This window comes from Bubalus bubalis, chromosome 13 (assembly GCF_019923935.1).
Source record: "Bubalus bubalis isolate 160015118507 breed Murrah chromosome 13, NDDB_SH_1, whole genome shotgun sequence".
In the NCBI taxonomy this organism is placed as follows: Eukaryota; Metazoa; Chordata; class Mammalia; order Artiodactyla; family Bovidae; genus Bubalus; species Bubalus bubalis.
In genome coordinates this window covers 82,929,369-83,001,457 of record NC_059169.1, presented here as the reverse complement: position 1 = coordinate 83,001,457, position 72,089 = coordinate 82,929,369, and positions in this window count along the sequence as shown.

Genomic DNA, 72,089 nt, shown 5'->3' with positions numbered 1-72,089 from the left:
TGCCCCCCTCTTCTTAATATCTTCTGCTTCTGTCAGGTCCATACCATTTCTGTCCTTTATTGAGCCCATATTTGCATGAAATGTTTCCTTGGTATTTCTAATTTTCTTGAAGAGATCTCTGCTGCTACTGCTGCTAAGTCGCTTCAGTCCTGTCTGACTCTGTGGGACCCCATAGATGGCAGCCCACCAGGCTCCCCTGTCCCTGGGATTCTCCAGGCAAGAACACTGGAGTGGGTTGCCATTTCCTTCTCCAATGCATGACAGTGAAAAGTGAAAGTGAAGTTGCTCAGTAGTGTCTGACTCTTAGCGACCCCATGGACTGCAGCTTTCCAGGGTCCTCTGTCCATGGGATTTTCCAGACAAGAATACTTGAGTGGGGTGCCAGTCTTTCCCAATCTGTTCTTTTCCTCTATTTCTTTGCATTGATTGTTGAGGAAGGCTTTCTTAACTCTCCTTGCTATTCTTTGGAACTCTGCATTCAGATGCTTATATCTTTCCTTTTCTCCTTTACTATTTCCTTCTCTTCTTTTCACTGCTATTTGTAAGGCCTCCTCAGATAGCCAGGTCCCAAGTAAATAACAGGGAGGGAACACAGCTGCACCCATGAACAGAAAACTGGCTTAAAGATTTACTGAGCATGGCCCCACCCATCAGAGTAAGACCAAATTTGGCCTTCAATCAGTCTTTTCCATCAGGAAGCATCCATAAGCCTCTTATACTTCTTCATTAGATCACAGACAGACCAAATGTGTGGATAAAAGTAGGAATTAGATGAAAATGGGTAAAAGGTACAAATTTCCAGTTATAAGAAAAGTAAATAAAAGGGATGTAAGATGGAACATGATAAATATGATTATCACAGCTGTATGTTATATAAAAGAATAGTTAACAGAGTACATCCTAAATGTTCTCATCAAAAGAAAAAAAAATTATTTCTATTTCTTTATTTTGTGTCTCTATGAGATAATAGAATCTCACTAAACATATTGTGATAATCATTTCATAATGTATGTAAATAAAATGATTATGTTGTTTTCCTTAAACTTACCCAATCCTGTGAGTTGATTGTGTGAGTGCATGCTAAGTCCCTCCTGTTGTGTCTGACTCTTTGTGACCCCATGGACTACAGCCTACCAGACTCCTCTGTCCATGGGGATTCTCCAGGCAAGAATACTGAAGTGGGTTGACATGCCCTCCTCCAGGAGCTCTTCCCAACCCAGGGATCAAACCCAGGTCTCTTATATCTCCTGCGTTGGCAGGTTGGTTCTTTACCAGCACTGCCACCTTGGAAGCTCTGTAAGCCAATTACATTCAATCAAAAAGAGGAAAATTAACTGGCATATAAAAACATGGGGTTCAATCTTTAATTTTAAATTATTTGTTCTACAAAAGATAATGAAAATAATGAAATAAAAGCTACCTAATGGGAGAAAATATTTTCAAATCAAATATACTAGCAGAGGGTTATTATCTGGATTATATGAAAAGCTTTCAAAGCTAAATAATAATAATCATAAATGTTCAATTTAAAATGATTTAAGTAACAGGCATTCAAAGTCAGAAAGGAAGATGTAAAATTATCTCTGTTCACAGATGACATGGTTTTGTATGTAAAAAACCCTAAAGACTTTAAAAATATAGGTAAGTAGATAAAATTCAGTAATGTTGTGGGATACAAAATCACCAAACAAAAATAAGTTACAATTCCATATGTTCTATGTCCATAGTTTTGGAAAGGAAAGTAAGAAAACTTAATTTACAATAACATCAAAAAAGAACAAAATACTTAGAAATAAGCTATAAGATATTGGTGGAAAAATAATGAAGACATAAATAGAAAGAAAATATATATTCCTAAGTTGGAAAAACTAATATTTTTAAAATGTCTGTACTACCCAAAGTGATCTACACATTAAATGCATTCCGTATCAAAAACACTATGGATTAAAACAAACTAACAACAAACAAAAACCTTAAACTTCATATGGAGCCAAAATGAACCCTGAATAGTAAAAACAATCTTGGGAAAGAACAAATCTGAAGGCCTCACACTTCCTGATTTCAAATCATATTACAAAACTATAACAAATTAAAATTGTATGATACTGGCAAAAAGACAGACATATAGACTAATAGAGAACAGAGAGCCCAGAAATAAACCAATACATATGTGGTCAACTCATCTTCCACAATGTTGCCAAGAATATACAACAGAGAAATGACAGTCTTTTCAATAAAAAGTGCTGGGAAAATTGGATATTCACAGGCAAATGAATGAAATTTGACCTTCATCTTATACTACACACACAAAATAAAGCAAAAAAGTTAAAAGTTAAATATAAGACCCCAAACTGTAAAACTCTTTGAAGAAAACATAGAGGGAAAGCATCATGATTTTGGTCTTGGAAATGATTTATTGGCTATGACATAAAAGCATAGGCAATGAAAAATAGACAAACTGGACCAAAAACTAAAAAGTTTGTGCAAAAAAATGTAAACAGTCAACAGAGTTAAAAGACAATCTACAGAAAGAGAAAAATATTTATAAACTACATATCATAGAAATGGTTCGTGTTTAAAAATATATAAGGAACTCCTATAACTCATTGCATACAACCAAATAACTTGATTGAAAAATGGGCAAAGAACTTCAATGGACATTTCTCCAAAGAAGTCATTACAATGGCCAATAGCTATATGAAAAAGATGCTCAGCCTTACTAATATCCAAAGAAATGCAACACAGAAATTACAAGGAGAGGTATGACTTCACACCTGTAGGGATTGTCATTGTCATTATCATTTTTTTTTTTTTTTTTAGGTGTTAGTAAAGATATGGAACCAGTCCATTCTGAAGAAGATCAGCCCTGGGATTTCTTTGGAAGGAATGATGCTAAAGCTGAAACTCCAGTACTTTGGCCACCTGATGCAAAGAGTTGACTCATTGGAAAAGACTCTGATGCTGGGAGGGATTGGGGGCAGGAGGAGAAGGGGACAACAGAGAATGAAATGGCTGGATGGCATCACTGACAAGATGGACGTAGGTCTCAGTGAACTGCGGGAGTTGGTTATGGACAGGGAGGCCTGGCATGCTGCGATTCATGGGGTCGCAAAGAGTCGGACACAACTGAGCGACTGAACTGAACTGAAAGATATGGATGTGAGAGTTGGACTGTGAAGAAAGCTGAGCGCCGAAGAATTGATGCTTTTGAAGTGTGGTGTTGGAGAAGACTCTTGAGAGTCCCTTGGACTGCAAGGAGATCCAACCCATCCATTCTAAAGGAGATCAGTCCTGGGTGTTCTTTGAAAGGAATGATGCTAAAGCTGAAACTCCAGTACTTTGGCCACCTCATGCGAAAAGTTGACTCATTGGAAAAGACCCTGATGCCGGGAGGGATTAGGGGCAGGAGGAGAAGGGGAGGACAGAGGATGAGATGGCTGGATGGCATCACCGACTGGATGGGCATGATTTTGAGTGAACTGCAGGAGTTGGTGATGGACAGGAAGGCCTGGCCTGCTGCAGTTCATGGGGTTGCAAAGAGTCGGACACGACTGAGTGACTGAAATGAACTGAACTGAACTGAACTGAAAGATATGAAGAAAGCAAAATCATTGCAATTTGCTGTTGAAACTATAAAATGGTATAGCCACTATGGAAAACAGTCGAAGGATTCCTTAAAAAATTAAAAATAGAACTAACATGGTATACAGCAATCCAATCCCACCACGAGATATTTTTCATAAGAACTGAAAGCAGGGTATGAAAGAAATATTTGTACTCCCATGTTCATTACAGCATTAGTCACATTAGCCGATATATGGACATGAACTAAATGTCACTTGATGGATGGATGGATTGAGAAAACAGAGTATATACAAAGGAATATTATTTACTCTTAAAAATGAAGGAAATGCTGTCCTATGTGAAAATGTGGATGTATCCTGAAGAAATTATAAGTGAAATAAGTCCGTTACAAAAAGGCAGAAACAGCATAATTACACGTATGAATTACATTATAAAGTTACCACACCCACAGAAGTAGAGTGGTGGTTACCGGGAGCTTGGGGACTGTGCAGTGCCTATACAATTCAGTTATATAAGATTAAAAGCATTCTAGAGATCTGCATCAGTATGCTTATAGTTAACAATACAGTGTTAGTCACTCAGGTGTGGGCTGACCCCATGAACTTTGTGACCTCATGGACTGTAGCCCGCCAAGCTCCTCTGTCCATGGAATACAGGAGTGGGTGGCATTTCCCTCCTCCAGGTGATCTTCCCAGCCCAGGGATTGAACCCAGGTCTCCTGCATTGCTGATGGGTTCTTTACTGTCTGAGCTACTAGGGAAGACCAATGATACTTCACTGTACACTTAAACTTTTTAGAAGCTAGATCTCAGGGTTTTTTTGTTTTGTTTTGTTTTTCTTCATCTATATAAAGAAAAAAATGAGATGGTAAACAGGCAAACCCAAATAAGTCCAAAATGATTTGCCATTAAGAAAATTCTAATTAAAACCACAATGAGATATCACCACACATTTATAAGAATAAGTAAACTTAAAACCAAAATGGTTGTATCATATGCTGGCAATGATGTGAAGAAACAGAATACTCATATATGCTGATGGAAATGTGAAAAACTACATCCATTATAGAAAAGTTTGGCATGAGACTACTATATGACCCACAATTGCTGTCCTAGATATCTACACCAGAGAAGTGAAAATTTAGGTTAATCCAAAAATCACACACAAGTGTTTATAGCAACTTTATCTTCAGTAGCCAAACATTGAAACAACCTATGTATCATTTAGTAGGCCAATGGTTGCATACTTACTTTACATATGCTACAATAAAAGGGAACAAACTATTAAAAAGTACAACAGCTAGCCTGATTTGCCAGAAAATTATGCTTAAAAAAAATCCCAAAATGTTACATAGTGTTTGATTTCATTTGTATAAAATTTTTGAAATGACTAAGTTATAGAAAACAGATTAATGTTCTACAGAGAGAAAAGTCTATTTCCTAGGGAACAGCTAGTGACTCTGAGAAGTTAGTGTGGGTGACAGACAGGAGAGAACTGGGCGTGGTGATGAAAGTGCAGCATGGGGGATCCTGGAAGTGACGCGAAGGTTCTGATCTTAATATTTTTTACAGTTTTGTAGGATGTGAGTTCTGTGTGACACTATCTACATGGTCTTTAGACTTCTCCATGTTATTGCCTAAAACTGCATGCAAATCTATAGTTATCTCAAAGTAAAAATTAACAAAATTACCTGTTTTGGTGTATAAATCATGTCTTAAATATGTGCTCAGTCATTTCAGTTGTGTCCAGCTCTTTGTGACCCTGTGGACTGATAGGAGTCGCCAGCTTCCTCTGTCCTTTGGATTCTCCAGATGGAAATATAGGAATGGGTTATCATGCCATCCTTGTTTAACTGTATTAAAGATGCAGCTACATAATTTCCAGCATTCTTTAACTTTGTTTATATAGATAAATGAAAATAGTTATGTACTCACATATGTAAAGACATTTAAGAAAGCAATTGCCAATAAATAATAGACAAAATTGCTATAAATTTAAAATAATTGATATCCATTATTCTTAATTTTTTCATGTAGTTAAAAGAAAATAAATGTTTGTAGTAAAGAAATACCTAGCCAATTAACATCATGCCAATATAATTGAAATATAATATGCACAACATCCTTCTTTGAAAAATAGGAAAAAATGATGTTTTTCTTAGAATTAATATTACATGATTAGAAATCTAAGCAACTCTGAAGAATTACTTATATTTAAGCAAAAGCAAGAACTGAGACTGAAATAAAGACAAATGGTGATAATTCTAAGCACATGATTGACTTTCAATAAACTGAAAATGTATAATATTGTTTAATTTCACATCAGCATTTTAAAATGAATTGTTTTTACTAGGAAGTTTCTAAAGATTAACTGCAATGTGCTGGTCCACTGAGGAACATACTATTATAATCAGTTTAAACCAGATTCATCTGAGTCATAAAATATAATGATAATAATATAATGGTAATGATGATAAAGTGACTTGTATTAGGTCACTATAGTAAGTCAGAAATAAATGTAGTTAGAAAACTAAGGTGATCAGCCTATCCACTAAATCATACTGCTTTTCCAAATTTAAACACTCAATAATAATACCTATTCATTAAACATGTAACAGCAAAAAATTAAAAAGCAATACATCCTGGCTGCCTAAAGGGGAATAAATGTCTTCCACTTCTGGTCATTTTCCTATTTCACCTATGGTGTTACCTAAGAAATTAATCTCCTTCATTATTTCTGGAAATTGTTGGCTTTAATTGACTGCCTATTTTCAGCTATATCTTTTGCTATGCTTCAGGGAATAGAAAAATCCAATTCAACAGCCATATCAAATGAGGCCACTGTATTAGTTTGCTAGGGCTGCAATAATAAAGAACCACAGATGGGGTGGATTAAAATACAGAAATTTGTTTCCTCACATTTCTGGCAGCTAGAAGTCCAAGATGAATGTATGAGCAGGGTGGGCTCCTCCTGCTCCAGGCCTCTCTCCCTACCCTGTAGACAGCACCTTTTCCCTCTATCAATGTCTGTGCCCAGAGTTCCTCTTCTTATCAGAACATCTGTCATATTAGAAGAGAGATGGCCCTGAAGTCCTCATTCTAACCTCACGGCTCATACAAAGATCATCTCTCCAAATATGGTAATGTTCTAATGTACTAGGGAAAATGACTTCAACATATATATTTTTGAGGTACACAATTTAGTCCATAATAGACACAGGTATGTATATATATATACATATATATGCATATACATATACATATATATATATATATATACAGGTATATATATACACACACACACATATGTATATATACACACACACACATATATATATATATATTTATACTTTGCTGTATATATAATGCTCAGTATCATTAAACTTGAAATTCAGTTCAGTATTAGACACATGGCATTGTAGAATGTGTGTACTTTACATACAAAATACTTTAAAGGTCAGAAAATCAATCAGCTATATTTTACTTGTCATGCCTGCTAGACTTAGCCAATATAATATAATGAACACTATTCTGTATTTTAGCTTTGTATGAAACTGATTGATTCTCTATAAACCCATTATTATAGCTCAAATGCTTCTGTGGGATGGAAAAAAAAAAGGTTTGAATTGATGGTTTGAATAAGCACATACAATCTGTTGAGCTATAGATTTAATCAATCCTGGAAAATTGTGAAAGACATGGGAATACTGGACCACATGATCTTCCTTCTGAGAAATCTGTGTGCAGGTCACAAAGCAACAGTTAGAACTGGACATGGAACAACAGACTGGTTCCAAAAAGGAAAAGGAGTACCTCAAGACTGTATACTGTCACCACGCTTATTTAACTTATATACAGAGTACATCATGAAAAATGCTGGGCTGGATCAAGCACAAGCGGAAATCAAGATTACTGGGAGAAATATCAATAACCTCAGACGCAGATGACACCACCCTTATGGCAGAAAGTGAAGAGGAACTAAAGAGCCTCTTGATGAAAGTGAAAGAGAAAAGTGAAAAAGCTGGCTTAAAACTCAACATTCAGAAAACTAAGATCATGGCATCTGATCCCATCACTTAATGGCAAATAGATGAGGAAAGAGTGGAAACAGTGGCAGACTTTATTTTGGGGGGGCTCCAAAATCACTGTTTGGTGACTGCAGCCATGAAATTAAAATATACTTACTCCTTGGAAGGAAACTTATGATCGACCTAGACAGCAAGCAGATCCAACCAGTCCGTCATAAAGGAAATCAGTCCTAATCATTCATTGGAAGGACTGATGTTGAAGCTGAAACTCCAATACTTTGACCACCTGATGCCAAGAGCTGACTCATTTGAAAAGCCTCTGATGCTGGGAAAGATTGAGGGCAGGAGGAAAAGGGGATGGCAGAGGATAAGATGGTTGGATGGCATCACTGACTCAATGGGTATGAGTTTGAGTGAATTCCAGGAGTTGGTGAGGGACAGGGAGGCCTGGTATGCTGCAGTCATGGGGTTGCAAAGAGTTGGACATGATTGAGCAACCAAACTGTACTGAATTGAACTGATAGTTAACAATATGTGGTAGAAGTACCTCCCACGAGCCATGTAAAATATTTATGTGGCACAAAATACTGCAATTTAGAGAAAAGTTTTCTCTATCCACTCTTTTTGTAGCCTGAGAACTGAAACAGTTATTTACGGGTTTCAGTATTTGAAACAAAAATACAGTGAACAGAGGGAGTTCAGATATGATATGCTAATCATGATCAACTTCCAGGATCACAATATGATACTAAAAATTCTGAAGAAGCAAAATAGCACTTTTTACATATCATATCACAAGAAACGCTGGGCTGGAAGAAACACAAGCTGGAATCAGGATCACCTGGAGAAATATCAATAACCTCAGATACACAGATGACACCACCCTTATGGCAGAAAGTGAAGAGGAATTAAAAAGACTCTTGATGAAAGTGAAAGAGGAGAGTGAAAAAGTTGGCTTAAAGCTCAACATTCAGAAAACGAAGATCACTGCATCTGGTCCCATCACTTCATGGGAAATAGATGGGGAAAGAGTGGAAACAGTGTCAGACTTTATTTTTTGGGGCTCCAAAATCACTGCAGATGGTGACTGCAAACATGAAATTAAAAGACGTTTACTCCTTGGAAGGAAAGTTATGACCAACCTAGACAACATATTGAAAAGCAGAGACATTAATTTGCCAACAAAGGTCCGTCTAGTCAAGGCTACTGTTTTTCCAGTAGTAATAAATGGATGTGAGAGTTGGACTGTGAAGAAGGCTGAGTGCCAAAGAATTGTTGCTTTTGAAATGTGGTGTTGGAGAAGACTCTTGAGAGTCCCTTGGACTGCAAGGAGATCCAACCTGTCCATCCTAAAGGAGATCAGTCCTGGGATTTCTTTGGAAGGAATGATGCTAAAGCTGAAACTCCAGTACTTTGGCCACCTCATGAGAAGAGTTGACTCACTGAAAAAGACTCTGATGCTGGGAGGGACTGGGGGCAGGAGGAGAAGGGGACGACAGAGGATGAGATGGCTGGATGGCATCACTGACTCTATGGACATAAGTTTGAGTGCACTCTGGGAGTTGGTGATGGACAGGGAGGCCTGGCATGCTGTGATTCACGGGGTCGCAAAGAGCTGGACACGACTGAGCGATTGAACTGAACTGAACTAAAAAGATAAGTGCTCACTGCTATTATTTTGTTTAAATTTAATTAAATAATTAATTTATTTTTGTCTATGCTGAGTCTTCATGGTTGCACAGTCTTTTCTCTAGCTGCGGTGAGCAGGGGTTTTTCTCTAGCTGCAGTGTACAGGCTTCTCATTGTGGTGGCTTTTATTGGGGAGCACAGTCTGTAGGTTGTAGGCTTCAGTAGTTGGGATGCAATGATGCAATGATGACTTAGTTGCTCAAAGGTACGTGGGATCTTTCCAGATCAGGGACCAAACTCATGTCTTTGCTTTGGCAGGCAAATTCTTTAGCAGTGAGGCACCAGGGAAGTCTGTCACTGTTTCCTGCCACTCTTTATAAAGATAAGGACAAACTTTATCAAATGGTATTATAACATTTGTCTTGCATGTAAAAGAAATATGTGAATACAATGTGCATAAACTAATCTATAGAATTGCACTTTTGATTGTACTGTGGTATCTGGTCCTCTTTTGAGGGCAGATATCCTAAAGGGGTAAAAAAAGTCCTTTATTGAGGACTAGCCTGCATTTATGAACAAGCATGCTTGTTTATAGGGACATAATTAAAAATGTTTTATAATGATCTTAGAGTAGTCTTTGGGCAACAAAGCTTTAATTGAAAGCCCATTTCATCTCACAATTAATTTGGTTTGGATTGGCTCTTTAAAACTTTGAATGTGCTTTTATAATACATTATAACAATTGATTCTTGCTATTTCCTAGAGAAAGGGGCTGTGTAAGTATTACTACAGGTCTGCACTTCTAAAACATGGTAAGAAATAAAAAAATTTCCTAAATTAAAGTTTGTTTGTTTTCTTTCTTTCTTTTTTTTTTTTTTGGAACAGCTCTCTAGAAAGTAAACAGAACCTTAATTTACACCTGAAAACTGATTTAATACTTCATCCATTTTTGTAAAGGATAGAAATAGATCTGCTGCTGAAGACCATACTGGGGCTATTTTACACAGCAAGTGTGTAGAAAAAAAGCGAAATAAAATTGAATTCTGAAATATTTGTTGCCCAAAGCTTTGGGATATAAGGATTTGTTTTAGAGAAGTATGAAGACAGTAAGGCTGGTCAAGTGTGAGTTGCTCAAGACCATATTAATTTACCTGAACTGGGTAAGATATTTTTTCTGGTTGTCATTAAAAAAAAAAAAAAAGCAACACTAAAACCAAGGAAAGAAAAAGAAAATTAAAACCAAGAGTTCAAGTAATTTGTCAAATGCCCCACAGTAACTTTTTCCAGTAATCTTCCTTCATCCTTTGTAATAATGTTCCCCATGCTTCTTTCACATATGTCTTCTGTCACAGTGAGTTCCCTGCTTGGAAAAACCTTTCTTTCCAGTGTATTCACCTCTTTATTAGATACTTTTCTATCTTTGTTTCTGATGGAAAATTTCAGATCAGTCTCCTTAAGGCACATTTTCTGTGATCCCTAGAAAATGTCAACTCTTCATGCTTCTAAGGCATTCAAAATTCTTCTTTCTGCAATTACCACAGTTTTAGTTTCACATGTGTGTGTACATGCACACATGTGAGGCTATTTGATGAATGCTTTCCTCACTTTTTAATCTATAAATCTCACAAAAGTGGGCACTTGGTTTTTCCTGACTTGTTGCTATAGATTGAATATTTTCATTCTCCCACCCCATTCATGTATTGAAGCCTCAATTCCCCAGATGATGGTACTCAGAAGTTAGGCCTTTGGGAGATCATTGGATTTGAAAGAGATCTTGGCAATCCCCATGATGGGATTAGTATAAGTGGAAAGCTACAAAAGATTTTCCATTGTGTGAGAATACAGCAAGACAGTGGCTATCTACAAAAAAGGAAAGGGACTCTCACCAATAAGCTGATCACTCTCCAGGAAAGAATACTGGAGTGGGTTGTCATGCTCTTTTCCATGGCATCCTCCTGACTCAGGAATTGAACCTGTGTCTCCTGTATTGCAGGCAGATTCTTTACCTACCAAGCCACCTGAGAAACCCACCATATGTATCAGTTCAGTTCAGTTCAGTCGCTCAGTCGTGTCCTACTCTTTGCGACCCCATGAATCACAGCATGCCAGGCCTCCCTGCCCATCACCAACTCCCACAGTTCACTCAGACTCACATCCATCAAGTCAGTGATGCCATCCAGCCATCTCATCCTCTGTCGTCCCCTTCTCCTCCTGCCCCCAATCCCTCCCAGCATCAGAGTCTTTTCCAATGAGTTAACTCTTCGCATGAGGTGGCCAAAGTACTGGAGTTTCAGCTTTAGCATAATTCCCTCCAAAGAAATCCCAGGGCTGATCTCCTTCAGAATGGACTGGTTGGATCTCCTTGCAGTCCAAGGGACTCTCAAGAGTCTTCTCCAACACCACAGTTCAAAAGCATCAATTCTTCAGCACTCAGCTTTCTTCACAGCTTATGTAGCTCAATAACAACATTGAAAGCCCAGGTTAAAAAACAAAAAAGTATAAGATCTAAATATATATTGTTTCCAAAGAATACATGCAGATAATAAAAACACACATGAAAAGATTCTTAACATCACTAATTATTAGAGAAATGCAAAGCAAATCTACAATAAGGCTTCACCTTACACTGGTTGGAATGGGCGTCATCAAGGAATCTAGACACAAACAAACAAAAAGTCTAGAAACAATAAATGATGGAGTGATTGTGGAAGAAAGAAGCCCTTGTACACTGTTGGTGAGACTGTAAATTGGTATAGACTTTATGGAGAACAGTGTGAAAGTTCCTTTAAAAAATAAAGCTAGAATGACACTACAATCCAGCAATACTACTCCTGGGCATATGCCAAAAGAAAATTATAATTGATAAGACATTCATGCCAACATTTATTTCTGCACTATTTACAATAACCAAGACAAAGAAGCAACCTAAATAAACACTGACAGATGAATCAATAGCTAAGATATGGTGCATGTATACAATGGAATATTACTAAGCCATAAAAATGAAATAATGACATTTGCAGCATTGTGGATGGATCTAGAGATTGTTATATTGAGTAAGGCAGAGAAAGAGAAATGCATGATATCTCATAAGAAGAATCTTAAAAATGGTTCAAATAAAGTAATTTACAAAGAAGAATTTCATATGCAGAAAGTAATCTTATGGTTCACAGAGGTAAAGGAGGATGAGGGATAAATTGGAAGACTGGGATTGACATATATACACTATAATATGTAAAATAGATAACTAAAAAGGACTGACTCTGTAGCAGAGTGAACTTGACTCGGTGGTCTGTAATGACCTATATGGGAAAGAATCTGAAAAAGAGTGGATATATGTACAACTGATTCTCTTTACTGTACAGTAGAAAGTAACACAACATTGTAAATCAATTATACTCTAATAATTATTTTTAAAAATGAATGGGATAAGAGATATAGAAAATAGTCAAGTGAATACTAAAAAATACTTCTATAGTTATGAATGTACAAGAGCATAAACATTAAAACTCTTCATTAAAGTTCAATTAATTTTTTAATATAAATATATATATGGAAATAAACATAAAATTCATATAAAAAGAATAATTAAGTATATAATATACTTGAAAAGAAGGTCAGGATTCAGGTTCTCCAGCATGTTTTTAAGTGTTAGATGGCAATGTCAAACTTTTTAGAAAAAAATGTACAACCAGTACATTGTATATCAAATCACTCCATTGTGCATGGACAATGATAACAAAATCTCTCTCTTCTATGAGAAGACATTCATACTCTTCAGGAATATAATACAATACTTAGAATTATGTTTATATGATAAATTGACCAAAAGAAATTGTCCAAAGCTATTGGGCATTTCTAAAATGTAGAATCAAGTTAATTAGGACAATTTTTCCAACATACTGCTGCATTACTCTTTCATTTATTCATCTATGTACCACCAAATTAAGCCAAAATTCATCAGCATAAGTCAAAAGAAAATATAGAAAGTAGCAACAGATATGTAAATAAGATATCCTATTAATTCTACAAAACAAAAAGGAATTTGTGACAGTGTTAATTTGACCAGATTAAAAATTGCACGGGCCCAGTAATCTGGCCTGGAGAATTCCATGGACTGTATAGCCCATAGGGTCACAAAGAATCAGACACAACTGAGTGGTGTTCATTTCACTTCGCTTCCTTGATGGCTCAGTTGGTAAAGAATCCACCTGCAATGAGGGATATCTGGGTTCCATCCCTGGGTTAGGAAGATCCCCAGGAGGAGGGCATGGCAACACACTCCAGTAGTCTTTCCTGGAGAATCCCCACAGACCAGAGGAGCCTGGTGGGCTATAGTCCATGGAGGCACAAAGAGTTGAACATGTCTGAGTGACTAAGCACAGAAAAATTACACACAAGGACCTGCTATAAGGATAAGGGATGTCAAGATACAGATAAAACATGGCCAAACCCTTTTGAGATTTGAAGATTATGAAAAGTATATCAATAGATATCCACTCTTATGGTTTAAAAACATATCCACAAAACTTCTCCATCAAAATTGAAATTTGATTTCCTCTCCTTTAAATGTGGATTAGCTTCAGTGACGAATATCTAAAAAAAATAACATTATGGTATGATTTTTCATGACTCTTATGTTAGGTTATAAAATGTTACAAAGCTGTGACATGACTATCTTTGGGATATTCACTCTGGAAATTAATTTACTATATTTTGAGAAAGTCCAGGAAATATAAAGAGGTCATGACACTCTTGGCTAAAATCTCAGTGACAGCCAGTATCACCTTCTGTATATATGAATGAGCTAGAATTTAGTTGATTCTAAGGAGTATGTAAAGGCTGTATATTGTCACCCTGATTATTTAACTTATATGCAGAGTGCATCATGAGAAATACTGGGCTGAAAGAAGCAAAAGCTGGAATCAAGATTGCCAGGAGAAATATCAATAACCTCAGATATGCAGATGACACCATCCTTATGGCAGAAAGTGAAGAGGAACTAAAAAGCCTCTTGATGAAAGTGAAAGAGGAGAGTGAAAAAGTAGGCTTAAAGCTCAACATTCAGAAAACGAAGATCATGGCATCTGGTCCTATGACTTCATGGGAAATAGATGGGGAAACAGTGGAAACAGTGTCAGACTTTATTTTTTGGGACTCCAAAATCACTGCAGATGGTGACTGCAGCCATGAAATTAAAAGAGGCTTACTCCTTGGAAGAAAAGTTATGACCAACCTAGACAGCATATTGAAAAACAGAGACATTACTTTGGCAACAAAGGTCTGTCTAGTCAAGACTATGGTTTTTCCAGTAGTAATGTATGGTTGTGAGAGTTGGACTGTGAAGAAAGCTGAGTGCTGAAGAATTAATGCTTTTGAACTGCGGTGTTGGAGAAGACTCTTGAGAGTCCCTTGGATTGCAAGGAGATCCAACCAGTCCTTTCTAAAGGAGATTAGTCCTGGGTGTTCTTTGGAAGGACTGATGCTAAAGCTGAAACTCCAGTACTTTGGCTACCTCATGCGAAGAGTTGACTCATTGGAAAAGACTCTGATGCTGGGAGGGATTGGGGGGAGGAGGAAAAGGGGATGACAGGGGATGAAATGGTTGGATGGCATCACCGACTCGATGGACATGAGTTTGAGTGAACTCTGGGAGTTGGTGATGGACAGGGAGGCCTGGCGTGCTGTGATTCATGGGGTTGCAAAGAGTCGTATATGACTGAGTGACTGAACTGAATTGAACCCTTAGTCATTGGGCTGACCCAACTGATGACAAATGGAGCAGAAATGATGTCACTATTGAGCTTTGTTTAAATTTCATATTCATTAAAAAATATTTTTGTAAAAAGGCTAGAAGCAATAAATGAATTGAATATTCTGACATTTTCAAAGGGATGAAGGAATTGTAAATGCTGATTATTGAAAAAGATTTGTAGCAGACATTTTCCAAGGATAAGTCACATGCATTCAAAATCAGTCAAACTGTTCAAGGAGGTACCAGAATAAAGACTGACATAACTAACAACTGTGGAGGAGTTGAATTATCCCAGAAAAAGCTAAACATTTCCATATTCTAATAATGAATTGTTCCAGGAGGGACACCGAAACCTAACAACATCATGTCTTAGAAAATGAAACCAAATTAAAGAAAAAATGTTGATGGAAATCCGCCATTATCGAATTTTCTTCAACATTGGAGAGAAACCCTCTAATAGAGTTTTTTGTGACTATAGAATTATGAAATGCTAGAAAACAAGCATTTAGTAGTTTTCAAGAAGTTTCTGCGTACTTTTATAGCTGACTCAACTTCAGGCTCTTCATATTACAAGAAATTAAATTTTTGTATCTATTGGAGAAACCTAATGTGCATTACATTTTAGAAGTATAATCACATGGACCAATCAGCTATAAATACTTTAGTAATAAATTTACTTATTGCCTTATATCACCTATGTATACAGTTATACAAACTGAGTTTTCTATTTCTTTTGAATAAAACTATACAGATATAATTACTATTGTTTAACATAATTCTGAAAATTCTGGTAAGCACCATAAAACAATTAAAAGACATAAATGCAATTATCAGAATATAAATTATTTCTTAGATGATACTACAAAAAAGATCAATAGTCATAATATTGATTCACTGCTGCTGCTGCTGCTAAGTCACTTCAGTCGTGTCCGACTCTGTGCGACCCCATAGTCGGAAGCCCACCAGGCTCCCCTGTCCTTGGGATTCTCCAGGCAAGAACACTGGAGTGGGTTGCCATTTCCTTCTCCATTGCATGAAAGTGAAAAGTGGAAGTGAAGTCGCTCAGTCATGTCCGACCCTCAGTGACCCCATGGACTGCAGACTACCAGGCTCCTCTGTCCATGCGATTTTCCAGGCAAGAGTACTGGAGTGGGGGTGCCATTGATTCACAGGAGAGTTTAAATAGATGTCAAATACAATGCTGTTTTATAAAACTCAATATATTTCTTCTACATCTGTAGTAACCAAACAAAAAATATTAAAGGAAGCATTCTATTAACAAGAATAATTTAAAATATAGTTCCCTGCTCTTACTTCTTTCACCAAATTTGTCTGGGAAACAGCTTAATTTTATGCTATGTGTAATTACTGATTTAAAAAAGAAAATATATTATATACAAATTTTATGTACAACTCAATTATTAAATAGTAAAATTTTCTAAATTAAATAATACAAATTATATATATATATATATTTACAGCCTACAGTATTTACTCTAATTAAATATTGTATTAACTCAAATTAAATATGTTTAAAATGTACACAAAAAATTTCTTTTTTTAAGTAAGACACTGAAAAAGCCAATTGGTATAATGCTTAGTAAATTTGTGCAGAGATAGATTAAAATCATAAAGCATACTACAAATTTGGCTAAAGAAATGTAGGATGCCAACCAATAAAAAATATGGAGTCTTGTATTTCTAACATTGATGAGCTAACTAATGAATCTTCTTAAAGTCCCAAAACAAACAATTATAGAAAGGATAATGTTAGAAATTTCAGACATTGTTGAAGACAAGAGTATAAATAAGAAAATAAGGAGATGCTCTTTGAAATAAAATTTAATAATCCTCTCCATGGACATTTTTTTATAAAATAAAAGTAATTTTAGTAGGGCATGAGACCAATCAAAGAGCAGATGCCAATTTTAGAAAATCTATTTCATATGACCATCAAATATTTTTGAAATATGTCTTTAAAAATGTTCTAGTGGTGAGTTGTTTCATCATGATTGATTCATTATTTAGAAAGAATAGTGTATATTTTATTCTCAGGTATCTTTTTTAACAAAAACCAAACTACTTCAAATGTTTGCAATTCAAAATAAATCTTCAAAGACTGGAAGGAATTAAACAGAATTTATAACAAAAAAAATCAATTTTCATTATGTTGCTCTTCTGAAGTGGGAATGTTCTTTTGTCTTAATGTTTAAATGTATATTAATATATGTTGTCTTGCAGAGGTTGATAACACAAGAGAAATAAAATGGCAGAATATCTTGAGAGTGATTTTAGGTGTTGCTGTGTTTTGTACAAAAAGTAATTTGCATCTTAGAACACCAGAAGAATTTATTTAGGTCCAAATATTGGAATGTTTCTAAATTTAGTGTAACTTATGGCCCATTATCATGTTGATATAGCTAATCATAAAAAAAGAATTATACTATTTATGTAACAAAGGTAAAAAAAAAAGAAGGATCTATAATGCTAGTAGAACATCATGCTGCTGCTGCTGCTGCTAAGTGGCTTCATTTGTGTTCAACTCTGTGTGACCCTATGGACAGCAGCCCACCATGCTCTGCTGTCCACTGGATTCTCCAGCCAAGAATACTGGAGTGGGTCACCATTTCCTTCTTCAATGCATGCATGCATGCTAAGTCACTCCGACTCTGTGTGACCCCATGGACAGCAGCCCACCAGGCTCTGCTGTCCACGGGATTCTCCAGGCAAGAATACTGGAGTGGGTTGCCATTTCCTTCTTCAGTAGAACATCATGTTAGAGATGAAATAATAGGAAGTATACTAAAGTAATGAAAATAATTTTCTTCACTATAAAAAGTAAGGCAACTCTGAGTTGCATAACTGAAATGTTACAGTTTATTTGGCCATATAGTTTAAGCATTTAAATTAAAATAAATGATACTATTTTATCATAAAGTTGGATCCAAATCATACTTATATGTTGTTCTGAACATATTAAGTTATATCCAATTATGCAAATATATATGCATTTCCAGTTTATCAGTGATGCTGGGCTGGATAACCTAGTCACCTGATATAATTCCAAAATCCAGTGTCCAAAGGTAGCAAGTTTCATTTTTTGCTCAACTTACCTGTTCAATGGTTGCCAAAGGAAACAATTTCAAATGCTAAGGGATCAGATATAAGGAAACAAGAAAGTCCTAGAATCATGTAGAAGATAGAACTATGGAAAACCACATAAACTGTTTAATGTTTCTAACTAGAATCAGTATGAACTCTTATTTTATTGCTTAGAATAAATAACCTAGTCATGCCTTATTCTAGATTGATTATGGCAGTGAAGTGAGACACTCCCTTATTTTCAGAAAAGAAGATTTTTATACTAGGGAAAAGTTATAATGCAAAGCAAACACACACACACACACACATACACATACACATGTAGTACTAACTGTTGTTCAATCTATAAGTCGTTTTGGACCCTGCGATCCATGAACTTCAGCACATCTTCTGTACTCCACTATCTCCTGGAGCTTGTTCAAATTCATGTCAATTGACCTGGTGATGTTATCTAACCATTTCATCCTCTGCTACCCGCTTCTCCTGGAGCTTCAGCATCAGACTTTCCAATGACTATTCAGGGTTGATTTCCTTTAGGATTGACTGATTTGGATTTCTTGCAGTCCAAGGGACTCTCAAGAGTCTTCTCAAACAACACAGTTCAAAAGCATCTATTTTTCAGTGCTCAGTATTTTTTTATGGTCCAGCTTTCACATTCATACATGACTACGGGAAAAACCATAGTGCTGACTACATGGATATTTGTTGGGAAAGTGATGTCTCTGCTTTTTAATTTCTGTCTAGATTTGTCATAGCTTTCCTTCCAAGGTGCAAGCATCTTTTAATTTCATGACTACAGTTACTATCCACAGTGATTTTGGAGCCCAAGAAAATGAAAAAGCCCAAGAAAATAAAATCTGTCACTCCTTCCATTTTTTCTTCTTCTATTTGCCATGAAGTGATGAGACCAGATGCCATGATCTCAGTTTTTTGAATGCTGAGTTTCAAGTCAGTTTTTTTACTCACCTCTTTCACTGAAATCAAGAGACTCTTTAGTTACTGTTCACTTTTTGCCATTAGGGTGGTACCATCTTCATATTGGAAGTTATTGATACTTCTCCTGGCAATCTTGAGTCCAGCTTGTAGTTCCTCCAGCCCAGCATTTCACATTATGCACTCTGCATATAAGTTAAATAGGCAGGGTGATAATATACAGCCTTGACGTACTCCTTTCCCAATTTTGAGCCAGTCTGTTATTCCACATCCAGTTCTAACTATAGCTTCCTGACCTTCAAGTACATTTCTCTAGAGACAGGGAAGATGATTTGGTACTCCCATTTCTTTGAGAATTTTCCACAGTCTGTTGTGAGCCACACAGTTAAAAACTAGTCAATGAAGTAAAATTAGATGTTTTGCTGAAACTCCCTTTCTTTCTTCATGATCCAAAAAATGTTGGTGATTTGATATCTGGTTTCTCTGCCTCATCTAATATTAGCTTGTATATTGGGAAGTTCTCAGTTCACGTACTGCTGAAGTCTAGTTTGAAGGATTTTGAGCATAACCTTGCTAGTATGTGAAATGAGCACAGTTGTATGGTAGTTTGAATATTCTTTGGCATTGCCCTTCTTTGGGATTGTAATGAAAACTGACTTTTTCAGTTTTGTGGCCTCTGCTGAGTTTTTCAAATTAGCTAGAATATTTAGTGTAACACTTTAACAGCATCAACTTTTAAGATTTTAAATAGCTCAGCTGGAATTCTGTCACCTTCTCTAGCTTAGTTCCTAGTAATGCTTCCTAAGGCCCACTTGACTTCACACTCCAGGATGTCTGGCTCTAGGTGAGTGACCATATCATCATGGTTATCTGTATCATTAAGACCTTTTTGGTATAATTATTCCATGTATTCGCTTAAAGTTGTATAAGTATTTGCATATGCAAATACAGATGTAATACATTTACATATACACTTACATATACATGTATATTACATATACATTTATATGCAAATGCAAATGTATTTGCAAATACAAATATATGTATTTGGATATTTATATGTATTTGTATCTCTATATATCTCTATGTATTTATCTTCTCTATTAGATAATTTAAGAACTTCTAAATATGTATTTCATGCATTATTTGTGATTAACATTAACTGAAAAATACATGCCAGTCATATTCAAATATTTATAACCTGGTGGCTTAAATGGTAAAGGATCTGCCTGCAGTGCAGGGCACCCAGGTTTGATCCCTGGGTCAGGAAGATCCCCTGGAGAAGAGAATGGCAACCCACTCCAGTATTCTTGCCTGGAGAATCCCATGGACAGAGGAGCCTGGTGGGCTGCAGTCCATGAGGTCACAAAGGGTCAGCATGACTGAAAAACTAGCACGCACAAGATACACACGAGTGTTAAAATGCACGTTTTCAGGTTTTGCATCTTTTATTCTTTCTTGCATAGAAAGTTGAAAATATAACTTTTATAAAGTCAGAAAGATTATTTCAGATATCTACTCATAACATTGAACCAAATAACTGACAGTCTCAAATGTATCTAGGAATAGAGAAATAAAAGCAAGAGCTTCTACCTTAATTCTTCTCAGAATTGGATATTTAGCCATAAATTATTTGAAAATTAGCAAAGCATACAACCTCCTGCATTGTATTTTAATGTCTGCATTTATATCATCTGACTTTTCCTTCACAGTTATCTACCTGAAAAGCTTACTGCTTAATACAGTAATGATCTGATTCTTTCCCCCTCTTGATTCTTAGTTGGCTGTATTGTTCCTGTACTACTTTCTCGGGCTTCAATCGTGTGATTGCATTTATCCGAATTATCAGCTGTCCAAGAAGGCCTCACTCTTGTCTGATACATAGTGCTGGTTTTTAACTTGGTTACTTCACTTCTCCTTCACATTGCTTTCTTAGTCTAATTAGTAGCAATATGAGCCTCTTCAAACTGCAGTGCAAAACAGCTTTCTAACCAGTTGAAGATAGAAGAATCAAAACCTCTTGTGGCCAAACCTCATAACTCACTCATCATTTCTATGAAATTACTTTGGTCAAAGCACAAGCACAGGCCAGACTCAGTGATCAGTATAGCCCCACTGTTAATGAAAAAAGTTACAGGCAGAAAAAAAAAAGGTCCTATTTATGGCAGAGTAGAAGGACATGCCGGAGAAGGTAATGGCACCCCCACTCCAGTACTCTTGCCTGGAAAATCCCATGGACAGAGGAGCCTGGTAGGCTGCAGTCCATGGGATTGCGAAGAGTCAGATACAACCGAGCGACTTCACTTTCACTTTCATGCATTGGAGAAGGAAATGGCAATGCACTCCACTGTTCTTGCCTGGAGAATCCCAGGGACAGGGGAGCCTGGTGGGCTGCTGTCTATGTGGTCGCACAGAGTTGGACATGACTGAAGTGACTTAGCAGCAGCAGTAGAAGGACGTGCACTCATCTTCTCCTGTGAGAACTCCAAAATTACAACTCGCTGTTGAAAAACCATCTACAGGAGAATGTTGGATCCCATCAAAAAAGATACCCCATGTCCAAGGGTAAAGGAGAAGCCAGAAAGATGGTAGGAGGGGAGAAATCATGCTTAGAATCAAACCCCACACCCACCAGAGATGCCCAGAGGACTCAAACAAAATGTTGCCTGCACCACAGGACCCCACAGAGACTGAGCCAGGCCAGTGTTTGAGTGTCTCCTGCAGAGCTAAGGGTGAGCAGTAGCCTACCAGAGGAGCAGGGTCCCTGGGTGCAGCAGACCTGGGTGTAGCATAATCCCTCTTTAAGGAGGCCACCATTAACCCCACCACAGGGCCACCAGAACTTGCGCAGGACTGGGGAAACAGACTCTTGGAGGGCACAAACAAAATCCTGTGCACCAGGACCCATGAGAAAGGAGCAGTGACCACACAAAAGACAGGCCCAGACTTGCCTGTGAGTGTCCAGGAGTCTCTGGAGGAGATGTGGGAAGATAGTGGTCTGGCATACATGGTCACATGCAAGGGGTTATGCTTTTGTGTAGTTTGCAATACAAATTTTATCAGATCAGATCAGATCAGATCAGTCACTCAGTCGTGTCTGACTCTGCGACCCTATGAATTGCAGCACACCAGGCCTCCCTGTCCATCACCAACTCCCAGAGTTCACTGAGACTTTCGTCCATCGAATCAGTTATGCCATCCAGCCATCTCATCCTCTGTCGTCCGCTTCTCCTCTTGCCCCCAATCCCTCTGAGCATCAGAGTCTTTTCCAATGAGTCAACTCTTCACATGAGGTGGCCAAAGTACTGGAGTTTCAGCTTTAGCATCATTCCTTCCAAAGAAATCCCAGGGCTGATCTCCTTCACAATGGACTGGTTGGATCTCCTTGCAGTCCAAGGGACTCTCAAGAGTCTTCTCCAACACCACAGTTCAAAAGCATCAATTCTTTGGCGCTCAGCCTTCTTCACAGTCCAACTCTCACATCCATACCTGACCACAGGAAAAACCATAGCCTTGACTAGACGAACCTTTGCTGGCAAAGTAATGTCTCTGCTTTTGAATATGCTATCTAGGTTGGTCATAACTTTCCTTCCAAGGAGTAAGCGTCTTTTAATTTCATGGCTGCAGTCACCATCTGTAGTGATTTTGGAGCCCAGAAAAATAAAGTCTGACACTGTTTCCACTGTTTCCCCATCTATGTCCCATAAGTGATGGGACCTAATGCCATGATCTTCATTTTATGAATGTTGAGCTTTAAGCCAACTTTTTCACTCTCCACTTTCACTTTCATCAAGAGGCTTTTGAGTTCCTCTTCACTTTCTGCCATAAGGGTGGTGTCATCTGCATATCTGAGGTTATTGATATTTCTCCTGGCAATCTTGATTCCAGCTTGTGTTTCTTCCAGTCCAGCATTTCTCATGAGAGTACAGTAGTACAGTGTAACTTGACCATTTTTTCAAGAGGGTAGATAGAATTCAGTCTAGCAAGGAACAAGAAACTTTGCCATCATTGTCAAGCATGAGTGCAATTGCAGCTTGCCCTCTGACTCCTGTTGCTGACAGTCCTTCAGCTCTACCATATCCCACCTCCTCTCCCTCCACCAATCAGTAACACTTCTTGCCTGGTCACTTGATGCCAGCCCCTGTATACTGCTGCTGTACTATATTACTGTATTACTCCAGGTACTGTACTGCAAGATTAATGCTTTCTTTATTTCTTCTGCTTGTTTTTATGTATTATTTGTGTGGAAATATTATAAACATATTAGAGTACAGTATTAGATAGTCAAATGTGTTAGTTGAGTAGGCAGGTTAACTTCGTTGGACTTAGGAACAAATTGGATTCATAAATGGGCTCTCAGAATAGAACTCGTATGTATGTAGGGAACTTATTGTATAAGATTTTAAGGCCAAATGAGGTGTATAGCTATAAAACTTGCACGTGTCAGTACATTTAGGATGCATTTAAGCTGAATGATCTTTCAGCAAACATATATATTTAGTTTTTAAAACAATGGCCATAGGTAAAGGAATTTACAAAAAGGGACTGACAAAATGAATGAATATGAATAGATAAGAATCACAAATAGCTTACATTCAACTGTCCTAGCAGATGATTTAGATTGACAGGTATTTTGGAGAGGTGCTAAAATGGAACCATATGTCTGATAATTTCAAGATGATGACAGTTGAGAAAAGTGAGCTTTGCCTTGACTGGGTTATACAACTTGTGAATATCAGAATCTCTGTCACAAACTTGAGAGGCACAGACACATACTCCTCCACACCAGCCAGAGGCAGAACACAGCATTCAGCTGAGCAGCTCATATGAAAACTCCATGACACCCTCAACCTTTTTCATGTCTCTTTGTTTTTTGACTAGACAGACTCACCCACACCACCATCTGATCATAAGGAATGAAATATTCTTTTATTATCACTTTGGATTGACATGCCTAAAATCAGAATTTTTAAAATGCAATTGGAAAATGTGGGAAATAATTCTGTAATTTTTTCAAAGCTCTAAGTTCTATTTATTGCCAAATAGAATTTGGCAATAGACATAAATTAACATAGACATGGTTATAAACATAATTTCAATGAATATATTTAAAAGCTTATTAAATATTACAAATGTGGGAAAACAAACTAAAAGTGTCACATTCCTTATCAGCTTGCTATACATTAATAGAACACACTTAAAAAGTTAAATCTCAAACTAAGTTTACCTCCAACAAAGATAAAGTTTGAATTACTTATAAATAAATCTTTAATGCAATATTCTTATGAACAACATATTAGAAATAATTAAGTAGAAATGTTCTTTTTGACAGTGGGTCAGTGTAAAGAGAGTTTTCTCCTGTCAGTTAAACCTAGGAGCTACTAAAGTTTTGAATCTTGCCTCAAGAAAAATGTTAATAATATTATCCTCAATAAGTAGCATAAGATGAGGATCATGTTTGAAGTCAGATGAGATTTATTTAGACATACTTAAGCTATCTTTATGGTCTTAAAAAAAAAGTGAAAAGATGAACCTAGAACTCAAGTTAAAATGCAGAATGAAAAACATTTCAGTAGAGAGAATGAGAGAGAAAGAAAGAAAGAGACTCCTAGAGGAGAGATAGATCTCTCACACTTGCCAATCAGTAAAGAGGAGCCTCTGTCCCTGGATGTTAACAGAGGCCAAGTGGGGAATTTGGACATCTACTCTCACATGTAGTCATGTACAGATGAGAGAGTTGGACTATAAAGAAAGCTGAGCCCCAAAGAATTGATGCTTTTGAACTGTGGTGTTGGAGAAGACTCTTGAGAGTCCCTTGGGCTGCAAGGATATTCAACCAGTTCATCCTAAAGGAAATCAGTCCTGAATATTCATTGGAAGGACTGATGCTGAAGCTGAAACTTGGCCACCTAATGCTAAGAGCTGACTCACTGGAAAATCCCTTATGCTGGGAAAGATTGAAGGAGGGAGGAGAAGGGGACAACAGTGGATGAGATGGTTGGATGGCATCACTGATGTGATGGACATGAGTTTGAGTAGGATCCAGGAGTTGAGGATGGACGGGGAAGCCTGGCGTGCTACAGTCCATGGGGTCACAAAGAGTCAGACATGACTTAGCAACTGAACTGAACTGAACTCTCACATGGCAATAAATAAGTGTCCCAACACCATTCCCTGCTGCTATACCTCAGTTAAATTCAACTGAAACAGAAGTTTTAATAATATTCAGAGTCTCATACCATAGTGTCCAAAACATGCACACTTCAATTAAAACTCATTCCTTATACAAAGAACCAGGAAAACAACACTTTTGAAGTGATAAAATTATGGAAATGGAAAACAAATTAGTGGTTTCTTAAAGTGAGGGATGGAGAGATGAGTGAGTATATAAAAGGGCCATATGAGGCATTTTTGAAATGACAGGTATGTCTTGATGTATTATTTTCAACATATTGGCTTTTATATTGAACTATATTTCTGCTAGATTTCCCACCGGAGGAAAGTAGGTAAAGTGTACAAAGTTCTCTATGATTTCTTACAAATGCATGTAAATGTATGATTAACCTCAAAATAAAAAGCTTAATGAAAATATTTAATAGTAATAAAATTAATATGAAAGAAAACTATTATCAGCAAATATTTTAATTTGTTGATAAGAGGCCTTCTTCATAAGAAATTGAGAAGATATTTTTTAGATTATTAAAAAATGTACTGCAGTCTAAACACATCACGGCCACATTTGCATTGTCACACACACACACACAGGTTTAGATTTCCATGCTCTTAATTGCTACATGGTAGTCTAGTGTTCTGGATGAACTGCTGGACAGCCAGCCTTACATGCAAAGGTAAAGCCATGTAAGACACACAAAGAAGCAAAGTGAAACAAGGTAGTTCTCAATGATTTTGTGACTGGATAACCTAACTAAAATTAGAGTACTCATTATCTACATAAATACTTTTCTCATCCTACAATTCATAAAGTGTTTTTTAAAATATATTTACTGTTAATATTTATAGAAGTGATTAATTGCAGCTGTGCACTATGTAGGTGGGCCATGGGGCTTTACTATTTTTTTTTAATTTTAGTTTTATCACCTGAAATAGAGCAACTATATAAACTATCTCAGTGTTTTATTTTGAAAACATAAAAATATTAAATATATTCAATAATATATATACTGTATGTGTACATGTGTGTATATATATATATATATATATATATATATATATATAAAACATTTCTAAAATGTCAAAATTCTAGAAATGGGGAACACCTGAGTGGTTGCCAGTGGTTATGGATGGCTGATGGGTGGGTCTATAAGATGGCAGTATGAGGTTTTCATTTTGAATATGTATTTATACATACATATACATCACTTTGCATATTTGTGTGTACATTCATACACATCAAAGGACTTAGCCTGGCCTCTTATATGCATTAGCTGGTTAATATGTAGTAATCATTGTTTTCAATAACTATTATTATTCCCAATAATATTATCTTTGAAATGAATGATGTTACTATAACTTAGAATAACACTAGGAGAATTAAAAGGTAGTAATACAAACTAGTTGTAATGCAGTCATGCCTTGAAGAATAAGCATCATTTTCTGAAGCACAGAAAAGAGTGAAAAATAATTTCAATCCAGAACAATTTATTGTCATTGAGTGTAGATCTATAAACATTAGCAATATCCATGAAAGAGAACAAAGGGATCAATGATCTTACAGAGGCACCCGGAGTACTGCTACCTCACAGTTTCAGCATGACACCAACGCACAGCTCTATTTTACCGAGTATTGAATTTGTTTCATATTGAAAAAGTCATCCATGACATCCTCAATCACTGATTCAAAAATGATAGTAAACAGGCTTTTAACTAAGATAACTTATTATCCTAAATTGTCAGCCTTGAAAATCACTAGAACAGAGAGAAACAGAAAGGAAATGAGATGTGTTAAGAGATATGAGCAAATAATATAGTGTGAATAATTTTTAAAATAAAGAGGCTATTAAGCACAGTGACAGAGTATCTATGACAGATATATTTAATATACGGGAGAGTCTTCACAGCAAAGCAGAAAAACATGCTGAAACTCCAAAGTTCTACAAATCAGATTAAAAGTTATAGTTCAGTAATAAAAGGTTAAAGGGTCAGCACAATATCAGTGTGAAAATTCAAAATCACATATTAAAAGATCCAGGCAATATTTTTTCTGATGCAACTGAGCCTAAACAGGAAGTGTTCATGTTCGAAACAGAGATGTTATTGTGCTCCAAATCTTTAATTAATTGAAGAAAAATATTTTTATTACAAACAAGTATTTATTTCATTGTGTAATTTCTACTCTATATAATATAATCTATGCATTCTATATCTACATTATGTCTGTATAAAGTCCAAAATGTTATACCTGTTACAACCCACTGTACCTCACCTGTCTCAAAGGCATTAGAGTTTTTTATAGGGGTTTTTTACATTGATAAAGTAGTCTCATCTCAGCCTTCCACTTTCTGTATTCCCATCTCCATTTCTAATCAAGAAGGTCTGTAATAGGAGCTACTTCTCCTGCCCTGAGTTGAGATAACTGCTTTTTTTCCCACAACAGGAGGAGAGTGATTGGTTTAAAAAGCATGTTATATATATATATTTTTTTTAATTTTATTTTATTTTTAAACTTAACATAACTGTATTAGATTTGCCAAATATCAAAATGAATCCGCCACAGGTATACATGTGTTCCCCATCCTGAACCCTCCTCCCTCCTCCCTCCCCATTCCATCCCTCTGGGTCGTCCCAGTGCACCAGCCCCAAGCATCCAGTATCGTGCATCGAACCTGGACTGGCAACTCATTTCATACATGATATTTTACATGTTTCAATGCCATTCTCCCAAATCTTCCCACCCTCTCCCTCTCCCACAGAGTCCATAAGACTGTTCTATACATCAGTGTCTCTTTTGCTGTCTCGTACACAGGGTTATTGTTACCATCTTTCTAAATTCCATATATATGCATTAGTATACTGTATTGGTGTTTTTCTTTCTGGCTTACTTCACTCTGTATAATAGGCTCCAGTTTCATCCACCTCATTAGAACTGATTCAAATGTATTCTTTTTAATGGCTGAATAATACTCCATTGTGTATATGTACCACAGCTTTCTTATCCATTCATCTGCTGATGGACATCTAGGTTGCTTCCATGTTATATACTTTAAAAAGAGATAAATGTGTAACAATGCAAGTTTATCCTTAAAATGCAAATTTCTTTGTATTCATACAACATTCTTCCATAAAGTCATTTTCTGAATAATTGCCATTTGCCAGATAGCATACTAATAGCCAAGTACACCTACTCTAGGTACAAAAGAGTTTTCCTAAGATTAACATTATTAACCACTCTGTTTCATTTATGCATTAAATAGAGGTAATGATATAAATCAATATAAATATTGCTTTGGTGATCAGAAAGATAACGTGAGAAAAGTACCTAGTACATTAAATACTTAGCAAATACATGTCTACTTTGTAAAAATCATTATAATAGAAATGCATGTAAGAATTTCAAACTTGAAAATCCTCGAATGATATTAAAGGAAAATATTAGTCTCTTTTCTGTTTCCATTTTTCAAGGGTAGCTTTTCTTATTGCATCAGTGTTTAGTTCTTAGTATATTTTAAAACTACCCTGTCCAACACAGTAGCCACTAGCTACATATGGATATTTAAATTCACATTTATTAAAATAAAATATATTTCTTTAAAAGACAGTTTCTCAGTAATGAAATTTCAAATGCTCAGTAGTCATATGTGTGGAGTGTCTATCCAATTGGGCAGTAAAAGTAAATTCATCATTGCAGAGTGCCTTAAGCAGTATACTTAGACATTGGTATTGTTATCTTGAAGAAAGTGTTAAAGTATCTTGATAAAACTTTCATATGGCCACAACTTTTCTTGAAAAATTCTATAGTAATTAACATCTAGGAGGCCATAGTTAAAATTCTTAGATGTTTCATAATGGCTTTTTTGTCCTCCTGTGCTTTGTAAAGAACTGGCTTCCACGCTTCAGACTCTACAAAGTAGGTGTCTTATGTCTGAATTCCATTTATTTTAATTAAAACTACATCCTCTATAAATACTGGACGCACAAATGGAAGGAAGATACTCTCAGAAAGTCACAAGGAAATTGACACTGGTTGAAAAAGAGAAGCAATTTCTGTCTTCCTTAGAATTTTCACATGGGCGAATGCCCAGTGCATTATGCACTATTTATGGATTTATGGTAAATTCTCTCATCCCTTTCCTTCTTTCTTGTCCTTTTCCCTCTCTATTTCTTCTAATGACTTAAACCAAATTCCATTAAGTTAAATGCATTTCTGTGGTGATTCCACCTCCAATTCTTGCTTTTGACATTATATATAAACTCTCTAGAGAAGAGATTTTGAAGCTTTTAATATAACTCATTTACAGACACATTCCTCCTGGTTTCTTAGCTCCACCATATTTTTAGACCCAGGCTTGGACCGGTAAAGCATCTGTCTGCAGTGCGGGAGACCTGGGTTCGATCCCTGGGTTGGGAAGATCCCCTGGAGAAGGAAATGTCAACCCACTCCAGTACTCTTGCCTGGAAAATTCCATAGACTGAGGAGCCTGGTAGGCTACAGTCCATGGGGCCGCAAGCAGTAGGACAAGACTGAGCGCCTTCACTTTCATTCTAAGACAAATTATTCCATCTATTCAGAATTTTTTTCCTTTTTTTCTTTTCTCTTTTCATTTCTCCATTCCTTCCTTTCCCTTCCTTTTTTTTTTTTTTTTTTCTTTTTACCTAAATTCAAATAGCCTTGCCTTTTCCTGAGGGCAGGGGAGCCAACTGGGCTTGAGGCTAACTTTAATCACATTTCTCAGGAAGTGTCCTTCATTAATGATTCCTTTAAAACTTGCTTATGAAATCTAAGCTTAGAGAATTCCCACACTTCTACTTGGAAGAATAAATTACACATTTTTGTTGTCTTCTTCAGTACATGTTTGAAGTTCAGCTCAGCTGTATACCTCATAACATATGTATCAGCTTGCTATATTCCAAAAAAATTATTAAAAACTTTTACTTAATTGATGAACCTTCCTCCTAACCTTCATGTCATTGTTTTAGGTTGCATGCATTCCTTTATGGTCATATCAATAGAATTTTAAGAGGGAAAATATGAATATGTGTAGTCAGTCTGCTGACGTCTGAATGTGGAAGCTGAATGCATATCTGAAATATGTTTTATATGGAGTCATATTATATAAAATGACACCTGGGGCAGCAGTTTGTATGCAGCGCTAGGTTGCCATTTAATCTCTTAGAATGAAAAATAAAAGTGCTAGGAGGCTTAGTGCTAGGAGATTAACCTCATCTGCTGGACAGCAAGGTACAAAGCCCAGCTTTTGTCTGGATGTAAGAAGTAAAATTTATTCTCCAGGGCTCACTGCAGAATCGGGCTGAGTTTGGTACCCAGCTGAAATTACAATCTTGTTTAGCTTTCTTTCTTTCCCTATTCTGTTTCCTCCAGCCTCCAGTGATTTCTCCTGGGAAATTTCCTTAATATATCATTTGCACCTGAATCTTTGGCTCAGTGTCTGCTCTATGAGAACCAAGACTAGGATGTTCTGATGCTCTGAAATGGTGGTTGGTGGTTGGATCACTCGTCATCCAGATCACTTGCTGTTCATATCACCAGGCATTGTCATGAGGATGCATCTCTGGTATTAGGTGAAGTGATAAAAATCCTGGTGTGCTATAGAATTGCAATTGCTGAGAATTTTACTGATGTTAAACTTCTATTGTTGTTTACTCACTAAGTCATGTCCTTCTCTTTTGCAAACCCATGAACTGTAGCCCATCAGGCTCCTCTGTCCGTAGGATTTCCTAGGCAAGAATATGGAAGTGGGTAGTCATTTCCTTCTCCAGGGGATCTTGCTGACCCAAGGATAAAACCCACATCTCCTGCATTGCAGGCAGATTCTTTACTACTGAGCCACCAGGGAAGTCCATGTTAAACTAGCAGGATAATAATAGAAAGGATGCATTTTGAATGAATTATATACATACATATGACATTTGAGGAGTGGGCTGGGGATAGTGATTACAGGAACCTTGGATGTGAGTGTTTATTTTTGAATGACATTGATGCATTGAAAAGAGAAAATAACCACTTGGGTAGGTCAATTACCAATTTAAGAAAATTGTTAGAGTGTGTATCCAAGTCATCATGTATTAATAAAAAGATGAATTTTCAGGCCTCTGATGAAGAACCTAATACTGGTTAAATGCAAGGATACTGCCTGTGATATATGCATACTACAGTTTGTAATAGATTGCTCTGAACCTTCTGGGAGTGGATTTTGGGAAAGGGAAGTAAACATATAAATAAAGCTGGATAATGAAGAAGTTTTTTATTTGGAAATGCTCTCCTATGCCTTAAGATTTTGTATCCTGGCAAGAACTCTTGGTGCTAAGTTTGATGTTCTGGAGGATGCCTTTTGGGAATTCAGGAAAAAGCACACTAAATGAAATCAAGATGCCAAAACTGCTGTGAAAGAGTATGAGTTTGGGAGAGATGAAGTGAGCAGGGGTATGATGGTTTTTTTACTCAAACATAGGTTGATTTCTTCTTTCCCCATTGAAATCAAATGGGACTCAGATATTTAAGTATTTATATGAAAATAAGGACCCTAATTGTTCTGTGCTAAGTCACTTGCGTCACGTGCAAATCTTTGTGATCCCATGGACTGTAGCCTGCCAGGCTCCTCTGTCCATGGGATTCTCCAGGCAAGAATACTGAAGTGGGTTGCCTCTTTCAGGGGATCTTCCTGATCCAGAGATTGAATCTGCATCTCTTACATCTCCTGCATTGGTAAATGGGTTTCTTAAGATAAATGTAATCTAGTGTTCTATCTTGCGATGGTCCATCATGCCCAAAGACATCTTCTCAAATTTGGCCTACAGAAAAAAAATTCAGTATTCAGAACAGCTTGTTACTAATTCAGGCCGTGTCCTGAAGTTGAGGTTGCTGTAAATTCTTTGGGAGAAGATATAAGTGTATTTTCACTTTGTTTTATTAATCAGTCAAAAAACTGTCTCTCTGATTGAAATAATTTTAATTTTTAAATCAATGCAGGCTGCTATGCAACTTTTCCAAAATATTTAAAATGGATTAAATCTTTTTCTTATATTGTAAACCATATAGTCAGATACAGTGTATTATATAATTTTCTTATTGTACTTCACTTCTGAAAGATACTCCCACTATGTAATCTCAATTAATATAGATTAAGATATAATATGTATATGTATACATATGTAATATATAATATGTAATGCATAATATAGTATATGTAATATATAATAATAATATGTTTGGTTGAAAAAATTATGAAATTCAAAATATATTGTCATTTGCAGAATAAATAGTTTTTCTTTGAAAAAGGAAAACTTTATCTGTAAGGAATTATCCAGCTTAACTTTACTCTTGACATAATCTTTATCTTCATATCTCTTTCTGTTTGTAAAAAAAATAACTGATCCATTTGCCATAATTCTTCAGGTATACAGAAAGAGAGGAAAAATTATCATAAATGCCTGAAAATAAATGTTATTTGACAAGTTCCACACGTGTGCCCACTTCTTCCTGCCTTCAGTACAAGGTGGTTTTGAGGGGATTTTTCACTGTAGAGTTACCATTTTAGTTATACATTATCACACTAATAAATATTAAATTCACTTTTTTCCTATTCTAATTTCTTTCTTAATTATATTTTTCCTGAACTACTGACCATTAAAGAGTCTTCAGTCATGAGACACAACCAAGTAAATGGAAGTTTTACTATATTTTTTATGATTTAAAAAATGTAAAGAATTAGGATTCCTTATATGTAAACATATGTCTCTTCATTTACCATATGTCTCTTATTTTCATATTAAATGGATTATCCTTCCTTTCTATCCAGAGAAGTACACATGTCATTCTAGTTTACTGGTCTGATATTAACAATCTTCAAAATGTCATCTCTACGCATTTCTGAGAGCTATATGTAGAATCATCTCAAGTGAGTTTAAGAATAGTTTTCCTCCAATCTGTCTTCTCAAGGCTTCTCCCTCTCCTCAATAACATAATACAACTCCTGAAACTAAAGACCTCATGGATTAGCTGTTCACAGGTTTTATTTTAACTGAGAAGATTACAGAACAACTCAACCTTGTTTCAAAATTGAGAAAATCACTCTTACTAATTCCACAACACATTTAACTAATCCACTAAAATACAGCAATTAGCTGGCAATTAACCTTCTTCAAAGAGATCTTTTTTTTTTTTTCTTCAGTTATCTCTAGTTCTTTAAATACAGGCCACAACTAAAGCTTTCTCCACAATGAAGAAATCCTTTGCCCTTCTAATTTCCTTTTTTCTTAAAAGAGAGCAGTTAAGAGAGGGACAGGTAAGAACATTCCTATTTTCTTTTGCTAGGCTTTTGCTCTCTGATGAACAACTATTTATGAAAGAACACACCTGCATCTGCCAAATATCTGTATCTATCCATAGATATCTATATCTATTTAAGTATCTTCCTCTCTCTCTCTCTCTCTCTCTCTATATATATATATATATATATATATATATATACACACACACACACACACACACACACATGTGCATTGTCAGTTGCTTAGTCATGTGTCTGACTCTGCAACCCCATGGACTACAGACTGCCAGGCTACTCTGTCTGCTGGATTATCCCAGCAAGAGACAGCAAAAGAGACACAGATATACAGAACAGTCTTTTGGACTCTGTGGGAGAGGGAGGGGGGGATGATTTGGGAGAATGGCATTGAAACATGTATAATATCATATAAGAAATGAATCGCTAATCCAGGTTCGATTCAGGATACAGGAAGCTAGGGGCTGGTGCGCTGGGATGACCCAGAGGGATGGTATGGGGAGGGAGGAGGCAGGGGGGTTCAGGATTGGGAACACATGTACACCCGTGGTGGATTCATGTTGATGTATGGCAAAACCAATACAATATTGTAAAGTAATTAGCCTCTAATTAAAATAAATAAATTTAATTAAAAAAAAAAGAATATTGGAGTGGGATGTCATTTCCTCCTCCTGCAGAATCAGGGTTTTTTCCAATGGGTTGGCTCTTTTCATCAGGTGGCCAAAGTATTAGAGCTTCATCTTCAGCATCAGTCCTTCCAATAAATAGTCAGGATGGATTTCCTTTAGGATTGACTGGTTTGTTCTCTTCAAAGTCCAAGGGAATCTCAAGCGTCTTCTCCAGACCACAATTCAAGAACATCAGTTCTGCAGCCCTCAGGCTTCTTTACAGTCCTGTTCTAACACCCATACATGACTACTGGAAAAACCAGAGCTCTGGCTAGATGGACCTTTGTCCGCAAAATGATGTCTCTGCTTTTTAATATGCTGTCTAGGTTGGTCATAGCTTTTCTTCCAAGGAGCAAGTGTCTTAATTTCATGGCTTCAGTCACTGTCAGCAGTGATTTTGGAGCCCAAGAAAATAAAATCTTTTTCGTTTTTTTTTTTTTTTTTTTCCATTTATTTGCCATGAAGTGATAGGACCAAATGGCATGATCTTAGTTTTTTGAATGTTGAATTTTAAGCCAGCTTTTTCACTCTCCTCTTTCATCTTCATCAAGAGGCTCTTTAGCTCCTCTTCACTTTCTGTTATAAGAGTGGTATCATATGCATATCTGAAGTTATTGATATTTCTCCCAGCAATCTTGATTTCAGCTTATGATTCATCCAGTCAAGCATTTCGCATGATGTACTCTGCATATAAGTTAAATAAACGGGGTGACAATATACAGCCTTGACGTACTCCTTTCCTAATTTTTAACCAGTCCTTTGTTCCATGTTCAGTTGTAACTGTTGTTTCTTGACCTGCATACTGGTTTCTTAGAAGGCAGGGAGGGTGGTCTGGTATTCCCATCTCATAAAGAATTTTCCACACTTTGTTGTGATCCACACTGTCAAAGGCTTTAACATAGTCAATTAAGTAGATGCTTTACTGGTTCCCTTCTATGATCCAACAGATGTTGGTACTTTGATCTCTGGTTCAAATTTGTTCAAGCCTTTTCTAAATCCAGTTCGTACATCTGGAATTTCTTGGTTTACTTACTGTTGAAGCCTAGCTGGAAGACTTTTGAGTAATACCTTGCTAGCATGTGAAGTGAGTGGAATTGTATAGTAATTTTAGCATTCTTTGGCATTGCCCTTCTTTGGGATTGGAATCAAAACTGTACTTTCCTATTCCTGTGGCCACTGCTGAGTTTTCCAAATTTGCTGACATATTGTATTTACCAGCAACATCTTTTATAATTTGAAAAAACTCAGCTGGATTTCCATCACTTCCACTAGCTTTGTTATAGTAATGCTTTCTAAGACCCACTTGACTTCATACTCCAGAATGTCTGGCTCTAGGTGAATGATCGCACCCTAGTTGTTGTCCAGGTCATTAAAACGTTTTTGTTTTTGTAGCATTCTTCTGTGTATTATTGCCACCTCTTTTTAATATCTTCTACTTCCCTTGTGGCTCAATTGGTAAAAAATCCTCCTGCAATGTGGGAGACCTGGGTTCGATCCCTGGGTTGGGAAGATTCCCTGGAGAAGGGAAAGGCTACCCACTCCAGTATTCTGGCCTGGAGAATCCCATGGACTGTATAGTCCATGGGGTTGCAAAGAGTCGGACACGACTGAGCGACTTTCACTCACTTCTGTTAAGCCTATATCTTTTCTGTCTTTTTTTGTGCCCATATTTGCATGAAATCTTCTCTTCATAACTAATTTTCTTGAAGAGATCTCTAATGTTTCCCATTCTATTGTCTTCCTGGATTTCTTTGCATTGCTCACATTTTAATCTCTCCTTGCTATTCTTTGGAACTCTGTATTCAGATGGATATATCTTTCCTTTTTTCCTTTGCCTTTAGCTTCTCTTCTTTTCTCAGCTATTTGTAAGGCCTCCCCAGGCAATTATTTTGCTATGTTGCATATTTTTTTTTTTCTTTAGGGATGGTTTTGATCTCTGCCTCATGTGCAATGTTATGAACCTCCATCCATTGTTCTTTGGGCACTCTGTCTAGCATATCTAATCCCTTGAAACTATTTGTCACTTCCACTGTATACTCATATTTTATTTAGGTCATGCCTGAATGGCCTAGTGGTTTTCCTGCTTTCTTCAATATAAGTCTGAATTTTGCAGTAAGGAATTCATGATCTGAGCCACAGCTCCCAGTCTTGTTTTTCCTGACTGTATAGAGATTCTCCATCTTTGGCCATAAATAATATAATCAGTCTGATTTTGGTATTGACCACCTGGTGATGTCCATGCGTAGAGTCATCTCTTGTGTTGTTGGAAGAGGGTGTTTGCTATGACCAGTGTGTTCTCTTGACAAATCTCTGTGAGAGTTTTCCTAGCTTCATTTTGTATTCCCAGGCCAAGTGAAAGTGAAAGTTAGTTGTTCGGTTGTGTTGGACTCTTTGCAACCACAGGAACTGTAGCCCACCAGGCTCCTATGACCATGAAATTCTCCAGGCAAGAATACTGGAGTGGGTAGACTTTTCCTTCTCCAACAGATCTTCCCTACCCAGGGTTATAACCCTGTTCTCCTGCACTGTAGAAAGATTCTTTACCATCTGAGCCACCAGGGAAGCCAAACTTGTCTGTTATTCTAGGTATCTCTTGACTTCCTATTTTTGCATTCTGGTCTGCTGTGATGCAAAGGACATTTTTTTTTTTTTTTTTGATGTTAGTTCTAGAAGATTTTGTAGGTCTTCATAGAACTGTTCAGCTTCTTCAGCACTAGTGATTGGGGTATAGAGTAAGATTACAGTGATATTGGATAGTTTGCCTTGGAAGTATATACACACACACACACACAGACATACGTATAATATTATGTAATATTATATATATATATATATATATTTTTTTTTAATGTAAGGTAATCCAGATTTCAATGATGAAAACCTCTAGATCTGCATGAATGTATCCAATTTGAATGATAAAATGGTATTTAACATGTAATCTTAAATACTGGCTAGCTATTTGTTTTTTCTTTTCTTTTTTCTGTTGACTAAAAAGCTCACTGTTCAAATCTCTCCCAGAACAATGAACAATATAGTTTGAGGACTAATTATGTTTTCCAGTACAGAACATGGAAACTCATCTCATGTCTCATTGGCAGAACACCAACTTCAAAAAAAGTATGAGATCATACCACCACCAAGCACTTTAATGTGATTTTCTTCCTGATTCCTTTGGTTATGATACTTCTGTATCTGGAATGCCATCAGCTGTGACCTTTTCAGCTTGCAAAAATCTTTTAAAGACAATCATCAGAGCCATAGAGACAATGAATGTCTTTAATCTTCTTTACCAAAAGAAAGCTCCCATTTTCTACATAGAGTTTTACTGAAAATTCATACTAGAAAGTGCCAAATCACTTTATCTATCATCTCCTGAATAAACAAAATACTACCCATTGGCCTACTTTCGGGTTCTTCAATTCCTCTAGCCTGCTTCCTCTCTACTCATCCTCTTTCCTTACTGAATTAATTCTGGAAACTGGTTTGGGGCTCCAAAAAGCCTTCATTGTTCTTCACATTACATAAAGTTGCTCTAGTTATACAGCCTTGTATTAGATTCTATTATATTATTTAACATAGATACAATTTAATATTTTTATATCTGTTTAATAAAAGAGAAACATGCATCTGTCATAAACAGTGTTGCAATCTGCAAACATAAGCTAGTTATTGTGCTATCATATATGTTAAATATTTATGGAATAAATGAGGGAATAAATAAATACTTCCTTTGATTTAACATATGCTCTTTTATTGGCATTAGAATTGGAATTTATCTATGTGTATTGTGGAACTGAAATGTTTAAATCCTAGGGCAGAAATCTTTTCAAGGTAAAGTTTAATGTTTCAAAATATTCAACATAGTTAAACCTGTTCAGAACTGAAAGATCCACAATATAGTCTCAAAAATACCTATGCTGTTGATGACGGTGTTTGGAGAAGAATAGGTTAGTGGAAGAGGTAGAAGCCTCACTGAAATGGGTTGAGGAGTGAATGAGTGGTCAAAGGGAGGATGGAAGCAATTCGCTGGGAAAGTTACTGAAATCATGAGGCATTCTGTGTGTTACATATGTTGTTGTTGCTGTTGGGGGTATCCATTTTCAATAAGACAGATAAAAGTGTGCTTAATGTTAGGGAGCACCCTACTCCAGTACTCTTGCCTGGAAAATCCCATGGATGGAGGAGCCTGGTGGGCTGCAGTCCATGGGGTCACTAAGAGTCGGACAGAACTGAGCAACTTCACTTTCACTTTTCACTTTCATGCATTGGAGAAGGAAATGGCAACCCACTCCAGTGTTCTTGCCTGGAGAATCCCAGGGACGGGGGAGCCTGGTGGGCTGCTGTCTGTGGGGTTGTGCAGAGTCGAACACGACTGAAGCGACTTAGCAGCAGTAGCAGCAGTAAAGTTAGGGAACTAAGACAGTAGGGATTTTAGAGCTAAGAAGGATATGTAAATAATAGATACAAATGTCCTTGAAAGAGAAAAAAATCTGGAACCATTTTATTTCTGAGAAGGATTAGCCTTAGTTGGTGATAGGTGGAACTCGCTTGCTTTCTTCCTGATCCAATAAATGTTGGCCATGACCTTTCTTTTTTTTTTAATAGTGAGTTTCAAGTCATCTTTTTTTCTCTCTTTCACTCTCTTCAAGAGGCTCTTTAGTACCTTTTTACTTTCTGCCATAGAGTGGTATCATCTGCATTTGTGGGGTTGTTTATATTTCTCCCTGCAACCTTGATTCCGGCTTATGATTTATCCAGCATTTCACGTGATGTATTCTGAATACAAGTTAAATAAACAGGGTGAAGTTTACAGCCTTGTCATTCTCCTTCTCAAATTTTGAGCCAGTCCATCATTCCAAGTCCAGTTCTAAGTGTTGCTTCCTGACCTCCCTATAAGCTTCTCAGGAGACAGATAAGGTGGTCTGGTACTCCCATCTCTTTAAGAATTTTTCACAGTTTGTTGTGATCCATGTAATCAAAAACTTTAACATAGTCAATGAAGCAGAAGTAGGTGTTTTTCTGGAACTCCCTTGCTTTTCCTGATCCAATATGTGTTGTCAATTTGATATCTGCTTCCTTGGACTTTTCTAAACCCAGTTTGTTCATCTGGAAGTTTTCATTTCACTTACTGCTACTGTCTAGTTTGAAGGATTTTGAGAATAACATTTTTAGCATGTGAAATAAACACAGTTGTATGGTAGTCTGAACATTCTTTGACATTGCCCCTCTTTGGGATTGGACTGAAAGCTGACCTTTTCCAGTCCTGTGACCACTGTTGAGTTTTCCAACTTTGCTGATATATTGAGTACATCATTTTAATAGTATCATCTATTAAGATTTTTAATAGCTGAACTGAAATTCCATCACCTCCATTAGCTTTGTTCATACTAATGCCTCCTAAGGCCCACTTGACTTTGCAATCCAGGATGTCTTTCTCCAGGTGAGTGATCACACTATCATGGTCATCCTGGTCATTAAAACCTATTGTACAGTTATTCTGTTCATTCTTGCCACCTGTTCTTAATCTCTTCTTCTATGTCCTTATTGTTTCTGGCCTTATTGTGTTTATCCTTGCATGAAATGTTCTCTTGTTATCTCCAATTTCTTGAAGACATTTCTATTCCTTCCCATTCTATTGTTTTCCCATTTTTTCTTTGCATTGGTAATTTAAGGAGGCCTTACTCTCTCTCCTCACTATTCTCTGGAACTCTGCATGCAGTTGGATATATCTTCCCCTTTCTCCCTTGCCTTTCACTTTTATTCTATTCTCAGCTATTTCTAAAGCCTCCTCAGAAAACCACTTTGCTTTCTCGGATTTCTTATTCTTTGGGATGGTTTTGGTAATTGCCCCCTATACAGTTAAGAACCTCCATGTGTAGTTCTTGAAGTACTCCGTCTACCAGATCTAAGACCTTGAATCTATTCCTCACTTCCACTGTATCATCATAAGGGATTTGATTTTGGCCATGTATGAATGGCCTATTGGGTTTCCCTACTTTTTTTTTTTTTTTTTTCAATTTTAGCCTGAGTTTTGCAATAAGGAGCTCATGATCTGAGCCCCAGTCAGTTCCAGGTCTTGTTTTTGCTGACTGTATAGTGCTTCTCCATCTTTTATTGCAATGGACATAGTCTCATTTCAGTATTGACCATATGTAAATGTCCATTTGTAGATCTGTCTCTTGTGTTGTTTGAAAAGAGTGTTGCAGCAACCAGCATGTTCTCTTGACAAAACTCTGTTAGCCCTGTTTCATTTTATAATTTAAAGCCAAACTTGCCTGTTATTCTGGGTATCTCTTATATTCCTCCTTTGGCTTTCCAGTTCCCCATGGTGAAAAGGACATCATTTGAGTGTTAGTTCTAGAAGGTGTTCTAAATCTTCATAGGACCAGTCAACTTCAGCTTCTTCAGCATAGGTGATTGGGACATAGACTTGGTGTGATATTGAATGGTTTGCTTTGGAAATGAATTGAGACCATTCTGTCTTTTTTGAGGCTGTCCTCAAGTACTGCATCTCAGACTCTTTTTTTTTTTTTTTTTAATCATGAAGGCTACTCAGTTTTTTAAGGCATTTTTGCTCACAGTAGTAGATACAATGGTCATCTTAATTAAATTCACCCATTCCTGAACATTTTTGTTCACTGATTCCTAAGATGTCAATGTTTAATCTTGCCCTCTCACATTCAATTTACGTTGGTTCATGGACCTAACATTCCAGGTTCCTATACATTATTGTTCTTTACATCATTGGTCTTTATTTTCACCACCAGACACATCCACAACTGAGCATCATTTCTGTTTTGGCCCAGACACTTCATCCTTTCTGTAGCTGTTAGTAACTAACTGCCTTCTACTCTTCCATGGTAGCCTGTTAAACACCTTCAGGGTTCAATATGACTGAGGGAGGTAATCTTCTGATGTCACATCCTTATGCCTTTTTATACTGTTCATGGAGTTCCCCTAGAAAGAATAGTGGAGTGGGTTGCCATTTCCTCCTCCAGTGGACTGCATTTTATTAGAACACTTAACTATGATCCGTCCATCTTGGGTAGCCCTTCAGGGCATGGCTAATGGCTTCTTTGAGTTATGCAAGCCCCTTCACCATGACAAGGCTGTGATCCATGAAGGCAATTAGTGACAAGATACTGAAGGATTTTCTTTATGATATTTTTGTCATAGATAAGGGATCAAGACAAAGGTAGTAAAGAAGTGTTGAAGGATATTAGAGAAATACGGAAACCTCTGTTGCACTAAGTCAAAGCATGGGTTACGGATGGGCATATAGAATTTCTAAATAATTTTGATGGTACAGTTATGTTAACAGATCAAACTTTCTAATGTTTCAATCCCCCATGCTATCTTTTTCTAAATAGTGTTTAGGAGTTCAAGGATATGTTCAGTCAAGATAGGGCAAGAACTTGATACTGACAAGTAATTAAAGTTGTAAACCATGTAGATGGGATGAAGAAGAACATAAAGAATTGAATATTTTAGAATAAACAGAGAAGAAAATGGGGTAAGTGAGTGTTATTGTGTCAGAGTTTTAGTGCTTTCTGAAATCTCTGAGTGAGTTTAGATCTTAGAGTGGTATTTGTTATGGTTTCTTAAGCTGATGCCCATCATTTGGATTTCTGAATAGTTATCCATGTAAGGAATTCATTTTTTATTGTTAATCTTTAAAGCTGAAAAATAGAGGTGTGTCAGGAGGATAATTTTTATTTTAATATTCAAATATTTAGGCAAATAGGAAAGGGAAGAGGTAAGTTTCCGTTCCATGTAATCTTTTTTTTAAATTTTATTTTATTTTTAAACTTTACAATATTGTATTAGTTTTGCCAAATATCGAAATGGATCTGCCACAGGTATACCTGTGTTCCCCATCCTGAACCCTCCTCCCTCCTCCCTCCCCATACCTTCCCTCTGGGTCGTCCCAGTGCACCAGCCCCAAGCATCCAGTATCGTGCATCGAACCTGGACTGGCAACTTGTTTCATACATGATATTATACATGTTTCAATGCCATTCTCCCAAATCTTCCCACCCTCTCCCTCTCCAACAGAGTCCATAATAATCTTCAAATTTTATTTCTGAATTTATCATGGAGATTACGAGAAGACATTCTATGGTAAGACACTTTATTGGCTTGTTTGTTTCTATTTATCTGATGCTATGTGCGCATCAGTGAGTTAAGTTATTTAAATTGCATTTCCATCTTGCTGCTGAGGACTGGAAAAGGTCTTTCTGAGGGCAGAGTAATAAAAGAAAATGGGAATTACCCCTATGGAAATAGGATATTGTCTGGGGAATTCTGAGTAATGTGCTTACTTTTCTTGTTTTGTAGCCCAGATATTTGGATTATTGCATTCTAAAGTCATGATTAATAATATAGCTGCTATTAATAATGAAGTAACTAATATTTACACATAATCCTAATTGTATTCTGGCCATTGTGCTAAGAGCTTCATGGAGATGATCTTAATTGTAACCATAGATTTAGTTGTAGGAAATATATTTATCTAACATGCTATAGATTAATTCAGAAAATGCTAGAGAACTTAAATAACTTTCCCAGTATTACAGTTAGAACAAATCAGAGAGAAATTCAATTTTGGGAAGTGATCTACTCTGCTCTTTACAATATGCTTTCAGAAGTCTCTAACAATCACGTCTCTCTTGTACTCAGCCTGACAACTTTGCTAGATGGAGCAAATGCATTTGCTGGTTCCTCTGTGTAAGTGAGAAATGGCTCTCTAAGTGTAGTTTCTGGACTGGTGGCAGTGGCATCAATTTACTAGGGATGCACGTTCTCCAGCTACCACCCCATAACAACCAGTCAGAAGTGCAGATTGCTAGTTGGGGCAGTCTATCATGATTATGAAACACACCACAGTCTGAGAACAAAAACAGTGGAGTGTAAGGTCATAGCTCCTGAAGTTATTTGATTTGCTCCATTTAATTGTGCCTGAGAAGCTTCGACATTTGAATGCTGGATTCCATGCTTAGGCATTTTTACTTTCCAAGCAGGAACCTCCTATTCCTGTACTATTACACGTTGAGATCAATACTTATCTAACCCCATTCTCCCTAGATTCTTTAGACATTCTTCAAGTTTTCTGAACTATAGATAATACCGTTATTACTGTTATTATCTGTTAGAGGTGGTAAAACTTGCCAGGCTTAAAAAAATGTCTTTTGTCATTTCAAAGGAAGGAGATGTTAAGTGATCATTTTTTTCTTTGGTAACTCAAACGCTCTTTGTTTCTCTCCCTTTTTCATGACACCATAATCATTCTGCAAGTTTCCACTGGTGCTCCTCATCTGACCTCACTTTATAACCAGGATCTTCTATAGAATTTTCTACTCGATTTTCTCTACACAAAATTTATAGGTTGGACTGTACTCTAAGCTTTGTGAACAACTCAAGTCAATATCTAATATGCCAGGATTACTATTTTAAGAGAGTTATGAGAAAGTTTGAATTCTATTAATTTGTGTTTTTCACAACATTCCTATGGGCTAGTCAAACTGGGTCACTTTGAAGATGTGCTTAGATTTTTAAAGGCTTGGGATTATGTGTGTTTTAGAAGACTAATAACTTTAAAGACTAGCAGTTTAAACATTATTTCCTCACTCAGGACATATTTTTTCTTAAAAATATGTTTATTATTTATAATCAGTTAAAAGAAATTGGAAAGAAATACCATTAAAATACTATTCACATTGTAATGTATCTATTCTTCTTGTGCTTTTATTCTCATTTTACATGTCATTTCTTTTCTATTGTTTTCATCCTTTTGTTTAAAAATAAATTGGCAGGCCACGTTAGTAAATATGAACTAATTAAAAATATTTCAAAACAGCTTCTTCTGGGCTTGATCATGAGTTTATTATTATATTTTTATTTGCTTATAAAGCAAACTTTGCTTTTTTTCTAAGATGTTTATCAGTTACCTTAGGTAGACTGGCATGTCATAACTTACAAACTGATAAACACTAAATTCATATCTCTATTCTGCTAACATTACCTCTCAGTACATGTTACATTGCTCTTGTCAATATTACTTGTCTTTTAAAACATTTGAAATCAATTAGAGAACTATGTAATGAATGGCACCTGCATTCTGGTGTCTAAAAATGTTTATAAAAGTGGATATAATGTTTCTGGGTGGGGAAATCTTTGCTTACTGAGTAAATCACTGGCATTAGTAGCAGACAGTCTCAGCTTTGATGTGCTGAAAAATCTATTCTCAGAACACTCTTCATACTATAAATGACTCACTAATAAATAATTTCAAATAAGTCAGTACTTCCTTAGTAACATAATTTTTAAGTTAAACAAAATGTGTACATTTTTGTTCCCACTATGGCTAGTGCAGAAGGACTATGCTTGCCATAATAATACACAATAACTGAAGGCTTTCACTAGGTATTACTTAAAACTTTGTGTATTGATTGAATAGCATATACCAATTAAGTATTAACTATATTAGATTGGGATCTTTTACTGCAACACATTTTCAGTGATCAGGACACACCTCCTATTTGAACTTAGTATCCCATTAAATACATCTTTTTTTCAATATATTAAAAAACCTGCAGGCTTTCATACACTTCTATTTTTCCATTTTTATAAATGATTAAGTTGATAAAACAATCAATTTATTTCATATTGTTCTGGTCTTACACAAAATTATTTAAGTTTAGGCATTTCCATTTATGAATTATTGCAATAAACTGAACTAAGATATAAGAGATACAAGATATAACTGGATATAAGAGATCACAGGAAGACAATCTGGGGCCCAGAAGGCTTAGGATGAGACACAGGTCCATAACTTGTATGTCATAGACTTTTAGAGAGTCTGTCTACAATCAGCTCTTCCCGCCAGCACCCAAGAGACTTGGAGTAGACCCAGCATAAATACCGATCCATGGTTTGGCATATCCCCTCCATGTTCATGTAACGAATATAGTACCAATGATATTTCTCAACTAGCCCTATTGCAATTTAAATAAGCAGAAAAATCCTCATATGAATACAAGTGGTAATTCATGAAAAAAATACTCCAAAGGCATATTATACTCTTCTATTCTTATTTCTCATTTTTAATTGCATAAATCTATTGCCTGAGAATTTTCAGAGATCTCATTTTGATGTGTAGCACTTTGCCTCTCAATATTCTTGAGAGGCATTGTAATGTTCATGTAGTGAATTATATTTAGTGTCAATCCTTTCATTTCTAACCAATATAATAGTCTATAGTCCCCCTTTCTTTATCATTATATAGTTTTCTTCAAAAGCTCTACCACCTGGAGCAAATGTTACTTTTTGATAGCTACATTTACAATTTGACTCAAAGAAATTTTCCTTTTCCTTCAGGTTGGGACATTATGTGATTTTGACAGATGAATAACATGACTTATAATGCTTTTACATTCATAGTTTCCTAAACTAACATTCTATTATTCCTCATTTTAAACCTTTATTTGTAAAAAAAATAAAGATTGTAATATTATTTTTCAGAAATTGTTCCTTTCCACATTCTTGTTCTCCTTTGCTTTCCTACTGTCCATGATAGGCTCGTTCTAACTTTGCAGCAAGATTTCACACACTAGAAAACAGAGAACTACCATCAAGTCAAATGAGAAAGACAGGTGAATGATAAACGTGAAAAGAAAGCATCAATGTAGCACTCCAGTTACATACTCATTACTCATTACTTAAAATGTCTTTAAGAAAACCAACATTTGTTTAGTAACCTGGATAAACTTAACTTTTACTCACTCCTTGGATCAATTTCATTTTAAAGTGATGATAGATCAAAATTACTTTTCATTGTAATGAAATCATTATGTATCAAACAGCATCTGAAAAGCTAGGCTACTAAGATCTTTTCTCTACTTTTTTCCCCATCCAAACACAAAGAAATTCCCATAAAAAGTGCATAACTGCAGTTTTTGCTTCTCTGATAATGAAGCTTCCTATTTCAAAAATACATAAGATCATAGATAGTAAGTGATTTATTCAATATCTCTCTTTGTTGGTTTCCAAAAGCAATATAATATATATCTAATGGCTCAGGATTGGGTCTGATTCCCCTGAGGCTTGTTCCTCACCTTTCTCTGCTTGCTCTGGAACACCGGAGTGCTGATCACTGCAGGCAAATTGTCAAGCCCTCTAAGTCAGTTAAGTATTTGGCCAAATAAAGAGGGGCATTGTAAAACCCAGAGGGCAGGAGAGAGGAAGGAAAAGCTTAGATTTTTCATTCTTTCTCTCTCCCTTTCCCTCTCTCTCTCTCTCTTCCCACTTCTTCTGTTTCTCTATTGGACACATATCCAGTAGTAAATTGAATTTTCTGCCAGTGCCCTTTTTTCTCTGGTCTCAAATAACACTGCTTCCTCCAGTCCTAAGAATTTTTTTTTTTGTTTCTTTCCATTGATATTTCCTAGGCTAATTCATCACATCCAGTTTGAATTTTCAGGTCCTTGATCAATTATGTAACTGATTCCCTGCATGAAATTCCTGAGGCTTAAATGCTTAAGTGTATTTTCAATTTATTGGTTGTTCCCTGACTGATACATACAGTACTTAAAAATAAGTTGTTATAAGGAAGATCTCTATTATACCCCATATAGCATTCAGTCAATACATACTTTTTTTTAATAAAACCTCAAAATCTCAGAGTTGCAATGGGTCTTAAAACTCAGACATTATGACAGTATACCTAAATATAGTTCTTAACAAAGTTTCTCCAGGCTTTGTCAGATATAGACAGGCATTTCACCTATTATCTTTAAAAAAAAAAAAAAAAAAAAGACTTTCTTCATGTCAAATTGAAATCTGACCTATTTGGCTTGTATATGTTACTCTATGTGGTTAAGAGTCTACATATTGCATTATATAAACCTATTTTCCTTATCTGAAAAACTGAGAAAACATTGCTTCAGAGTTTTTGCTAAAAAACTTAAAGGAGATGAGGAGTGTTAAAATACCTGATGACTCTGGGAAATATTGATTCTCTTCCCCCTTTCTTTCTCTAATTCACATTCTCCACCTTTTAACATCATAGATTATTGGATATTTGAAGGATATCCCTCAAATTTCTATTATCAAGTTTAAGCACCCTAGACTATTCAAACATTCCCCATAGAATGTAGTCTTTTTCTTTCAGGTCACTGTTCATTAATTTCTCATATAGCAATTCCTGTTCGTTGCAATAACTCTCAAATGGCAACACCTGGAATTCAGGTAATTTTGTTTATAACCAGAACAGCCCCCATGGACATGTTTCAGTATATGGGTTGCAAAGAATTGGACATGACTGAGCAACTGAACTGAACTGAACTGAACCATAACTGAACTGAACATAGCTATAACAGAGCAAAGTGTGCTTATCAATTCACTCATTTCTAGGAATAAAGACAATGTACAATAGCATGCAGGACAATATGAAGAAAAAAATATTTTGTCCTTAGCTCTAAGATATCACTGATTATTAAGCATACTTGATTTCAGGTGTGCTAAAACATAAAAGGTCAGTTTTCATTCCAATCCCAAAGAAAGGCAATGCCAAAGAATGCTCAAACTACCACACAATTGCACTCATCTCACACGCTAGTAAAATAATGCTCAAAATTCTCCAAGCCAGGTTTCAGCAATATGTGAACTGTGAACTTCCAGATGTTCAAGCTGGTTTTGGAAAAGGCAAAGGAACCAGAGATCAAATTGCTAACATCTGGCTGGATCATCGAAAAAGCAAGGGAATTCCAGAAAAACATCTATTTTTTCTTTATTGACTATGACAAAGCCTTTGAGTGTGTGGATCACAATAAAATGTGGAAAGTTCTGAAAGAGATGGGAATACCAGACCACCTGACCTGCTTCTTGAAAAACCTATATGCAGGTCAGGAAGCAACAGTTAGAACTGGACATGGAACAACAGACTGGTTCCAAATAGGAAAAGGAGTATGTCAAGGCTGTATTATTGTCACCCTGCTTATTTAACTTCTATGCAGAGTACATCATGAGAAACACTGGGCTGGAAGAAGCACAAGCTGGAATCAAGATTGCTTGGAAAAGTATCAATAACCTCAGATATGCAGATGACATCACCTTTAGGGTACAAAGTGAAGAAGAACTAAGAGCCTCTTGATGAAAGTGAAAGAGGAGAGTTAAAAAGTTGGCTTAAAGCTCAACATTCAGGTAACTAAGATCATGGCATCCGACCCCATTACTTCATGGGAAATACATAGGGAGACAGTGGAAACAGTGTCAGACTTTCATTTTTTGAGGCTTCAAAATCACTGCAGATGGTGATTGCAGGCATGAAATTAAAAGATGCTTACTCCTTGCAAGGAAAGTTATGACCAACCTAGATAGCACATTAAAAAGCAGAGACATTACTTTTCCATCAAAGGTCCATCTAGTCAAGGCTACAATATTTCCAGTGGTCATGTATGGATGTGAGAGCTGGACTGTGAAGAAAGTTGAGTGCCAAAGAATTGATGCTTTTGAACTATGGTGTTGGTGAAGACTCTTGAGAGTCCCTTGGACTGCAAGGAGATCCAACCAGTCCATCCTAAAGGAGATCAGTCCTGGGTGTTCATTGGAAGGACTGATGATGAAGCTGAAACTCCAATACTTTGGCCACCTCATGTGAAGACTTGACTCATTGGAAAAGACTCTGATGCTGGGAGGGATTGGGGGCAGGAGGAGAAGGGGACCACAGAGGATAAGATGGCTGGATGGCATCACCGACTCAATGGACATGAGTCTGAGTAGACTCTGGGTGTTGGTGATGGACAGGGAGGCCTGGCGTGCTGCAATCATGGGGTCACAACGAGTCGGACATGACTGAGCAACTGAACTGACTGACTGAAAATGTAACAACAACAAAAAAGACCAATATTTATGTAGGATATCATCAAATTTAAGATTCACCCTGATTTCATAGATGGCAAAATATGAAAACAGGGCTAATTCTGTCATGGCACAGGGTGTTTCATATTTCAGAGCATACATTCAAGTAAAGAGAGTGTTTTACATTTATGCATACTTCTCTGCTAACCTAAGTGAAATCACATTGCAGATTTATACCTACATATTTCATATTTTTAGTGTTACTACACATGATATTTTTGAAATTTATATTTCTTGATATTGATATATGAAGAAATACTAGACACATGTTGTTCAATCTGTGGGATCAGCACAATATCACTGATGGTAAGGATAGTGTTTTGATCAGCAGGATAATGTAATAGTCTGGATCACTTCTGACTGCGTTATGACAAAGGTTACAGAATTAAAGTCACCTGGGAAATTTTATAAAAAATATTTTTGACAGCTCAAGTGAACTCAAACTGTATCTAGCCATTTTTTTTTTTTACTAATAAGAATGAAATAAGAATTCTCTCTACCTACATGGTTTATATCTGAAGCCTTAGTAGTAGTGTTAGTTGCTCAGTCGTTTCTGACTCTTTGCACCCCATGGACTGTATCCCACCAGACTCCTCTGTTCATGGGATCCTTCAGTCAAGAATAGTGGAGTGGGTTTTCATTCCATTCTCCAGAGGATATTCCCCACCCAGAGATTGAACCCAGGTCTCCTGTACTGCAGGCAGATTCTTCACCACTTGAGCTGCAGGAAGACCATCTGAAGCCTTATGCTCTAGTAGTGCTATGATCTCTGTCTGGTGTTTGCAGGGGCCAGATAAGATATTCATGTATTTATTAGGTTGTGCTGCGTGGCTTATGGAATCATAATTCCTCAACCAGGGACTGAACCTATGCCCTAGGCAGTGGAATCTAGGAGTCCTAACCACCGGACAGGCAGGGAATTCCCCAGATTAGCAATTTAAATTGAGTGATATGGATTACCACTAAGCTTTCTTTCTTTTTGATGGTAGAAGCGTCTTGTGTGCAAAACATTTTAAAGACAGTCGTATACTGTGGATGAAATGTGTCACCTGCCATATCACTAAACAAAGGGTGTCCTGACCATCAAGCTGTCAGCATCGACAGCCATCCTTGGCAGTGCCCCCTCAGAGGATTCAGGATAGAGAAAAACAGCATACTGGCCCTCAATGATTAAGGCACATATCCAAGGAATGATTTTAATGTGTTCAGCTCCTTGTATCTTCACATACATAGAAAAGTGCTACATTCATTATCTTGAGATGTCTGATTTTCTGTAATTAGCAGTAATTTGTTAACGATTGACACTGCTTTTTTTGTTTATTTGTTTGTTTGAACTTGTATAGCCTGGCTCCTCCTTTCTTCTTCAGAATAGTCCTCAGAGATACTCCCAGGCTTAGGTTCTCAGAAAATCCACCGAGTAAAATATAACTCTCAACTTTTGAGTCATGTGTTTCTTTTCAGTAGATTCTTTGAACGTAGGTCTCACCTTTATTGTAGGTGTATATCAATGATCCTAAATTATATAAAGACAGAAAACTCCTCCTCACTAAGGCAGACCTCTGCCTCACCACTCCCTCCCATTAGAATTCCACTGCTGCATAGAATACTTTTTCATTTCTATTTTCTTACTTTGTTACTTTTGTGAACGGCCAGGACACAAAAACTTGGAGATAAGATATCTACTTTACTTGATGAGACTTCTTGAGAGAATGATCCCAACTTGCTGCAAAGAACAAATACAGTATTCTTCACACACACACACAACATTTGGAATTCTCATGATATCCATTATAATAGGATTTGCCCTATATTAGAACATATTCTGTGAATGTATTCTCTACTATAAATGTTGAACACCTATTTATGACTTTGAAATTGCTTTTTCTCTCATGTCCATCTCTTTCTCTTTTTCGGAACTAAATACCTGCAATAGGGGCCTTCCTGATGGCTCAGTGGTAAATAATCCACTTGCAATGTAAGAGACATGGGTTTAATCCTTGAGTCCGGGAGACCCCCTGGAGGAAGCAATGGTAGTCCACTCCAATATTCTTGCCTGGAAAATCCCATGGGCAGAAGAGCCTTGTTGGCTATAGTCCATGGGGTCACAAATGTCAGACATGACTGAGCACACATACGCTGCACTGCTCACTGCTATCTGCAACAACTTTAAAGGACACAGTTGAAGATATTGTGCCATTGCATGGTACACACAATAAATTTATGTTACATATTTATTAAAAATATATTTTGAAATATTTTAAAGTAGAGGAAATAGAAAATTTCCTTGAGGACATAAATAAACTTACTGAATCTAGGATGAAAATTTATATTTTTCTACAAAATGCACAATTTCTATAGTTGGTGAATTTAAGAAATAGTTGAATATATATTTTGATTTTAGACTTAAGATTAATCTATTATATATAAGGAAAAATCTCTAGCTAGTCTATGAATAATTTAAATAACTCATTTAAATATTTAAATTTTTAGATAATTATAATAACTAAAAAGCAAATTTAAGTTGTCATTATTATACGAGAGAGTGATGCAAGGGATTCTATCAATGCACACAGAGCCACATTCTACTTTGGTTAAAGGAAACTAGTATCCTTGGTAAGAAAAGAAACATCATCCTATTTATTTATTTAGACTCCATCTCTAGTGTTAAAATATTAGGCAATGATTGTAGGTTAAATAATCCAAAATGATATACAAAAATAACACAAGCAAATATCTTACAGCTAAGTAAACACACATTTTCTATATCCAGTGCAATTTTTTGCTTGTAAAATTGCTTACTTATGAAAATATTTTGTTTTTGTTTTAATTTACTGAGATTAGGAAGACACCATACTGGAAATAAGGTGATTTCACGAGATAATTTGGCCAGAAACCTTGTGAGATTATATTATATGTAGTTGCTGGTTCATCCTTAACTTTCTGAGTAGAGCTCTCTCTCTTTCTAATTGTTTATGCACTTGTTTAGAGGACTCATGCTTCTTTGGGTGTGGGAGTATGCTCTATCAATATGTTGTAAAATACAAAAAAGACAGCACAGAGGTTCTAAAGAGACTTTAATCAATCATAAGAAACATATATAAAGCTTGGAAAGTAGTTTAGACCTCACATCAAAGAGCGCTTCTACCTGTATGTGTTCCCAGTCACTTCAGTCATGTCTGACTCTGCAACTCTATGGGCTGTGGCTCCTCTGTCCATGGGCTTCTCTAGGCAAGCATACAGAAATGGGTTGCCATTTCCTTCTCTTGGGACTCCTTCCACCCCAGGGATTGAACCCACATCTCCTGCATTGTCAGGGAGGTTCTTTAGTACCAGTTGGGAAACCCTGAAGAGCCCTTGCAACAAATCAAACCATTCACATTCTAATAGTTATATTTTTATGTTTCTCAGGAACCTCCATACTGTTTTCCATAGTGGCACCACCAACTTGTATTCCTAAGAACATTGTACAAGGGTTTTCTATTCTCCATATGATCAACAACTTTTGTTATTTGTTGACTTTTTGGTGACAGTCATTCTGACAGGTGTGAGGTAAGATCTCATTGTTGTTTTGATTTTCATTTCTCTGATGATTAGTAATGGGGAATATATTTTTATGTGCCTGTTGACCATTTGTATATCTTATCTGAAAAAGTTTCAGGTCTCCTGTCCATTTGTTAATAGAAGACTGTGTGTGTGTGTGTGTGTGTGTGTGTATATATATAGTTGGTATTGATTTGCATGACCTGTTTGCATATTTGAAATATTAACCTTTAATCCATCTTATAATTTATAAATATTTTCTCCCTTTCAGTTGTTTATATTTCCATTTTGTCCATGGTATCCTTAGCTGTGCAAAACCTTTTAAGCTTAATTAGATCCAACATGTTTCTTCTCTCTTTTCCTTCTTTTGCTTAAGGAGACTAATCCAAAAAGCTATTCCTATAATTTATGTCAAAGAGTGCTCTGCTTATTTCTTTTCTACTTTTATGATTTCAGGTCTTACATTTAGATCTTTAATACATTTTTAGTTTATTTTTGTAGGTGGTGTGAGAAAATATTCTAATCCCATTCTTCAACATGAAGCTGTCCAGAGTTCTTACCAGCACTTATTTAAAAAGTTATCTTTTCTCAACTGTATATTTTTGCCTCCTTAGTTATAAAAGCTGAGCACCAAAGAATTGATGCTTTTGAACTGTGGTGATGGAGACGACTCTTGAGAGTCCCTTCAACTGCAAGGAGATCCAACCAGTCTATCATAAAGGAGATCAGTCCTGGGTGTTCATTGGAAGGACTGATGATGAAGCTGAAACTCCAATACTTTGGCCACCTCATGTGAAGAGTTGACTCATTGGAAAAGACTCTGATGCTGGGAGGGACTGGGGGCAGGAAGAGAAGGGGATGACAGAGGATGAGATGGCTGGATGGCATCACTGACTCGATGGACGTGAGTTTGGGTAAACTCTGGGAGTTGGTGATGGACAGGGAGGCCTGGTGTGCTGTGATTCATGGGGTCATAAAGAGTCGGACACAACTGAGTGACTGAACTGAACTGAGTTATAGATTAATTGAACACATGTGTTTTATTTCCAAGCTATTTTCCATTAATTGATGTATCTGCTTTCCTGCCAGTGGTACAATGGATACACATTTGAAGAAAGTGAAAACACTAATTTGAAAGGTTCATGTACCCCCATGTTCATAAAAGCATTATTTACAGTAGCCAATATATAGAAGCAACCTAAGTGACCATCAATAGATGAATGGATACAGAAGGTGTGTTATATATATTCAATGGAATATTACTTAGCCATAAAAAGGAATGGGAACTGCCATTTACAATAATATGGGTGGACCTAGAGAGTATGAAATGGTGAAATAAGACCAAGAGAAAGACAAATACTCTCTACTATCACTTTTATGTGGAATCTAAAAAAAAAAAAAAAAAAAAAAACCATAAATGAATGTATATTACAAAATGGAAACTGACCCACAGATATAGAGAACAAACTAGGATTATCAGTTGGAAGAAAGAACGAAAAAGGGATGAGGTAGGGATATAGGATTAACAGATACAAACTACTATGTGTAAAATAAATAAACAACTAAGATATATCATATAGCACAGGATGTAATAACCATAAATGGAGAATAATGTATAAAAATATCAAATCACTATCCTGTGCATGTGAAACTAGTATAAAACTACAAATCAATTATATTTCAATTTTGAAAAAATAAATCCACATTATACTAGCTGTATGTGGAGTTTTCCAAAAGTGCTCACTGAGATAGACTTTAGGTTGCCAGATATTTGTTAGGGAATGTGGTCTATGAAAGGAAAGAGAAAGAAGTAAATTAGACAAATCGAGAAGCTGAACTGATATTCCATGGAACAAAACTTCAGTTGTCCCAGTAAGAAATTTTGGAGGAAGTACTTTCCATCAGAATTATACCACATTGAGAAGAAATGAATCTGCTTTTATACCCACCTTGTTCAGTCATAGGATATGGGTTCTATCTGGAAGGGTATGACAGGGCATTTGAGGCAAATCCTGAAGCAACATGCAGACGGAGGCTGTCTGTCTGCTTGATGGTGCTCCCTGGAAGAGAATGCCAAGTCTTTGCTTGAAGGAGGGTCATGGCAGCTCATCTCTTTTTCTGCCATAATTTGGGACATTTTTGGTGCTTCACTCTTTTTCATTTGGGTTACTTCTTAGCAAGAGATTGGCAAAGACTGTATATACCCTAACATAGGCTAAGTAAAAAAAAAAAAAAAAAGAATATATGGTAACCATATTTGTCTTGGAAACCACAAGTAAGAGAAGATTTCACTGTAATATAGTTTTCCTAATGTAAAGCAAAAATATAGGCATGGTTTATTTCCTTGCTGCCATTTATTTATATTTGTTTGTTTAGAAAATGATGCCTTACATTTAAATTTTATCTTAGGATCTGAGCTTCATTTATTTTTGCTTGTTTGTTTTGTGTTGTTTTGTTTTTAATTTATTAAAAAAACAAGCATCTGTTAATTTCATGCTGCAGTCACCAACTTCAGTAATTTTGGACCCAAAGAAATAAAGTCTATCACTGTTTCCATTTTTACCCATTTATTTTCCATGAAGTGATGGGACTAGATGCCATATTAGTTTATTGAATGTTGAGTTTTAAGCCAGCTTTTTCACTCTTCTCTTTCACCTTCATCAAGAGGCACTTAAATACATAAGTAAACATGTATCTTATACTACAATTTAAAATATATATATTTTTTTTTTTTTGCAAAAGAGGTAGATGTATGTATGTACTCTAATGAACAATTTGTTAATTTCTTTTATACTTTAGTTTTTTACTTACAGTTAAAATATAATGCTTTTTTGGGTTGTAGAATTCTTTTCTATAAAATAGATGTAAAATATCCAATAAGTTTCTTTTTCATTATTTCTTTTTTTTTTTTTTTCTTTAATTTTATTTTATTTTTAAACTTTACATAACTGTATTAGATTTGCCAAATATCAAAATGAATCCGCCACAGGTTTACATGTGTTCCCCATCCTGAACCCTCCTCCCTCCTCCCTCCCCATTCCATCCCTCTTTGTTTTAATTTTAAATTTATTTTTTTAAATTGAAGGATCATTGATTTACAGAATTTTGCTGTTTTCCATTAAACCTCAGCATGAGTCAGCCATAGGTATACGTATGTCCCCTCCCTCTTGAACTTCCCTCCTATGTCCCTCCCCCATCCCACCCCTTTAGGTTGATACAGAGGCCCTGTTTGAGTTTCCTGAGACATACAGCAAATTTCCGTTGGTTATCTATTTTACGTATGGTAATGCAAATTTCCATGTTACTCTCTCCATATATCTCAGCCTCTCCTCCCCTCTCCCTGTGTCCATAAGTCTATTATCTATGTCTCTTCCACCATTGCTGCCCTGAAAATAAATTCTTTAGTACCATCTTTCTAGATTCCATATATATGTGTTAGAATACAGTATTTACCTTTTCTTTCTGACTTATTTCACTCTGTATAATAGGCTATAGGTTCATCCACCTCATTAGAATTGATTCAAATGCATTCATTTTTATGACTGAATAATATTCCATTGTTCATATGTGCCACAACTTATTTATCCACTTATCTGTCAATGGACATCTAGGTTGCTTTCATGTTCTTGCTATTGTAAATAGTGCTGCAAGAGCACTGGGGTACATGTGTCTTTTTCAATTTTGGTTTCCTTAGGGTATATGTCTAGGAGTGGGATTGCTGGGTCATATGGTGGCTTTATATACCTAGTTTTTAAGGAATCTCCATACCATCTTCCATAGTGGCTGTATCAGTTTACATTCCCAACAACAATGCAAGAGTTATCCCTTTTCTCCACACCCTCTCCAGCATTTATTATTTGTAGACTTTTCGATGATGATCATTCTGACCAGCATGAGGTAATATTTCATAGCTTTGAATTTGCATTTCTCTAATAATGAGTGACGTTAAACATCTTTTCATGTTCTTGTTAGCCATCTGTATGTTTTCTTTGGAGAAATGTCTGTTTAGGTCTTTTTCCCACTTTTTGTTTGAGTTGTTTGTTTTTCTGGTATTGAGTTGTATGAGCTGCTTGTATATTTTGGAAATTAATCCTTTGTTTTATTTGATATTGTTTTCTCCCACTCTGAGGGTTGTATTTTAACCTTGCTTATAGTTTCCTTTGCTGTGCAAAAAATTTTAAGTTAAATCAGGTCCCACTTGTTTACTTTTATTTTTATGTCCATTACTCTAGGAGATGGGTCACAGAGGGCCTTGCTTTGATTTGTGGCATCAAGTGTTCTGCTTATGTTTTCTTCTAAAAGTGTTGTAGTTTCTGGTCTTACATTTAGGTCTTTAATCCATTTTGAGTTTATTTTTGTGTATGGTGTTAGGTAGTGTTCTAATTTCATTCTTTTATATGAAGCTGTACAATTTTCCCAGCACCATTAATTGAAGAGAGTGTCTTTGCCCCATTGTATATTCTTATCTCCTTTGTCAAAAATAAGGTACCCATAGGTGAGTGGGTTTATTTCTGAGATTTTATCTTGTTCCATTGGCATATATTTCTATTTTTGTGTCAATATCATATTGTCTTGATGACTGTAGCTTTTTAGTATAACCTGAATTCAAGAAGATTGATTCCTCCAGTTGCATTCTTCTTTCTCAAGACTGCTTTGGCTATTCTGGATCTTTTGTGCTTCCATATGAATTGTGAAATTTTTTGTTCTAGTTCTGTGAAAAAAGCCATTGATGACTGGATAGAGATCACATTAAATCTGTAGATTGCATTCGGTAACATAGTCATTTTCACAATATTGATTCTTCCAACCAGGAACATGGACTATCTCTCCATCTGCTTATGTCATCTTTAATTTCTTTCACCAGTGTCTTATAATTTTCCATATACAGGTCTTTTGTCTGCTTAGGTAGGCTTATTCCTAGATATATTATTCTTTTTGTTGCAGTGGTGATGGGATTGGTTCCTTAATTTTTTTTCTGATTTTTCATTACTATATATGAATGCAAGTGATTTCTGTGTATTGATTTTGTATCCTGTAGCTTTAGTAAATTCACTGATTAGCTCTAGTAATTTTATGATAGTATCTTTATGGTTTTATAAGTATAATATTATGTCATCTGCAAACAGTGAGAGCTCTACTTCTTTTCTGATCTGGATTACTTTTATTTATTTATTTATTTCTTCTCTAAGCTATAGATAGGACTTCTAAAACTATGTTGAATAATAGTGGTGAGAGAGGACACCCTTGTCTTGTTCCTTATCTTAAAGATTTCTTTCAGTTTTTCACCATTGAGAATGCTTGCTGTGGGCTTATCATATATGGCCTTTACTACAATGAAGCAGGTTCCTTCTATGCCCATATTTTGAAGAGTTTTAATCACAAATTGTTGCTGGATTTTGTCAAAGGCTTTTTATGCATCTATTGAGATTACATTATGGTTTTTATCTTTGAATTAGTTAATATGGTGTATCACATTGATTGACTTGCCTATATTGAAGAGTCCTTGCATCCCTGAAGTAAACCCAACTTGATGATGGTGTATGAGCTTTTTAATGTGTTGTTAAATTCTGTTTGCTAAAATTTTGCTGAGGTTTTTTTTTGCATCTATGTTAATCAGTGATATTGGCCTGTAGTTTTCTTTCTTTCTTTTTTTTTTTTTTTTTTTTTTTTTGTATTGTTTTTGTCTGGTTTTGGTATTAGGGTGATGGTGACCTGAAGGAGTTGGAAGTGTTCCTTCCTCCGCAATTTTTTTTTAAAGAATTTTAAAAGGATAGCTAATAGCTCTTCTCTAAATGTTTGATAGAATTCACCTGTGAAGCCGTCTGGCTACCTGTGAAGCCACAACATTGCCCTGGGCTTTTGTTTTCTGGGAGATTTTTGATCACAGTTTCAATTTCAGTGTTTGTAATTGGATTGTTCATAATTTCTATTTCTTCAGGGCTCAGTCTTGGAAGACTGAACATTTTTAAGAATCTGATCATTTCTTCCAGATTATCCATTTTATTGCCATATGGTTAGTTACCCTTAATAGTCTTTTGCTGCTGCTGCTGCTAAGTCGCTTCACTCGTGTCTGACTCTGTGCAACCCCAAAAATGGCAGCCCACCAGGCTCCCCTGTCCCTGGGATTCTCCAGGCAAGAACACTGGAGTGGGGTGCCATTTCCTTCTCCAATAAGAGTCTTATAATCCTTTGTATTTCTGCATTGTTTGTTGTAACCTTTCCATTGTTATTTCTAATTTTGTTGATTTGATTCTTCTCTCTTTTGTTCTTGATGAGTCTGGCTAAAGGTTTGTCAGTTTTGTTTATCTTCTCAAAGAACCAGCTTTTAGTTGCATTAATCATTACTATTGTTTCTTTCATTTCTTTTTAATTTTTTTCTTTCTGATCTTTATGATTTCTTTCTTTCTGCTAATTTGTTGTTGTTGCTGTTCTTCTTCTTTTTTCCAGTTGTTTTAGATGTAAAGCTAAGTTGTTTATTTGATTTTTTTTTTTCATTTCTTGAGGTAGGATTGTATTGCTTTAAACTTTCTTCTTAGAACTGCTTTTGCTGCGTTACATAGGTTTTGAGTTGGCATGTTTTCATTGTCATTTGTTTCCAGGATTTTTTTTATTTCCCTTTTGATTTCTTCAGTAAGTTTTTCATTATTTGGAAATGTATTGTTTAGTCTCCATGTATTTGTGTTTTTACAGTTTTTTTTTCTTGTAATTGATATCTAGTCTCAATAGCATTGTCTTCAGAAAAGATGCTTGATATGATTTCAGTTTTCTTAAATTTACTGACTTTTAATTTGTGATCAAAGATGTGGTCTATCCTGGAGAATTTTTCGTGTGCACTTGAGAAAAAGATGTATTCTTTGGCATTTGGACAGAATGTCCTGAAGGTATCATTGAGTTCCTTCTCATCTAATGTATCATTTAAGACTTGTGTTTCTTTATTAATTTTCTGTTTTGATGATCTGTCTGTTGGTGTGAGTGGGGTATTAAAATCTCCTATTATCATTGTGTTACTGTCAATTTCTCCTTTTACGTTTGTTAGTGTTTGTCATATATTGAGGTGCTCCTATGATGGGTGCATAGATATTTACAATTGTTATATCTTCCTTGTGGATTGACCCCTTGATCTTTAGGTAGTGTTCTTCCTTATCTCTTGCAATATTATTTATTTTAAGGTCTATTTTGTCAGATACGAGGATTGCTCCTCAGCTTTTGAATTGATGCTTTTGCACTGTGGTGATGGACAAGACAACTGTTGAGAGTCCTTTGGACAGCACAAAGATCAAACCAGTCAATGTTAAAGGAAATCAACTCTGAATATTCATTGGAAGGACTGACACTCAAGCCAAAGCTCCAATAATTTAGCCATCTGATTCAAAGAGCCAACTCATTGGAAAAGACCATGAAGGAGGGAAAGATTGAGGGTAGGAGGAGAAGGGGGCAACAGAGGATGAGATAGTTGGATGGCATCATTGACTCTCTGGACATGAGTCTAAGCAAACTCTGGGAAGTGTTGACAGACAGGGATGCCTGGCATACTCCATCCATCAGGTTGCAAAGAGTCAGACATGACTGAATGACTTAACAATAAAATCAACACATGATCAAGTGAACTCGGGATCAACTACAAATTCAGATAGGAACGTTTTACTTAAAAAAAAAAAAAAAAAGAAACAGATTTCTCCCCTTTGATCATCTCCAAATACACTATATTCAGATTATTTTATTCAAGAAAGTATGAGAACTATTGTAATCTTCTGTGTCCCTTCTTATCAAGTGCTGATCAGCTGCCCAATATATTTGGCATGTTGCTTTAGGGGTTTTCTTTTTAAGAAGATCTTGATTTAACTCATTTTATTCTTTCAAATAGATTTTTAAATTTATTTCACTCAATAATGATGGTTTATTGTATCATAGTTGAAAATGGATAGTGAATTAAAAAACCAATGAAAACACATTAAATATTAGTTGAATAAGAGAAAGAGCAGACACAAAAGAAAAGATAAATAGCAAACATGAAAGCAACAGCAATTAAGATTACTCAGTTCTAAGAATAATGCTTACTTTGTTTAGAGAGCAAGGCAAATTTAGCCAATCCAATAAATAATACATGAAAACATGATAAATAATACACAACTATTATAAAACTAGTGGTCTAAATGTTCCTTTCAGATAGAGCAGATATTATAAGAGATCTTATATTTCTAGACAATTCTTATATATTCTTTATTAATATTTTTGGCTTCAAATGAAATAAGTCTTCTGAGGATCACTATCTTATGTCTAAGATCACTTTCTTCTCCTTCAGTTGAAATGTGAAAACTGTCACTTTATTATACTCTCTCCCAATCATATTCATATGTCCTTTTGACTTTGTTCTTGACCAGAGACTAATGGTCACTACTCTGGGAATATGCCAATAAAGGAAAACTTAGTATTTTGCAGTGAGCAATTTCCCTCAGTAAACATTACTTGTCACCTTGGAAATACAGCTCACCAACTTCATCCTAGCTCCCAGAATTTTTTTTTTTTTTTAACCTCATAGCAGTTCACATTTTTACTGTGATATCTGATAGCATTTCCAGAAACTAGTGTGGCTAAAGTTTTGAGTATGGGTTTCTTAATGGGTGTGTGTGTGTAAATTTTGACAACACACAATTCAAAGTTTAACGACATGAGGTATAAGTTTTTAATTATATTTAACTATCCACCAATAATTTATAATTTGTAAATGGATTGTGATTGTTCTCTGGCATTCTTTTTAATACTTGATTTTTCTATTTTATCTAGGAACAAATGAGAGGATTTTCTCAAATTTTTTTTCTGCAAGTGACCGCCTGTCTGGTTTCTATGTATGTGCAATAATATTTGATTTAAAAAATATGTTAATTCTTACTATTAAACATACTGGAGCTTCTCAGGTGGTTCTGTGGTAAAGAATTCACCTGCCAATGCAGAAGATGCAAGAGACTCAGGTTTGATCCCTTGGTCAGAAATATCCCCTGGATAAAGAAATGGCAATTCACCCCAGTATTCTTTCCTGAGAAATCCTGTGGACAGAGGAGCCTGGCAGGCTATAGTCCATGGGGTCACAAAAGAGTTAGACATCCCTTGCCAACTAAATAACAACAATTAAACATACATAGACACAGAAAGACTTATTAAACATTTTTCTATGTTTTTTTTTTTATTATTGTTCATGTTTCCCTCTATTTAAGAAAAGAAATTCTGAATTTCTGATCCAGGTTTAACTACTGTTATACCATGAATAATACACTCTTCTAGTTCCCCAGTATCCTCCATGTTCTTAAATGAATGATCACTTTGTAGTCTTTATCTTCCTTGATCTTTTAGCAGCATTTTACATAGTTGAGAATTCCCTCCTTTCAATATGTTGTCTAAAATGTGTATCTTCTTCTAGTTTTATTTCTATCTCGTAGTACCTTCTTCTCAGGACCTGTGACAAGTTCTTTTTCTTATAAATTTATTAATGTAAAAGCAGCTTTAGGGTTTCAACCTTTTTAATGCTTTATTCTCTGTCTTTATTCACTGCTTTGTAAAGTGTTCTGGACTATGGCTTTAAACAGAATTTATATACCCATTTCTCTCCTCTGGCATCTGTGCAGTATGGTATAATGGTATACATGGAGGCAGAAATAAATTTGTCTATATTGTTATAATGTTATAAATTTATTAAGGCTGCAAAGTGCTAAATAAAATATGCTATAATGGCATAGTTTGATGTATATACCAAAAATGTGGATAACTGAAATTAAGTTTAGAAATTTTGTAGTGATTTATTGTAGCAAAATAGAGATTTGGGGCATGGCCCCTATCTTATAGCACACCACCTGTTTTCCCATGACAAGCTCCTTCCCTTGCTACTCACTTGGTCATGTATGACTCATTGCAACCCCATGGACCCCATGAACTTAACCCTCAAGGCTCCTCTGTCCATAGAATTCTCCAAGCAAGAATACTGGAGTAGGTAGCCATTGCCTTCCCCAGGAGATCTTCCCAACCCAGGGATCAAACCTAAGGTTCCTGCACTGCAGACAGATTCTTTACTATCTGAGTCACCAAGGAAGCCCAAAAAAGGCCTTACAAACACATATTAGGATAACTCTGAGTAAAAGTACAAACTCCATCTATATTTCTTGCAAAGAATCATCACTTGGTTATACTCTGGAGATTGGGCTTAGGAAAAGACCTATACAGGTCTTTGGGACAATTTCACAGAGTACTGTGGCATCCTAAATACTTGAACTGGAGTTAGAGTGAATGGTCTGTAAGGATTCCAGATGTTTATATGTCAATGACTGCACAAACTACATGCATTAGGGTAGCTGAATAGTCAGACAAGGAAAATTAGGGCCTTCTAAATCTTGAAACCCAGGACAGAAGCCACTTTTGTATTACCTAAAAGCACTATTGCCTTAAATCCAAACCTCATGTCCGGCCTCTTGCTCACACTTTTGGATTTCATATCTAACTAATTGCTTTATGTTTGTACCTGGGTGCCCAACACTCAGCTCAAACCCCAAAGTCTCCAGAGTCTCCCCTCATTTCCGGGATAGTAAGTCAGAGTCCTAAAAATGGCCTGCAAAACACTTAATAACCTGGTTCCTATAAACCTCTCTGGTTTATATGGCTTTTCTTTCTCTTAACTTATTCACTTCTGTGCAGACAGCTTTTGACACTTCTAAATGAATGCATCAGGCATGTTCTTGTTATAGTGTTCTTGTTCTACATGCTAACTATGCCTCAGTATTCCTTTAAAAAAATATGATAAACACACAAAATAAGAAAAAAAACTCAAAATACTAAAAAGCTGAAAGTAATGAGCAAAATCATATTTTTAAAAAATGACCCAAAAGTTGGGTTTATTATATAGGAATTTTAATTCTGATTAGTATATTTAAGGAACTTGTGGGACAGATGATAACATTAGAGAAAATTCCAGCTATTTTAGTAAAAAGAAGGGCACATTTTCAAAAATTAAGAGTTAGAATTAAAAGAAAAACATATTATTGAATATTTTAAATAACTTTGATGTAATATAAGAATGGATACAGCTGAGAAAAACAATCATTGAACTGAAAGGCCCATAAGAATTGTTCAAACCAAAATGCAGCCTTGGAAAGAGAGTGAAAAAACCCTGATGCACACTATACAAGAGTTGGGCTTCCCAGGTGGCTCAGTGGATAAAGAATCCACCTGCAATGCAAGAGACACAGGTAATGTGGCTTGGATCCCTGGGCTGGGAAGATACCTTGAAGGAGAGCGTGGTCACCCATTTCAGTATTCTTCCTGGGAAATCCAATGGAGAGGAGACAGGCAGGCTAGGCTTGCACTCATGCACACACATTCAAGAGATATTGTGTGTGTGTACTAAGTCACTTCAGTCGTGTCTGACTCTGCGACCCCATAGATGGCAGTCCAGGATCCCCTGTTCATGGGAATTCTCCAGGTAAGAACATTGGAGTGGGTTGTCAAGCCCTCCTCCAGAAAAGTTATTGGGTAATGTTAAATGATCCAGAACACATGTAATTGAAAGTTTGAGAAGGATAAGAGATAGAGAGGATGAGACAAAATTTTATTAAAAAAATATAGAGAAGAATGTTTCAGAATTATTGAAAGAAGAAAAAGATGTAGCCAAAAGTTCTGAGATCCCCAAATACAACAAAACATACACTCAGGCATATCCTAGTCAAAATTAAGTTTGAAACTCTGAATTATTATTTTAAAGTTCTCATTTGACTTTGGACTTACATGAATTAGTTATTCTGATTATTTCAGAATGTTTTTATTGGCCAAGAAAGGTAAAACGAACATGCACGTTAAAATTACAACCATTATGTTTCAATTAACTACTAAACAAAATTTGAATGCAAATTACCAGTGCAATACTTTTGCACACAATCTTCTAATAAATTATTTTTATTATTCATAATATGAACAGAATATAAATAAGTTCACAAGAAAGACACAGCCACATTTTTCAAGATGTTATTATTTTTTAGTTATGAAAAATTTCATGTGGTTCAATTATTTGATGAGAACTTTGGGATGCAATTCTTATAGCCTATTCTATAAATCTCAATTATTTTCTGCTATCTTATCAACTAGAAAAAAAAAAATAAAACCATGCCAGATAAAGTTACTATCAAAACAGAATCTCTGTATTGAATATCTTTCAGAAGAGTATATGTCATTCATTTTGCTTTCAATATGCAGTTATTGGTAGGTGACATAACATTGACACTGAGTGCTTTCAAATTATCTACCATTTATTTAGGTCTTCTATATCAATATGATGGACAGTATAATATTAAATACTTTTTCAAAACAAAATTAAACACCAAAGTAGCAGTTTTATGTCAATGTACACTTCTAAATATGTACAATTTTCATCTTTTCAGTGTCTACTGATAATGAATGTTCACAGATCCTGTCACAGAAAATGACCTCCACACCTCAGTTTTTTATAGCAGTAAAGACATTAAAGCAAGAAATTCGTATCAGGACTAGATAATAAGGAAAATTAAATCATTAGGTCAATCAATTTTATAGTAGAGATATTTTTTCCTCCACAACTTTCAGTAAAATTATGTCTTGAATGTGATTATTGATGCTTAAATGTTAATTAAAAATATTAAGCTTATCAAATTAAATGTCAATAATTGTAGGCATGTTTTGAGTAATTTTATTTAAATATTTAAAAATTTTAAACAAATAACTTTATATAAAATGGATATACTTAAAATTTCTGATACAATATTGATATTAATTTTATAAGTGGATTGCTTATGACAAAAGCATCCAGATACAAAAGCCACATTTGTTTAGTGCCCAAGCCAGATTCTATTTAGTTTTAATTTAACCTTTTATAAAATCTTTATTACCATTTCAATCAAACTTTGTGTTAGTCACTCAGTCATGTCCAACACTTTTTGACCCCATGCACTCTAGGCCAACCAGGCTACTCTATCCATGGAATTCTTCAGGCAAGAATACTGGAGTGGGTTGCCATTTCCTTCTGCAGTTTCCTTCTCAAACTTAATAAGTGATTAAATATTCCTGAACTAGCAAAAAATAACTCCTCTAACCAGCGAAAGTTTAATTTACAATTAAAGGACAGCTTAACTTTATGGAATCATAACAATCATAGTCTTAAATATAATTCACATTTTACTCTCAAATAATTTTTGACAATGAAAAAAGCACATATTAAAAACTACATAATGGATTAATTTGAAGAACATAATTATCACTGAGTTCATCCTATTTATTATCTTCATAAGAAAAACAAAAAAATGCTCTGGTTGTCATTCAGGATGTTGAATTTAATGTCAATGTGTATGTAAGCCAAATATTTCTTCATCCAAATAATAACACATTTTACATTTTTAGCACATTCTTTTCTGCTGAAAGGAGCAATATATACCAAATATATCATGACTGACATATAGAATTAGATTAATATTAACAGCAAGGCTATGGTTAATTGATAGAGAATCTAGGTATTCAAACTGAAATTATTACACTCAGTTGAATTACTTGTGATATTTTGATCAGTGGCATAGCTTTATTCTTTGAGTGAGTATATTTCATTTTTGTCCTTGGTCTTAAGGCATGACTCTTACCCTAGAGTGTGTCTGTTTTTTTTTAAGTATGAATTATAATCAGACTCAATGGAGTGTTTGAAATGCTCATCAAGGTCTCTAAGATGGCTGACCTGAAACACAATGTCTCCCAGGAGAGCATATCTGGTGCTTCTTTCCATTCTCAGCTCCTTTCCTCAGGAGTCTTGAAGTGTATCTCAGGCTTAGCTGATGATACATTGACACATGGAAAATTTCACTCACATTTCTGAGCCTCCCTTCTCCTACACAGCCACCCTGATTCCCTACCCAGCAAATTCTAGCCAAGCAAACAGCCCTGAATATAACCTTGGCCCTCTCACTCAGTGAGAATAACTTATGCCTCATTCCTGTATTGTCAGTGAAAAGTACTCCAGGATTAAAGCTGAGTAAACTGTAAAGGTAAATTGGTGTGCTTTATCTTCTCAAAAACACTTAACCCAATATATATATATATATATATATATATATATATATATATATGCTGGAAGGTAAGTCTCAACTTTTATTCATGTGGCAGAAAAGGAGGGAGGAGGGTTCAGGATGGGGAACACATGTATACCTGTGGCAGATTCATTTTGATATTTGGCAAAACTAATACAATTATGTAAAATTTAAAAATAAAATAAAATTTAAAAAAAAATCTTGTCTTCTATATTGTCTTTGAGTAATACCTACTATGTTAGTTTGGCTAAAAATATTAAAATATGTATGATAATATTTATATCAACTGTACTGGTTATTTAATACCATCATTAATATGAATATACTGTTCAAAGGTTCTTAAGGTAAGTATACTGAAGTGGTGAGTGGTCAAACAGGAGATGGTAAGAGTGAACATCAACATTTTGGGAATCAGAGAACTAAAATGGACTGGAATGGGTGAATTTAACCCAGATGACCACTATAACGACGAATGTGAGCAAGAATCCCTTAGAAGAAATGCAGTAGCTATCATAGGCAACAAAAGAGTTCAAAATGCAATACTTGAATGCAATCTCAAAAATGACAGAATGATCTCTGTTCATTTCCAAGGCAAACCATTCAATATCACAGTAATCCAAGTCTATGCCCCGACCAGTAATGCTGAAGAAGCTGAAGTTGATCGGTTCTATGGAGACCTACAAGACCTTCTAGAACTAACACCCAAAAAAGATGTCCTTTTCATTATAGGGGACTGGAATGCAAAAGTAAGAAGTCAAGAAACACCTGGAGTAACAGGCAAATTTGGCCTTGGAGTACAGAATGAAGTAGGGCAAAGGCTAATAGAGTCCTGCCAAGAGAATGCACTGGTCATAACAAACACCCTCTTCCAACAACACAAGAGAAGACTCTACACATGGACATCACCAGATAGCCAACACCGAAATCAGATTGATTATAATTTTTGCAGCCAAAAATGGAGAAGCTCTATACAGTCAGAAAAAAACAAGACCAGGACCTGACTGTGGCTCAGATCATGAACTCATTATTGCCAAATTCAGATTTAAATTGAAAAAAAGTAGGGAAAACCTTTAGACCATTCAGGTATGACCTAAATAAAATCCCTTACAATTATACAGTGGAAGTGGCAAATGGATTCAAGGGATTAGATTTGATAGACAGAGTGTCTGAAGAACTATGGACAGAGGTTCATAACACTGTACAGGAGGCAGGGATCAAGACCATCCCCAAGAAAAAGAAATCCAAAAAGGCAAAATGGTTGTCCAAAGAAGATTTACAAATAGCTGAGAAATAAAGGGATGGTGAAGGCAAAGGAGAAAAGGAAAGATATACCCATTTGAATGCAGAGTTCCAAAGAATAGCAAGGAGAGATAGCCAAATCCTCAGTGATCAGTGCAAAGAAATAGAGGAAAACAATAGAAAGGGAAAGACTAGAGATCTCTTCAAGAAAATTAGAGATACCAAAGGAACATTTCATGCAAAGATGGGCTCAATAAAGGACTGAAATGGTATTAAACTAACAGAAGCAGAAGGTATTAAGAAAAGGTGGCAAGAATACACAGAAAAGCTATACAAAGAAGCTCTTCACGACCCAGATAATCACGACGGTGTGATCACTCACCTAGAGCCAGAGATCCTGGAATGCAAAGTCAAGTTAGCCTTAGGAAGCATCATTACGAACAAAGCTAGTCAAGGTGATGGAATTCAAGTTGAACTATTTCAAATCCTAAAAGATGACGCTGTGAAAATGCTGCACTCAATATACCAGCAAATTTGGAAAGCTCAGCTGTGACCACAGGACTGGACAAGGTCAGGTTTCATTTGAATCCCAAAGAAAGGCAATCCCAACTAATGTTCAAACTACCACACAATTGCATTTATCTCTCATAATAGTAAAGTAATGCTCAAAATTCTCCATGTCAGACTTCAACAGTACGTGAATGGTGAACTTCCAGATATTGAAGCTGGATTTAGAAAAGGCAGAGGATCCAGAGATCAAATTGCCAACATCTGTTGGATTATCAAAAAAGCAAGAGAGTTCCAGAAAAACATCTATTTCTGCTTTATTGACTATGCCAAAGCCTTTGACTCTGTGGATCACAACAAACTGTACAAAATTCTTAAAGAGTTGTTAATACCAGACCATCTGAACTGCATCTTGAGAAATCTATATGCAGGTCATGAAGCAACAGTTAAAACTGGACATGGAACAACAGACTGGTTTCAGTTCTGGAAAGGAGTGCATCAAGGCTGTGTATTGTCACCCTGCTTATTAAACTTCTATGCAGAATACATCATCAAAAAAGCTGGGCTGGAAGAAGCACAAGTTGGAATCAAGATTGCTGGGAGAAATATCAATAACCTCAGATATGAAGATGACACTACCCTTGTGGCAGATAGTGAAGAAGAACTAAAGAGCCTCTTGATGAAAGTGAAAAAGGAGAGAGAACAAGGTAGCTTACATTAACATTCAGAAAACTAAGATCATGGCATCTGGTCCCATCATTGTATGGCAAATAGATGGGGAAACAATGGAAACAGTGACAGACTTTATTGTTTTGGGTTCCAAAATCACTGCAGATGGTGACTGCAGCCCTGAAATTAAAAGACACTTGCTCCTTGGAAGAAAAGCTATGACCGACCTAGACAATATATTAAAAAGTAAGAAATAATTTTGTCAACAAAGTTCTGTCTAGTCATGATGCAAAGAACTGACTCATTTGAAAAGACCCTGATGCTGGTTAAGGTTGAAGGCGGGAGAAGGGGACGACAGAGGATGAGATCGTTGAATGGCATCACCGACTCAATGGACATGAATTTAAGTAAACTCTGGGAGTTGGTGATGGACAGGGAAGCCTGGCTTGCTGCATTCCATGGGGTCATAAAGAGTCAGACACGACTGAGCAACTGAACTGAACTGATCTGAATATGTATATAGACAACTATATGTTTTTAGAGTTTGCATGATAGAAAAATTGAAAATTTGTCCAAATTATTAAATTAATTCCTTGAATTTTGAGATAAAATATACTTTCCTGTGGTTTGTATTAATATTAAGGACACTAAAATAATTTTTATATAAATACAACTGTGTCAATCTTTGTGTAGGTTTTACTATAAAAGTAATATCTCTAAGGGATACCTGAACTTCGCTCATTAAATTTCATTATCTTGAACAACTGTTTTAATTATTTGACTTTTAGTTACATCATGTTTCAATAGAAATTATATTATTTTATTTTGATCATATAGAAATTTACTGAAGAAAACAAACAAAATAGTATCTTGTATAGAATTTGAGTGCCTAGTTATTATCAAAGCAGTGCTTACACACCACTACTTTCAAAATGCAAACTAAAAGCAAAAACAAATGCAAACTTAAAATTTGAACAAACAGTGTGCAAGGGAGGTTCAAGAAACAGAGGAGATATATATATATATATATATATATATATATATATATATATATATATCATATATATTGCTGAATGGCAGAAATCAACATAACTCTAAAGTAGTTACTCTCCAGTTTAAAAAAAATGAACAAATGAATAATTTTAAATTCAGATCATGGAATTGTACCTAAAGGAGCCCATATATAAGAGAGTAGATATACGTTGATTTCTAAACATAATAATAAAATGTTTATCTACTCACTTAACTGTGCCAAGAAATGAAATACATGTCAAAATGTCACTGACTACTGAGAAAAATTTCCTACGGATAGGTAAAACTTTCTGGTGATAGCCTGGTTTGAGAAAATATATAAATATATAATGAAATGTTTATATTAAGATACATTTATATTACAATATTTAAAATTTTTTGAATATTATTTATTTAGAAATTTCTTAAGATTTTGTTTTTCTATATGATTTGAGATTTTTTTAATTAATTGTTTATATTGAAGGATAATTGCTTTACAAAATTTTGTTTTATGTCAAACCTCAATATGAATCAGCCATAGGTACACATATATCTCTTCACTTTTGAACCCCTCTCCTACCTCCCTTCCCATCCCACCTCTCTAGGTTGATACAGAGGACCTGATTGACTTTTTTTGAGACATACAGAAAATTCCCATTCATTCTCTCTTTTTATATATGATAATGTAGGTTTCCAAGTTACTCTCTCCATACATCTCAACCTCCTCCCCTCTTCCCATGTCCATAAGTCTATTCTCCATGTCTCTTTCTCCATTGCTGCCCTATAGATCAATTCTTAAGTACCATTTTTCTAGATTCCTTATATATGCATTAGAAAGAAAGAAAGAAGGTGAAGTTGCTCAGTTGTGTCTGACTCTTTGTGACCCCATGGACTGTAGACTCCCAGGGGATTTTCCAGGCAAGAATACTGGAGTAGGTTGGCATTTCCTTCCCCAACATATGCATTAGTATATGATATTTATCTTTCTCTTTCTGACTTACTTCGCTCTGTATAATAGGCTCTAGGTTCATCCACCTCATTAGAACTGATTCAAATGCATTCCTTTTTATAGCTGAATAATATTCCATCATGGCATCTGGTCCCATCACTTCATGGGAAATAGATGGGGAAACAGTGGAAACAGTGTCAGGCTTTATTTTTTGGGGGCTCCAAAATCACTGCAGATGGTGATTGCAGCCATGAAATTAAAAGACACTCACTTCTTGGAAGAAAAGTTATGACCAATCTAAATAGCATATTCAAAAGCAGAGACATTACTTTGCCAACAAAGGTCCTTCTAGTCAAGGCTATGGTTTTTCCAGTGGTCATGTAGGGATGTGAGAGTTGGACTGTGAAGAAAGCTGAGCACCAAAGAATTGATGCTTTTGAAGTGTGGTGATGGAGAAGACTCTTGAGAGTCCCTTGGACTGCAAGGAGATCCAACCAGTCCATTCTAAAGGAGATCAGCCCTGGGATTTCTTTGGAAGGAATGATGCTGAAACTGAAACTCCAGTACTTTGGCCACCTCATGTGAAGAGTTGACTCATTGGAAAAGACTCTGATGCTGGGAGGGATTGGGGGCAGGAGGAGAAGGGGACGACAGAGGATGAGATGGGTGGATGGCATCACCGACTTGATGGACGTGAGTTTGAGTGAACTCCAGGAGATGGGGATGGACAGGGAGGCCTGGCATGCTGCGATTCATGAGGTCACAAAGAGTTGGACATGACTGAGCAACTGAACTGAACTGAACTGAATATTCCACTGTGTGTATGTACCACAGCTTCTTCATCCATTCATCTATTGATGGACATCAAAGTTGCTTCCATGTTCTAGCTATTGTAAAAAGTACTGCAATGAATAATGAGATACATGTGTCTTTTTCAATTTTGGATTCCTCAGGGTATATGCTGAGGAGTGGGATTTCTGGGTCATATGGTGGTTTTA